Source organism: Rhineura floridana, chromosome 11 (assembly GCF_030035675.1).
Source record: "Rhineura floridana isolate rRhiFlo1 chromosome 11, rRhiFlo1.hap2, whole genome shotgun sequence".
Classification (NCBI taxonomy): Eukaryota; Metazoa; Chordata; class Lepidosauria; order Squamata; family Rhineuridae; genus Rhineura; species Rhineura floridana.
This window is the reverse complement of record NC_084490.1, coordinates 45,152,380-45,224,468: the sequence shown is the minus strand read 5'-3', so window position 1 is coordinate 45,224,468 and position 72,089 is coordinate 45,152,380. Positions and strand designations below refer to the sequence as shown.

Here is a 72,089-nt window from a genome sequence, read left to right as displayed (position 1 = left end):
GGAAAAAAAGCCTACAGTACAAATGTCACTATTAGCAGCACAGTTCTTGCAAGCATATCTTGTGCATCTTAATTGTCAGGAACGTTGTTTAGAAAACCTTAGTGAGAGAATAGATAATTTGTGGCCTATTAGATGAAACCTGTAAAAATAAATGTAAACTACAAAGGAAGTGGTAAATGAATTTCAAAAGCTTCAGGGAGGTACATCATCTCTAATCCACAGTAGTTTACTGCCTACGGGAATGAAAGTTGGTAGGTAATGCAGTGAAGACAAATATCCTTCATAACGCATTAGAAGGAAGAAACGCATGTATATTGCATTACGTCAGCAGCAGGTGGCTAAAAATGTTTTCTGTACATTGCAGAAATACAGTAGAGTAAAATTCAGTAGTTCAAGATAGTTGGTAATTTTCATACTGGCATCACTGGACCCCTAACAGTAGTACATTTGAAAATTCCTGGGGGGAAGAAGGAGAAAGATTTTTTGAGAATGATGGGTGTTCTGCTACATTGGAACAGATATAGTGGGCTGGGAAGCAGGACACCAGGGTTCAATTCCCACTTCTAGGAGATGAGTCTCATGGTACAATCCTATACATGTCTCTTCAGAAGTTAGCTCAATTGAATTCAGTAGGGCTTGATCCCAGGTAAGCATGTATAGGATTCCAACCTAATTGTTACAGCAGAGAAGACAAGGAGTCGGGACTCCAAGGCGGCTTTATTCCTCTGTGGCATTAGGCAACTCACTTATCCCCCTCCCCCATGACTCAGTTTCCTCATCCATAAAGACGTATTGTACTAAATTAAAATAGCTCAACAGTCCTTTGAACTCCTCCCATGCCAGATGGCATTTACACAAAAAGCATTAACACAGAGCACCATCTTTAGTGCTCAGTATAACAGCAGAGTAAGCAGAAGCCCCTTGTCTTTCCTGTTCTGTGTGCATATCCTTTCTTATGTCACATAGCTAGCTCTGGTTGTACAGAATTTTCTGGAAGGCAGAGGAAGGAGTCAACAAGTCAAATGATTAACGTTGCTTGCAACCAACCTAGGACTTGAGATAGCAATCTGTGCAGACTAGTGCCATCACCGGGCAGCAGGGGTAGTGGGGTAGTTAATGTCCCAACTTGCATGATAATGCCTAAAAATCTCTCTAAAATGTTCTGAAAGCCACAAAGCCTCAGTGTGATTTAGCAGCTTGTATTAGGGAAGGGCACTGCAGCCCCAGGGTTGCCTAGCAACCTTTCTCCTCTTGCAGGAGAAAGAGTGCATCAGCGTTTCTGGGTTGCCTAGCAAATATTACTAGAGGGGAAGCAGACAGCCATGGAGAAGAGAGAGTGCACTACCATGCTTTGTCCAGAGGTCAAAATTAAGGGATGACAAGAGTATTTCCGATGCTGCCTAGCCAATACCAATAAAAGGGGGAAGGGTCAGAGCACCACTGTTGCCTGGTTCACACATGCATGATTTCTCTGCACTAGATAACTGGCAGCTGAATGTGTCGACTGACTCCATTGAAAAACACTGTGTGCGTGGTGAAAATATTGTTCTTTCAATGACAGCACATTTGCACATGGAAGTCATCACTGGACGTGGCAGTAATCAAGTGAAGGCAAGTGTGGTGAAGTAGTTAAAGTGTTGGACTATGACCTGGGAAACCAAGTTTCAAATCCCCACTTGGCCATGAAACTCACTTGGTGACTTTGGGCCAGTCACTGCCTCTCAGCCTGATCTACCTCATAGGGTTGTTGTGAGGATAAAATGGAGAAGGGGAGAACTATGTATGACACCTTGAGCTTCTTGGAGGAATGCAAAATATAAATGCAAAATAAATAAAAATAAATAAAGTGATGAACATGCATGCCATCTGTGAATCTGGCCTATGGCTTCTCTATTACGTAATAGTAGAACCAATAAATGAAAGAGAGAGAGAGAACACCAATACTGTGCTGCCTACAACTAAATATGGCACAGTGCACCTCAAACCATCACTGTGGCCTAGCAATCACCATTGAGCCCCAATTACTTGTGGAGACAGAACCAGCACTTCTGTGTCCGCTTCCAGACTGTCACTATTTTGTGGGTATTTCCATGCAAATAAATCAGAATGAATACTCAATAAACAGCGATGCCATATAACCTGTGCACAAGTTTTGTGCAAGCAAATGTGGATGAATGTATGCTCAACAAACAGGTTATCTGGAAGAGCCCCTGTTGCTTGCAAGCATGCACTACTGTGTAATGCACAAAAGACAGAGTGTCACAAAGCCTCATTAAGGCATATCAGCTGTCAGTTGCAGTGCGGAGCACAGGGTAGAAACAGAATACCCAAATCATCTGTGCTTCCCACACAGAAAAAGCTGTGCCACAAAATCTTGATGTGGAATGGCAACCACCACTAGAAAAGTTAATAATATTATAGACCTCATCTGTGCTTATAAACGACACCAGATCTAATATCAGAGACCTTGGAACAAGCAAACAAAATTAAATTTGACAAATCATTAAAATCCCCAGCTATTCTGTGTTCGGTCCCTAGTCTTCTGTTTCCCAAAGAAAGTATTTACTTGGATCCCAGTAATAACTTTGGAGCTGTGGTTTTGGATTTTTTATTCATACTTTTGAAGTCAAACTTAACGCACGGTCCAAGGTTTTTATTGGCATTTCTAGAGCCTGTTTGTGAGTTTTAATAACAGAACTCAGGAGGGCTTTACAATTTCCTCAATGGAAAGATATAATCTTTTAGCCATTGGTCAAATGCTGGGGCAGCTGGAAGGGGGGTGCTGGGCAAAGAATGCAGAAGTGTTTGGGAATCATTCATGGAGCTCAAGACAAATTTGAAGGGCAATGAGAATAATCTGAGCTAGAAAAGAATTAATGGAGTTGGGTATCTCAGGAATCACTACCGGCGGCTGGGAACTCAGTTCAGTCAGTAGAGCAGGTAAACTCCCAATGCATCTCCACTGCCTCAACCACTTTGGACCCTGACAATCCTAGTGGGAATATAACCAAAAGCCTTAGAGCATAAACTCAAAAACAAGGATACTAATAAACAACCTTTAACTACCCTTTTATTTATTTTATTTAACAACAAAACCTCTAAGCGGTTTTGTACACATGCTCTTTTAAAATATGCTTTTATAAAGTGGATATATTTTTTCAGCTCTTTCAGTGCACATATATATTACGACTTATATCTGTGTTAGCAAAGCCACAATACAAAGGAACACATACCCTCCACAAAGCAAAGAAGTAAAACTTGGAAGACAAGAAATCAGCCTCCACAAGGCATTTCTTCTTCTACTTGGTTCCCATTCCTAAATCAGTAACCAAGGGTGATAATAACAGCATTCCTTTGCTCTCTAACCATTGGGATTCTGTCCCAGATTTGTCAAGTCAAACCCAAAGGTGTGGATATTGTGTACATAAGATTGCACCTTTGTATTCAGTGTTACATTTCTCTAAAATATCTCACCCATTCCTGGTTGCATGCATATACACCATCATTAACTCAGAATAGCATCCACATTCTTGCATATGCATGCTCTGAAAAAACACAGATGGTAATAGGATAGGCAAAAACTGTTAAAGATAAGGGGTAACTAATATTATAAAATCTTGAACATATATCCTAGGATTACAAAGGCATCTCCATTCTCTTTGGAGTCTTTAACCGCTAGACATTACCATTTTAACTTGTTCATCAATTATCTGCATTAAGGGGGTGAGGAGTGTGGTAGTGAAGTTTGCAGATGGCATAAATTATTAAAGATGTGAAGAACTTTCCAAGAAGGTGGAATGGGCAACAAAAGAGCAAATGAGATTCAAAATAAGTAAGCGCAAAGTGAGGCACACTGGGGCAAAAAATCATAAATATATATATGTTTATGAGATCTGAATTGGCTGTGATGAATTACCCTAGGAAAGAAATCTTGGAGTGGAAGTAGACAGGTCACAGAGAATCATCAATTCAGTATGCAAGCACTATGAATAAGGCAATTCAATATTGAGAATTATTAGGAAAGAGACTGAAATTTATTTTATTTTATTGTTGTAATTTCTATCCCACCCTTCATAATTTTCTTGATCCTAGGGTGAGTTACAAGCGAGGAAAAACCTCTAATAAGAATAATAAAAACATTAAAAACAATTTTAAAAATAACAGTACATTAAAACAATTTGTAACTTGTGCTGTTATATCAATAGTTCCCCACAAAGGCCTGGGTGAATAGATAAGGTTTCAACTAGTGCTGAAAGGTGAACATTGATGGCACCAGTCACATGGGGGGGGGAGAAGGAGGGAGTTCTGGAGCTGAGCTATCACCACTAAAACAGATCATCCTATCCCACATCTCGTCACAGTAAGCTTGCCTCATCTGTGGGACCACAGTGAGGGCCTCCCCTGCTGATCTTAATGTTCAAGCAAGTTGATATGGGAGGAGATGCTCCTTCGGGTATCTCCCAAATCGTTTAGGGCTTTATATGTTAAAGTCAACAACTTGAATTGGTCCTGGTAATGTATAAGCTTCCAGTGTAGTGCTTTCAACACTGGTGTTATGCGATTCTACCTCACTGACCCAGTCAAGGTTCTGATTAGTGTCATAAACCTATGCAATATTATAATGCCTTTATATAAATATATGATGTGTATGCATATTTATTACTGTCTACAATTCTGGTCACCCCATCTCAAAAAGTATAGGATAGGCAGCAGTAGGAAAAGTACAGAAAAGAGCAACCAAAATAATCAAAGGGTTGGGGCACTTACCCTTTCAGGCTTAAGGAAAAATACAGTAATAAAAGTGTGTAAGAATATAGAAAGAGCAGGTGCTTCATGAGAGATGAGATGCCCTTTCTTGTAATGCTAGAACTTGGACTCACTCAATTAAACTGATCATTCTTTTGCAGGAAGGATTCCAGAGCTTGGAAAAGTTACTTTTTTGAACTACAACTCCCATCAGCCCGAGCCAGCATGCTGGCTGGGGCTGATGGGAGTTGTAGTTCAAAAAAGTAACTTTTCCAAGCTCTGGCCAGAACATTAGGTTTGCACAGTTAAAAGTGGATTGAGGGGCTCTGTTGCCCTAGCACAACAAACCCACTTTAAAAAATAATTGGATTTTTTGAGGTTTGGAAAATGAATTGCAAATGCATTGAAAAGTGTGGGATGAATGAATAACTAACAGGAAGTCATATCAAGAACCCACAAGCAAATCAGAATGGATACAGGACGAATGTTAATTGTTGTATAAATACCCCACAAAACCAATCAGAATGAATGCTCAATAAAGACTATGCAATCTAACTCCTGTGTAAGCTTTGTGTGAGCAAATTGGGATGAATGCTCAATAAACAGGTTGTCTGGAGGCATCCTAGGTCCAGAACAGAAAAAAGTAGTATGTTACAAAAATGCATAGTTAACAGATAGAAATTACTGCCAGAGGATGTGGCATGAGTTTCTATAATGTTTTAAAGGGACAGATGCATGAAGGATAGGCTTATCAACAGCTATTAGCAATAAAAGCAAAACTGAGCCTCCATTTTCAGAGGTAGTATACCTATAAATAAGAAGATATTCAAGACATACAACAGTAATGGCTATTGCCCTGTTTGTAGGATTCCTTGAAGTTGGTCTCTGTTGGTAACAGGAAGCTGGACTGGATGGGCCCTGTTCTAATCCAGTTGTGAAGCCACAACTGAAACCTCCTCTGAGGATATAACTCCAAAGTTCTTGCTTTAACCGCAGTTCACATCATTTCTGTTAAGTGCTTTGATACACAATCCTTGTGGCTATTGTGGGGTGGAGGGAGGGAGGGAGGGTATGCAGTGAATGGAGGAGGGACAGTTGCCAAGGCCCAATTTAAAGGACCAATGTTTTTTGAGAGTCGAGCCTGGCTGCCAGGGAGTGAGTAAGCCAAGGGAGCGGGTGCATGAGCAGGAGGAGAAGGTAATTAAAGAGGGAGGCACTAGCCACAGCAAGTTCCCACAAATGAAGGCCCCGGGGCTGTAGACACCAAACAACAAAAGACCAAGCAATTATTTGGCTCCAGTAGAAGGTGCTGGTCCCAGCGAGGAGCTGGTTTTAGCCGGCCACCCTGGGGCAATGCTGAGGTTTGGCGGGGGTGGGGGGCTTTGCTACACAGCAGGGCCATATACAAATGCCGTGTCTACTGTGGGTCCCTCTGTGGCTGCTGCAACACAATTAGAAGGAGGTGCCTCAAACTCTACACAATAGGAAGAGGGCTCCTGAATAAAGCCTCCAGGATGTTTGTAAATCCATTGCAAACTTCCCGTCAAAAAGATTTGGTGTTTTTAGTTGGAGGTGCTTGTGTGCAGCAGTGGTATCTTATGAGGGGCAGTAATTTAGCACCTGTTTTACAAATGTTCTGTTTCTGCTTTATCTCTCACCCTATACTTTCAATACATCAGGCGTTCCCAAGCTATGGTATGTGGCCCACCAGTGTTCCAGTAACTTCATTCAGGTAGCCTGTAACCTGTCGGCATTAAATATGTTGATTTTTAATTGCATTTTTGTTGCTTCTTTTATATCTTATATGTATTTTATTGTATTACAGTTAGACTTCTATAGAATGTAAACTGTGATACAATATAATAAATTAAAGCAATAAAAATAGAATTAAAATCATACAACATCTAGCACAGTGCATTACAATTGCTACAAGAGGCAGAAAAATCATTAAGCCAAGGCCATCATTAATTTTCAAGCGGTCCATGGGGAAAAAAGTTTGGGAACCACTGCTCTAATCACTTTATGCCAAACACATGTAACATATGCCAAAGAACCTAGTCTCAGGCTGTGGGCACACTAGTTGCCAACAGCAAAGTGTTTCTATCTCCTGCATCTAGAGGGGCAATGGGTTGATCTGCCGATCAGTTGTGAAATCTGTTTGAAGCTGAATTTTAAAAAAACGCACTCAAGCTGATCCAACCAGGTTTTAGAGTAAAAAGGGGCAGGGTTTGACTAGCGTCATGCGCCCCCGTTTTCAGATAAGAGAAGTGGAGACACACTGGAACCAGCAGAATAGTAGAATCATAGAATAGTAGAGTTGGAAGGCCATCAAACAACTCCCTGCTCAATGCAGGAATCCAAATCAAAGCATTCCCGACAGACGGAATGCTGTGTGTGACTCTACCCTCATTCCGAAATGTCTGGAGGGCACTAGGTTGGGGAAGGCTGCTTCTGCATAGAGGGTTTGTTTACGTATTGGATGTAGTTCCTTAGCATAGCCAGGTCATATAATATAGTGTGTAGCCTACTGGACCTTCCCCAAATAGGTCCATGAAATCTCAGGCTCTGGAGAGGTGCCTCCGTGCACAGAGGGTAAATTGTAGTGTTGGCATAGCAAACCTCATGCCACGTTCAGGCTCTCTTTTTGTTGGATCAATTTCCTGCAAACACATTTCCCAAACACATGTTGATTGCATTTGCAGGGCAGCATGTGCATCTGTGAGGAGGTGCTTGAACCTTCTCTCACTTGCCAGTTCTCACGCCAGTTCTCACTTGCCAACCCTCCCTTTCTAGTCTCAGAACCCTCTGTGTGTGTGTGGGACCATCCCCCAAAAAACAGGAGGGGGAAGAATTGTGGAGGATAATTGACAAAAAGGGATCAGATTAAGAATCTCCTCTCTGTCCTGCCAATTCTCGCTTGCAAGGACCCCTACCTCCCTCTTCAGTCCCTGTATTCTCATTGTGAAGCAAAGATGGGGCTGGAAGCTTTGTGCTGGCTTTATATCATGTGGTACTGCCCTGAGATAGCCACCGCAGCAATTCTGTCTAGATTTCCCAATACTCACCATAATAAATTGTTTTTGATTATGAGTTCCAATGCATTCTTCTTAGAACCAAATCCCCTTTTCCTGCAGGTTTTGCAGATTTTACCCCCCCCCCTGCCCACATCTACTTGTGTCTAGAAAAATATAACATGGAAACAGAGATGAGTGAATATTACCAATGGGCAGGGCCATGAAATGAGAAATCTCTGTAACAATTTTAAAGCCTCGTGTCATCCCCCACCCTAAACTGACGGTGTGTGGATAAACAGATATACCTGACACACAAGCTCACAGTGACTTGCTCTAGAGTGTGCATGGTTGGGAGCCATGAAGAGTGGAGCAGGTTGGAAACTGATTTAAATGTATATTGTTCCAGGGGTGGTTGAAGCCATTTTGCTGCCTGAGGCAAGTGTCAAGATGGTGTCCTCTCCCCATTCCATGAACAGAAGCTGACTGGACTGACAACTGGATCTTACTTCAACACTGTACCTGAGAGCAGCAGCCTAGTTTAGGGGATACCAGAGATGCGTGGCAGATACAGCTCTTCTCTTCAAAAGAGATTAATCGCGAGGGAGCTCAAGAGAAAATGTTGGGGAGGTGCTGCCCCCAGCACCTGCTGCCTGAATTCATTGCCTCATTCTGCCTAATGGTAGGCCTGGTCCTGTATTGTAGATATGACCCCAGATACACCCACCACAGCTAAGCGAGCTGGCTGAGGCCAAGCGTATTACAGATAAATGTCACAATCCTTCCAATGTCCATCACCACAAACTGTCTATAGAAATTATTCCTACTGCAGTCTCCCTCGCTGTAAAATTCAACTGCCTTTGAGGCCTCACAACCACCTCAGTATTAATGACCTACTGAAGACAGACCTAGGCCTACTTCTGCTCCCCTAATATGCAATGTGTGACTTTAGGCTCCTTCTCATTGCTTTTCATAACAAGCTACCGTATATTCCGGCGTATAAGACGACTGGGCGTATAAGACGACCCCCAACTTTTCCAGTTAAAATATAGAGTTTGGGATATACTCGCCGTATAAGACTACCCCTGCTTATGACATGCAAGCGATGTACCTTACCGGCGATTGGCTGGTTGTTGTATACAAAGCCTATCGTGCGAAGGCAAGAATGTCTTTGAAGTCAAGACTAGGGGCGTCAGGCCTCTCCCACTCTCCAGTTCATTCTTGCCTTCGTACGAACAAGATTGAGATCCTATAGCGTAGCTTAGCTAAGTTTTCTGTGTTTTTTGTTGCTGTATTTGTTTGACAGAGTGTGGAGGTTTTGTGACTGTGTGTTTACCAAGTGTTCCCTTCCCTCTCTCTTGTATCTAACGTTGTGTTTTCCATTCCTGGGGAGTTCCCTTGGGGGGGTTCCCTGTTGCCCGGGCCGTTGATTTTCCCAGCCTTTCATCCAACGGCCATCAGAGGGGCCGTGGCTGCGGTTCTCTCTATTCCCAGCGGGAGCTTGCGGCTGCAGCTCCCGTCATTATTTCCCTCCCGTTCCTGGCTGCTTGAGTCTCCCCCGTCCCGGGAATATTTCATTGAGAGTCTGCGGCTGCGGCTCTCTCTCTCCCTTTGCGGCTTTTATCTCGGACTGCCTTGAGCCTCGCTGCCTGACAGTTTCGCGCCGCAACGGTCCCTGCATACGGCGGCTGCGGCTGCCTCCGTCAGAGCTTGGAAAAGTTACTTTTTTGAACTACAACTCCCTTCAGCTTCCTTCAGCTTCCCTTCCAAGCTCTGCTCCTGCTTCCTTAGCGGCGGCGGCTTTTTTGCCTTTTTTACCTAGCCGTTCCTTTATTGATTTTCTGCGCCGCGACCTTGCTTATCGGCCCCGCGGCTGCAGCACAAGCGGCTCTACCCCCGCCCGCCATTGCCGCTTCGTTATTGTCCGCCATTTTTTGACTTAATTTTCCCGCTCTTTTTCAGCACCCGGCGTATAAGATGACCCCCGACTTTTGAGAAGATTTTCCTGGGTTAAAAAGTCGTCTTATACGCCGGAATATACGGTATGTGAAATGTTACCACATTCCAGTTCATACTGTCCTCCACCCCCCACCCCCCCAAAAAACCCGCTTGGCTACTCTGCTTTTTTCTCGCACCTTGCCCCCCATTTGGTTTTTTTCCTGAGCCCCACACAAGTCTGCTCAAGCAACTGAAGATATTCCCATTCCTTCCTCCATGCCCCCCCCACTCTGCCAGCTGAACGGAAGCCGAGACACAGACAGATAAACACAGGTGCAGGGCTGAGAGTGAGCACTAGTTTATTTATGGTACGGAATCCACCCATGGCGACGGGATTCCTACACTGCAGTCCCTAATCTGTCCAGTCGGAAGGAAGCCAAGCCTCCCTTCGTCTTAACTTTTGAGCCAAACATGACAAATGGGAGGGACTGCATCCCCCAGAGTCTCCTTATGCCAGTGGAGCCATTGCTTCTCTTCCTCTTTTATTTTCTGCCCAGCAAACTTTTCCCTGTCTGTGCACCATTGATATAAAGACCACTTTGAGGAAAGGTGGCATAGAAAATCATAAATAAATAAATGATGTGTTCAATGTTGATAAGATTATTGGACAACAAGAACATTCACAACAGAGCTTTTGTGTGTGTGTGTGGCTTCAAAGAATGTGAGGAACATACGAAGCTTGCCTGGTCTGTCTTTCTCAATATTCTCTACACGGACTGGCGGTAGTTCTCCAAGATTTCACAAAGGGTTCTCTCTCTCAGTTCTACCTGGCAATGCTGGGGACTGAACCTGAAACTTTCTGCATGCAAAGCAGTTGCTCTACCTCTTCCTCCAATGTTATTCTATGGAGTTGGAGTGGATGGGCTAAAAGGCATCTAAACAAATCCTCTGTCCAAATGACATAATACTCAAAAGGTGCTCATATGATGCAAAAACCATTTGTGGAAATAGTGCACAGAAACTTTCTGTCTCTCACCCAAGGAGGCCAAGGTCAAGGCAAATCCACACATAAATCTCTCTATTTTTTAATGTATTTCTTGATTTTCAAGAATACAATGTATATAAAGAAACAAAAATTAAACTGGTATACCCTTTCATCCCAATCCCTACCTCCCCCCCCCCCGCACAGGGAATGTAGTAAGAGTCCCATCCATTGCTCCATCTCCTTTTGCCTGTGGCCCCGTCCACTAATGATATGTGGACCCTGGAAGGTTGCTCATAAGGAAATGCGGTCCTCAGGCTGAAGAAGGTTCCCCACCTGTGCTTTACACTTTATTTGGCTTCTTGCAGGCAAGTGAACCATGAAGGCAGAGGACGGGCTACACCAGAGGGAGAAGGATGCTCCCTCTTCCACCTCAGCCAACCATCTCAGTGCAGTCTGGACCTTGGCCTCTGGTTATGCACACATCCAGGGATGAGAAGAGTGCACAGCTAAAGACCAAAATATAGCTTGTCACACTGAGGGACATTTTGCTAGGGCATTGTAATGAAGTGTTCCTTTTTGACATCATTAGTGCAGGAATAATTTACCATCACCCTCACCAGCAAGCCTGTGGCAAAAGAAGCTCAGTTAGCCTTCCCATCAACATGAAGGAACAGCATTCTTTCTGCATTGCACACTGAAATACTGTCACCTTTTCAAAAAAAGTGCCTAGAATAATTCATCCTCCTACTAAGTCTGTCTGCCTGGCCTGCCCAGTCCAAGATTCATAACAAGCCAGTGAGCTATTTCCCTCCCATTCTGTCTAACCAAAGAGAAGAAAGTGAGCTGTCCTTGCCTGCAGGAAAGGGGCTACAGCAGAGATGGGGAACATATGGCGTTCTGGATGTTGTTGAACTATAACTCCCATCATCCCTGACCATCAGTTATGTTGTTGGGGCTGATGAGAGTTGGAATCCAGCAGCATCTGGAGGGCTATAGGTTCCCCATCCCTAGGCTACAGGTTTTCACATCTTTGGAAAGACATTAAATAATCCATTTGGCAATTAATTTCCAAAAAGAGAGACATTGGTGTTTAAGTTTGCTGGGAGACCTCATGTTCTTTACCCTGGAAGCCTTACCCTGAATCTAAGATGTCCTAGCCTTACTCTTTGGGTTCTGAGGCTGAGCTCTGGTGGTGACGTTTGGCTCAAATCCATACATAGATGAAGTAAGTCCATTATCTTTTGAGTTTTTTCTCAAACTTGCCTGAAGCTGATTCAGCATCCTGGTGTAGCAAAATGTGTAAGATCCCTGATCAAAGTTCATCCACAAATCTACTAGAGTGTCACTGGGCAAGTGCAGAGTGTCACCACAATTCAGTAGCCACAACCACCTTAGAAGGAAGAGTGCTTGGAATATTTTTAATATGTTTGAAGTCATTTATTTTTAAAATGTTTTAGAGTGGTTTTTAGTGTTCTTGTTTGCTGACTTGGGCTCCTTCTGGGAGGAAGGGTGGGATATAAATTTAATAAATAAATAAATAAAATGTGTGGGTGGGCACTCATATTTTTTTTTGTTGGTATATCTCATCCATTAGTCTATACCCAATATTTTCTGTACTTGCAAGCTAACTGGAGAAGAGAGCTGAGGTGAAAATGTAAAGGTGAAGGTGGATGAGCAAAACGTTTTAGATTTTCCAGGGAAAGTTTCATCCCTATCTCCTTTGCAGTTGCTGCATCCTCCTCCTCTTGTCTTACAAAGCATGGAATTCAGTGCATGCGTTGAGAGGGAAGGTGAACAAATAGCAACTGCAAGGAAGAAGATCAGCAGGGCTTGGAGGCTCTGAGGATCCCCTGTGGGCCTCTGCATGGTTATGGGCCTTGCCAGGTGCCCATTGATGCCAACCTCTAGTAGTGCCAGCCCTGCTTCTGATGTTCCTTTCAGGTTCATCACTGAGACTTCAAGGACATCATTTTTTATTTTGGGGGCAGGAAGAGAACAAGATTTGGTTATTTGCTGTATGAAAGTAATGTCTGGTGTTTGGGCCAGAGTGACAGGCACTCCTGGAGCCTGATAATATGTGGCTCAAAACATAGGGTATACGTGTTCCCCCCTCCCGCCCATACCTTTGTTTAGGTATGAGTTCTTATATAGCATTACAGGAGTTTTGGAGAAACATAAAATTCACTTATATCCCTGGATGAGTTCCTTTGAGCATGTACAGAGTACCTCACTACTTGGTAATCATCATAGCTAGCAGCCACCATGCATCAGGGAGAAAGGAGAAGACTTGGTTAGAAGACTTCCAGGCATGCTTAAGTCTCTGCACTTCTAGTATGAGAAATAAAAGCCTTGCTTGCGTGTTGTGTTGTGTGGCAAAGTAACAAAAACTTAGAACTGCAACATATTTCCCTGCTCGCCCGTGGTGTATTGTCATGGGATGGGACCAACCATTGCCCCCTGCTGGTAATTTGCAATCTTGAGCTAGTTCTTCTAATCAAGGTAAACAGGAGGTACAATTTGTTAATTATAATTTTTCCACTGGCTTTTCATTATGGGGCATTATTGAGCTTTTAGTCCTTTGCAAAACCAAGCCAGACTTGAGGCATGCCTAGAGGAAGACACAGCAACTTCCTTTGAAAGGACTCACAACTAAGCTTGATCTTATGGGTCAACTCCCCAACCTGCAAGGTCAGGGTTAGGGGGAGTTGCCTTTCTTCTGGCAGGGCCTCTGCATCTTTAATAACTGCATGAAAGGCTGGTTCAGAGTGCTGTAACTATACTGAGTGGTGCTGGCTATAGTGAGTATGTAGTCCCAAACAGTGCAATCCAAACCATGTCTACTCAGAAGTAAGTCCTATTGAATCCAGTGGGGTTTACTCTCAGATAAATGGGATTAGGATTGCAGCCAACAGCTTCACTGGCTACCAGTTTATTTCCAAGCACAGTTCAAAGTGTTGGCTATGACCTACAAAACCCCATAGGATCAGGTTATCTGACCGGTTATATTCTCCCAGACTTTAAGATTCCTGGAAGCCTTTTGGTTAGTCCTGTAAACATCTGAAGCATATTTAGCAGTAACTCAAGACAGGGCCTTCTTGGTGGCTGCTCCTAGTCTCTGGAACTCCTTGTTAAGAAAAACCTGGCTAGCCATGTTTCTGACGATCTTCTGCCGGCAGGCAAATATATTTTTATTTATACTGGCCTTTGACCCATAAAACCAATTTGTAAAGGGGTGGAAACGGTTTTTAATTGGTTGCTTTTCTGATTTTTTATTGATTTTTATTTGTATTTTATTGCTGTTTTATAGCATTTTGTTATATTTCATTGTATTATTGTTGTTAGCCACTTCTGAACACCATTTGGTGGAAAGACGGGATACAAATACCACAAATAAATAAACAAACAAATAAACAAATAAATAAATAAAACCACAAGGGGTGCAGGCTTGGCACAAATGCATGCAAGGCGGAGATTGGGAGACAGGAAAACGGTGCCCTACCGAAAATCTCTTGCCTGAAGAAACTGTTTTCACAGGCTCCACTGTAAAGCCAGCCTTAACCCAATGGAACAACACAAGCAAAACGTCATGGACAGAAGTCCCATAAATTTCAAAGGGGCTTTAGAGTGGCCAGCCTTCTGAGGACAGTGTCTGTGATGGATTCATTCGCGGCTGAACCTGGCCTGTATCACTAAATCCCAGCAATACAATCTTCCTTTTATTTTAGCTCAGGAGTGGGGAACCTTTCTTCTGTCAATGGCTCTGTTCCTCCTATTATGGGGTGCATGCTGGTGGTGGATCGCATAAGAGCCAAAAATGGGTGGTGCACCTTTTTTCTCTCTTTCTAACCCCCCATTTCTCTCTCTCTGCTACCCTTTTTCTCTTTCTTTGACACCCCTTTCTCCCCTTCCTTGCCACACATGAAATAAGGCGAAGGGCAACATGTGGCACTGAGGCTGCAGATTGCCGCCTCTGGTTCAGCTCCTAGTGTAATCCAGTTGCTAACAGTGCAATCCTATACATGTATACTCAGGAGTAAGCCCCAATGAGTTAAAAGACTCACTCAAGTGCCATCTTAAGTAAATATCTATTAGGATTTCAACCCAATGAGTTAAATTGGACTCACTCCAAACTTAAGTATGTATTAAGATTTCAGCCTAAGTGTGTAAGTTAGCTAATTTGTAGTTCAGATATTTCCCCATTCATATACTTACTAGGAAGAGGCCTTGGGAAAGCCGCTGTTTGCTCAACCTTACTTCCTGACACCCCTATCTGTGATATGGGTAGAATAACATAGACCTACCTAGCAGGACTGTTGTAAGATTTACTGGGATAATTGGTGTGAAATTTTTTAATTGTTATTCTTATTAATGGGCTCCAAACTTTATTTTGTTTTTTGTTTGTATTTTATTTGTATTTGTATTGTTTTATTTTTGCTGTGACATAAAAGCTTGCTTTTGACATATTCAGTAGTAGCATATCAGAATCTGTTTAGTATAAATATGCCATAGACGGGCACGTGCACTTAGTCTCAAATAGATATGCACCTATTGAAAACTCCCCTGCCAATTTTGCAACCCCCTTGTCTTCTTCCAGTCTCCTCCTTGTCCTCTGGCCTCTCTGCCTGCCTTGTCTTGTGGCAATGACTGATAGGCCCTGGCATCACAGTGTGCCTGTGTAGGAAGAGATGATACAACTCTTTCCCTTACATAGTCTTAGGTGCTCTGATGTCACAGAAGGAAGCCTAGGCAAGACAACTGAGTGCTAAAGGGAACTTGGGATGCCTGAACATTTAGACAAACACCAACAGACAACACTTACTGCATATGCATGCGATGAGCTGCTTTAATAAAAGTATCACCTTACTTACTTTGTAAGATAAACACAGCTGCTAAGAACTAAGGCTCTGATCTACATAGAACCTAGTTAAGAGAAGCCTGAGAATTCCTTCCTGCCTTTCATTCTCTCGTCCTCCCTTTTCCTGAGCAAGTTTCTAGCCCTTAGGGTGGAAGAGGAAACCCCAAAACCATAGGAGCAATTTCAACTGAAAGCTTAGAAACCACAAGCGTCCCCTGTTGGCAGTTGCTTGGTTTGAAATGTTTAATCAGCTGCTAGATCATAATTTATCTGGAATATTAAGTGAATTACTCTGAAATTGCTCCTTACCCTATCCTTGTTTTTAGTGGTTAGTAAGGGAGTTAGCTCTAGGCCTTGGAAGATCCAGGTGAATTTCTACATTCTGCCACTGATTTCCAAATGTGGCTGTGGAGATATTTTTAGTTGTTTTTATGCCTCGGTTTCCAACTCTCATCTCATAGAGTAAAAAATAATAGCTAGGCCCAACAAATGTAATCTTGAATAAGGAAATAGCAATCAGGATCTGCTCTGCTGGGAATGGGGTGGGATCTAACCCACCTTCAAACTTGCAGCATGTAATTTGTGGGGTTTTTTTTTCTAGAACCCTAAGGTCTAAAAGCAGGAGCCAGCTGCAAAGATGGGGTCAAACATAAATTTAGAACTAAGGAACAGGGCATGTCTGAGTGTATATCAGCCCAGAAATTTGTTGTTAGTGCCAGCACTGAGCTCACAGCCTTGTCACACAAAAATCCAGCCCTGGTTTTTCTTCAAGCTTCCTTTCAGCAGCAAGTTTCCTAATTTTAGGGAGGGGAGGTGCTGTTGCTATTGTTAAATAACTGAGTGTCAGAAATGCTTGGTGATCTGCTGCAAATCAGCTAGAGTTCCAGCAGTTGATCTGGATCTGTGCTCTGTCCATCCCTGATCTAATCAACTGGCTACACATCTAGAACACTGTTGATTTCTCCCTAAAACTTACAGTTTATCTGCAAATACAGTTTGGAGGTGAACTTTCTGGTGCTTCTCTAGACTGTGGCAATCATGTTTTATAAGGAATCTTGGAAAATACCTATAAAAGCCCTACATGTACAAGCAGAGCCGCCCCTAGGCACTGGGAAGCGGGGCAGTTGCCCCGGGCCCCACGCTTTGGGGGACCCCCACCTTGGCGATCTGCTCACCAGCCGGCTCCTCCCTCCCTGCCTGCTTGCCTTCGCCATGCCAGGCAGGATGCAGCACTAGCTCGCTCTCTTTCTCTCTGCCTGGGACAGGGGCTTGCTCGCCTGCCCACCCGCCTGCCATGCCGAAGCTGCCACCGCCACTCCTGCTGTGGTCAGCGAGCGGTAGCCGCCCCAGGGACAGTGAGCTGGGCCGGCAGTTCCAGGACTGGTGCCTGCGCACCTATGGCGATTCGGCCAAGACCAAGATGGTGACCTGGAGCAAATGTGGGAGGCCCCCAACTATGCTTTTGCCCCGGGCCCCACACATGCTAAGGGAGGGCCTGTGTACAAGACAATAAAAGATGGCGAAGCTTTTATTATATTCATTACTATATTCACACAACAGCAGGTGTTATTCTGAGCCCTGGGCTTAATTGTAGACTGTTTACTTTCTGGAACATGTTAAATAGCAATATGAATAATAAAACAGGATGCCACAGAACATGTGCAGAGTGCATTCCCATCACCACTGAGTAAGCACAACCAGGTTAATGCACAACCAGATTTAAGGGCATCCAGGTCAGAGGCAGTCCTATATGCAGAGAGCTGCCTCCCAGTATACTTTTGTGATGCCACTTCTCTTTCTTTGGTTGTGTACGCATGGCAATTTAAAGTGGATTTGATGCATCTCATGTGTGCATGTTTTTTGTGTCATCCACACGATGTTGGCGGCTCCCCCATTTCATTAGGATTTTCTGGATCTGTGGATAATGTGGTAAGGAAAAAAGTCACCATAAAAGCTGTGGACATACAGAAGTGCATTATGTGGGTGCTTTTTTTACATTTGTGGTGATAATTTTCTGGGTGCCATGTATCAGTGCACCCATTGCTTCTTTTGGCAAGGCACTCCTTACTGGGCTGCTGGTGGGGCCTGCAAAGACACACTTTTTAAAAAAATTAACCCATTGTTTTGTGCATGTCGGGTATATCTGAAAACTTGTATCTCAAAAATAAAAACTGCCTGCACAGGTAAAAAAACTTGCAATGCATGCCCACAATGGACCTAATGTTTCCAGAACTCATGGGGGGATACTGGTGGAGCTGGGTACAACAAACATGTTTATTTTTTTAAACTGCTGTTTTGTGCCAGTCTAGTATATCAGCAAATGTGCATCTCAAAAATAAATTTAAAAACTGCCCACACAAACAGGTAAACAGATACCTGTGTACATGCCCACAATGGACCTCAAGAAGAGTGGAGAAGTACTCCTTGAGGGGAGGGGCAACAGCACACAGTGCTAATACATCCCGTCAAGCACTGCCCACTGGCATGGATGGGCAAGTGTTGAAAGTGTTCATGTGTGGATTAATGTGTACAAAAGTGCATATGAAACAACTGGATGTGTGCAACCCACATGCGCATTAACACTCTTGTGTGTAGTAGAAATGGAAGGATCTGTCCATTTTGGTTCTCTTGAGTTTCTCAGTTTTCCAATTTTAAATTTGGTTCTGCAGAAATGTGCAGGTTTTTAAAAAAAAATTTCATGAAAATTCTTCAGCATTTCAGTGCATATTTTTCCTAATAAATACATTTTTGTATGAACTTTTGACTAACGTACACATTTTGCAACCAGTTCCTCCTAACTGAATGCACTTTCATTTGTTATTTTCATGAATATATTCATTTTTATGCACATTTCCCCCCAATATATGCATTTTTGTAAATATTGGTTGGAGAACTGCATTGGAAAATTCTGATAAGTGCGAATTTCGAAGGATGCTGTGTTTCGGTTCTCGTGTTGTTTCGGTAAGGGCAAATTTAATAAATTTAGTTTTAAATACAAACTGCATCGAATTTCTCCCCCATCCCTAGTGTTTACAAAGCCTCTCAAATCCCTCCACAAAACCAACCTTTTCTATGAAGCCTGCCTGTGGCACAACTCCCTAATTCCCATGCCCACTACTGCAAGTCTGCAATTAAAGTTAAGAACATGCAAGTAGAATAACCACACATTCTTCCATAGTTTACCTCTGCTTCTACTTCTGTTCTCCTTCTTTTGATGTTTTCCCAGTGTCACATTTTAGACTGCAAGCTTCTTGGGGCAGAGACTGTCCCCTTGTAGTCTATAAAGGGCCATGCACGCTGATGAGGCAGCAGTAATAGCACAGTGGTAGAGCACATGCTTTGCTTGCAAAAAATCCCAGGTTCAATCCCTGGCTTCTCCAGGTAGGGTTTCAAAATACTCCAATCTGCCAAACAATGTCAACAGAAGTGAGCTAGATGGACCTGTGTTCTGACTCCATATAAGGTACTTGCCTATGCTCCTATGATGGTGCTTTATAAATCAATCAATAATGCTTTTTGTAATGTATTGAAAATCAAGGGGTTGAGTAAGATCTAAAGAACCATGAATGGAATGAAAGGAGCTGCCACTGTTATTCTCTTAATACTAGCACAATTGTTCTCACAGCACTATAACAGGTAGGTTATGTAGCAGTGTGCAGACTTCCACCTAAGAGGTTGCACAAGCAGAAGAATGCATTTGAAAGCAAGCTGCTACTTGAAGGGTGTTTACTGTGGGATCAGCAATGCTTATATGTGCAACTTTTTTGCAGTGTCCAAACAATGTAAAGGAAAGGCTATAGCTCAGTGGTAGAGCATCTGCTTGCATGTAGAAGGTCCCAAACTTAAACCACGACACGTCTGTGTAGAACTGGGACAGACTCCTGTTTTAAATCCTGGAGAGCCGCTGTCAATGTAGATGATACTAGGCTAGTTGGACCAATGGTCTGACTCAGTATAAAAAAGCAGCTCCCTATGCTTCTAATGTTGTTGGCATCAAAATGCCAGCCTGTATCCCCCCATAGAAAATCCTGTACGTTTTTTTTAAAAAAACACACACAACACCTGTTGCCAGTGACCTGTTTGTGATATCTGTATGAGCCATTTACAATGTTAAGTGCATATCTGGGAGAATATCTAGTTTAACTTTTCTAATGCAACAAATGAGAATAAAATCATGCTTCTGTGAACTGGAGACATCTTCTCTATGCAGGAGGACATCTTTTGAATGAACTCATTAACATGTTTGCAACAAGCTTGATATGATAACAGCTAGGGGGTTTAGTGGCCTGGAAACAGATCTTCACAATATTCCATCAAAACACAGCTTAATAAATTAAGGAACAGTGCAAAATAGGTTACATGTTTGTCCGTCTCAGGAAAAATCCAATGAGAAAGGATAATAAAAAAAACCAATTATATGGTCCTTTTTACAGAGTTATTCTCACTTTGAATCACATCCCAATATAGGTGGTTTTTGCCTGAATGCTTCGTTTCTCTTTATAGTCTTTTGTCCTTCTTCAAATAGGGTTGTTTTCTCTGCTATATGTATTGGAAGTAAAGGAATCTGGACAATCTGTTTTGAGTGGTGTGCAAGTTTGTAATTGTTTCTAAAACTCTTTATTTATAGTTTATAATTTTGCATTTATAGCAAGGAGGGGCTGCAATCCTATACGCAGTTACCTGGTAGTATGTTCCACTGAACTCAATGAAACTTCTCAGTTGACACATCTGGGACAGCACTGTTAGGTTGTATACACATCATGCATTTAAAGCACATGACCTCCCCCAAAGAATCCTGGAAACTAGCTTCACAAGGGCTACAATTCCCAGCACCCTTCATAAACTACAGTTTTTTTCTTTGTTTTTACTTAAGGGGATAGAAGGAAACCCATGCAGGCTGTATTTTACCTGGTCAGATGCAGGAGAGGGCAGAGTTCCTGCACCTTTAATAGTTGTGAAGAAGGGGAAATTTCAGCTCATGTAGCTTGCATGACAAGCTGCACCTGCTGAAATTTCCATTTTTACACAACTGTTAAAGGTGCAGGAGCTCTGCCCTCTCCTGCATCTGGCCACCCTAATTTCACCCATTTATTCAAATGAACCTGCTCCCACCTCCCTGTGCCTTGACTGATGAGTGCAAGCACTTGGGAAAGCATGACAAGTACATTCAATGTACTAAAATAACTTGGTAAAGTTAACACTCCAATTTTGTGTATGACTATTTGGAAGTAAATTCCAGTGTTTTAGTTGGAGCTTTCTTCCATGTAAGAGTGTATTGGACTGCTGTCTTAGGTTATCCACAATGGTGGGTGGTGCCCACTGGGATTGGTAGGACAGAAAGCAGGGAGCCCAATGATAAGTGGAGCCAAAGTCAATGACAGATGGAACTAACGGGAGAGACACACTTAGGCCGCATACATACCATACATTTCCACTTTTTATTCTTTTTATTTTATGATGTGAGGAGACATCATTTATTCTCACAGAGCTACAGTTCTGAGTGGTTTAACAGTCAGCCCCTCTTCCCAGGAACTCTGGGAATTACAGATCTCTGAGGGGAATAGGAGTCTCCGAGCAACTCTCAGCACCCTTCACAAACTACACTTCCCAGGATTCTTTGGGGGAAGCCAGAAGTGTTTAAAGTGGAATGATTGTGGAATAAATATATGGTGTGAACGTAGACTTACAGTTGTGCTGATTCCAGTGCGTCACCTCTGTTTTTTGAAAATGGGGCACACGACGCTAGTCAAACTCTGCCCCTTTTTACTCTAAAACCTGGTCAGATCAGCTCAAGTGCATTTTAAAAAAATTCAGCTTCAGACAGATTTCACAACTGATTGGTAGATCAACCCTGTTGCCACTTGAGGTGTGGCAATGGAAATGCTTTGCTGTAGACTCAGGCAGAGACAGTGATTGGCCCAATACTTTGCTGTGGGTGGTCCTGAAAGGTCTGAAGTTAGCAGTGAGGAAGGAAGGAGTGTCCAGCTGAGGGCAAAGTCACTCCAAAACCCAACCAGAAAAAACATTCTTGCTGCTTTTGAAGCGACTAGTGTGCAAGCCACAGACCTGAACTTACAAGATCTGAACAGGGTGGTTCATGACAGATGCTCTTGGAGGTCGCTGATTCATAGGGTCGCCATAAGTCGTAATCGACTTGAAGGCACATAACAACAACAAAGTGTGCACACAGTCTATTTCTAGTTTTTGTCCCATCCTCCTTCCTAAGGGACTAAGGAGGAGGAAGCTGACAGCCAGGGCCACCCCCTGAACCAGTTGTAATGAAGAAGGCAGGCAGATGGGGGCTGGCTGAGGGCAGACTGAGGTTGGTGAGGCAGCACCCCATTTGCCCTAACAGACCAGCTTCCACTAGTTACCTGTACTTACATTTTTCATGTCTTGCATTGCTGCTACAGTTTTCTTGCCCCATTGAATATTGGGCCTTTACCTCACAGCTACAGACTGCTGGGGGTACACCTTAGCTAAAGCAAACAATCACCATTCCAGGTGTGTACACAGCCACGCAATAAAACTAGTGTCCCACTCCCTGACAATTATTTCAGAGATGCAGTGACTCTCGTCTGGTCTGAGAGCCAACTGAGTCTCCCATGTAATCTGATAATTTACTGCAGTTAAGACTCTGAAAATATTTATAGCCAGCGCGGGATTTGCAGGGCCAGCCCAGTTCAGCCAAGAACACATCTCACTGTCCAGCAAAGAGAGGGCTTGTTAATAAGAGACGCCATGTACAAAATGCAAATGGGAAGGGCGTGTGATTGCCTGGCTTCTTATGGATGAGTCTATGGGGGGCGGGGGAGATGACAAAGCAGCAACAGTTTGGTTCAAAAGGTAATCAAGTGGTGGTACAGGACTGGGCTTATTATGTGTGGTTTGTAATCCTAGGGCTTGCATTCAGACTCTTTGAGTATACAGTAGAGCCCCGCTTATATGGCGGGTTAGGGACGAGGCCCCCGCCGTAAAGCAGAAATCGCCGTAAAGTGGAACCAATTGACTATAATGGGTCACGTCGCACAAAAATTACGCCAAAATGACGCCAAAATGCCACAAAATGCTGCAAAAGCGCAAAATCGGCTTTAAAACAGGGAATTTCCCCTAATTGAAAGCCGCCACATCAGCAGAACCCTGGAAAACAGAACACCATAAAGCTGGGCCCTACTGTAGTGCATTTGTCAAGTTTCAGTTTCAATAAAGCAAAGTAAAGCTTGACAATTGTTCTCCCTCAGGCTGGAAAACAAATCTCCAAGGAGATATCAGTGCGAAATAAATAAATAAATCCTGTACATATCCCACTCTAGGGATGGGGGAGAAATTCGATTCAGGTCGCAATTAAAGCTGAATTGATCAAATTTGCACTTTCCAAAACACCATGAGAACCGAAACAGCCACCCAACATTTGCACTTACCTGAATTTTGCAGTGCAGTTCTCCAACCAATGTTTACAAAAATGCATAGATTAGGGGAAAGTGTGCATAAAAATAAATATAAAATGCATTATATTAGGCAAAATTGGTTGCAAAAATGTGTACACTTATCAAAACTGCATACAAAAATGTGTTTATTAGGAGAAATTCAGACTAAAATGCTGAAAAATTCATGAGGTTTTTTAAAATTAAAAATTGGAAATTCCTGCAGAAATGTGGAGAACTGAATTGAAGACTGGTCAAATTCAAAACTGAGAGAACCAAAAGTGACAGATCCTTACACCCCTATCCCATTCCCTAAGTTCCCAGGCTGCCCCTGGCTAACTCTTGGCTCTGATTCTCAACGGATTAAATTTTGACTCCCTGTGACAGCCCAGGAGTTAATCTATGTTTAATCACCAGTTGAATGAGCTGGCAAGGGGGTTTGACCATGTCATACTGAAGTTACTTCAAAAAGACAAATCGCCATGGTGACCATACAGGAGACCATCAGTATCCAGAAGGACTAAGAGTGCCCTCTGCTGGCCATTCTGCTTTTCAGGCAATATTAAGAGCACCCAAATGGCTGTGGATATGTTTTCTGCAAGGCTGAACAGTTTGTAACCTTAGTTTGTCTTTAAACTTCCTTATTCTGTTTGTTTGAAAGAATGCTCAGCTTTAACAACAGGCTGGGTATAGTTAACCACATATTTTGTGTGTTGATTTCACTGCTCCACTTTTGAAGAATTCTCTGTACCTGGAAAGAGGGCCATTTCCAGCTATTGGGATTGCTTGGGCAGCTTAGTTGTCTGAGAGGAGGGAGATAGTTTTATTCCTAGATGCATGGAGACTGTTGGCAGTTACTCGATGGTGAGGGAAACACAGTTTGTGCATGCGAATAAGTCCCCTTCCGTTTTTATTACTTCCTGCTTCAGGAGCTGAGCTCCAGCCTTGGAATGTACCATATATAACTCAGTGGTAGACCACATGATTTGCAGAAGGTTTGAGATTAAATCCTTGCCATCTCCACTTAAAAGATCTCAAGTATTGGAGTGAAGCTCTGGTCAGCCTCCTGGCTCAGATGAAGCTGAGTCCATAGGCCTACACAGTCTCTTCGCTGTTCATTGCAGGAAGTATCATACCTACATCACAAGCTTCTTAGGAATTGTATATTCTAAAAGTGTTGAAAATTCTATCAGATATCTGACCCATTTATAGATACAATCCCAGAGTTCCCTAATAAGAGACAGACATTGGTAAACCAGCTTCAGCCTGTAGCTTACGCGCTGCTGGTGCTCTGTTCTGTAACCGCAGTGAACTCCAGCCATGCCTTCCAGAATAGCCTCAGGGCACTGGAGAAGATTTATTGCCAGTGTAACTTCCTCCCCTCCGTAAAGAGAAAGGGAGAGGTTGATGGTTGGCAGCTCTGTGGGTGGGGCCAAATTTATAGCCCCTTGTGCAACAAGCACAAGATGAGGAATGTATTCCTCATGGACTTCTCCACGGTTTGGGCAAAAAGGGTCCTTCAGGTGTGTATCTAGTTAGTCAGATGTAAGTCTTCTCTATCTAAATGTATTTCCTACAATAAACCTAGTTTGTTATTTTTTCCTCTTCCAGAGGCTCAGGTTAATTTCTACCTAGCTAAAGTGTAGCTACTGCTTAGTGTTTACTGCACGTGCTTAATTCTGCAAAACACCATTATAATCCATAGATCCTAACAAGGTGAACTACACTCCTGGCACCTCTCCCTCCCACCCCACCACTAGCCATCAGATGAAGAACTCCCACTGTTTTTCAGGCTCATATAATAGCCCTCCCACATTCTTCTTAAATGCAGAAGAGGAAGGATGTGGGCAGGTGAAGGTAAGAGATGTAACCACTTTAAAGGCCCCTTTTAGTTAACCCTTCTCCAGGTGCTGCGCTCAAGAGCCTTTGAATCCAGGTATTTTCCCCATTGGAGGGCGGGGAGAGAGCTTAATCTGTCTCACTTTAATGCCACCCCCCTCCCACCCACAAGACTATTTCATATTTGAACTTTTTCCTATTCAGTCATTCCTGTGTATGCACAAGTTCACTAGTGTGGCATGTGTGCTAATTTTTCCACAAGCATGCGGGCTTAGAAGGTGGCGCCTACACTTTGTTCATGACCCCTGTACTCTTTGCAAAAGAAACAGTGCACTTTCCAAGTGAGGTTCCTTGAAGATCATCTAGCCGGGAAACCTTCACATCTGAAGCAGCTAATGAGCTCTTGCGCCGCTCCCAGGCATCTCACTGGGACTTTGCACAGGAGAACGCCCTCCAGCAGCAGCTTTTTCAGCCCAAGGGCCACATTCCTTTCTTGGCAACTTTATGGGGGCCGCATGCCAGTGATGGGCGGGGTCCAGTGGTGGAGTAACAAATGTAAATTTTGCATTTATACAGTAGGATAGTTTCTACACATTCTCACACACCCCTCTCTGTCTTCTATCCATCCATCCGAGCAAGCAAGAGTAATTAACATTTGAGGATAGATTCCAGGCAGGCAAAAGCACTAAAGGAGAGTGTGTGAAGCAAGGCTAATAAGGGGTATGGCTTGGGAGTGGGCATAGCCATCCCAAGGGTCAGACAGGCCTGGAGATAGTGAGGAAAGCATTTGGCCCCCGGGCCTGAGGCTCCCCATTCCCGCCCTCAAGTGTGTTGCTTTTAAGATTTTTTTTTTTAATATGTTTTTTAGTGTTTTATTGCTTGTTGTTTGCTGCTCTGGGCTCCTTTTGGGAGGAAGGGCAGGATACACATTTAATAATAGTAAGTCACTTTGGGTTCACTATGGTGAAGTGACTAATACATTTAATAAATGAAATAAAATAATAAATAACTAAAGGCGTCAGACACACTAGGGGCTTCAAAAGCAGCCAGACCATTTTCTCTGGCTTCGGTTTAAAATGCATTTGCCCATGGCTAGACACATCTCCCTTTCCCACTGCAGATCTCAGATCTTTTAGGACTACTCACATCAAAGTGTTGGTCCAATCACTGTCTCTACCCAACTTATAGCAAATTGTTTTCATTGAACAAACCACAGAGTTGCAACAGTTGATCTACCAAACAGTTCTGATTTCAGCATCAAGGTGATTTGACAGAGAAACGTATAGGAGCTGCATTTCCCCAGGTATGGGAGTAAAAAGGGGCAGAATTTGACTAGCGTTGTGTGTCTCCAGCTTCAGAAAATAGAGCAGGAGATGCAATGAAGCCAGCACATCCGCAAGTGTGTCTCTACCCAAAGTGTGGGAAGATGAGATAAATACATCCATCTTTCGCACTCGTAACAGCTGGCATTACCCATTAGAAGGGATGCATCATTGCTGCAGCATACCCGCATAGAAGGGGTGAAGCTCAGTGGCAGAGCACATACTTTGCATACAAAGGGTCTCAGCTTCTGCCTCTGGCATCTCCATGTAGGGCTGGGAAAGACCCCTGTCTGAAACCCTGGAGAGTTACTTCCAGTCAGTGTAGACAATACCAAGCAAGATTGTTACGCTGCAGCCAACTCAGAAGGGACAGGAAGGGGGGAGGCATGAATTTCAGGCGCCTCCGCAGTCAGAAGAAGCAGAGTTGGGGATTGTTGTGTCTGAGCAGGAGCGTGCGGGAGGGGGACAACCTGCTCTTCAGCCATTTCCCACAAGTAACGCCCTTTCCGAGGAGCCGAGCGCACCCCCCCCCCCCCAGTTGAGGCAGAGAACTTGTGGGAGGAAGCTTCAGAAGCAGAGCCAGCTCCTCCTTTCCCAAGCAGTTCCCAGGAGGATTCCAATGAGGCACCGCCTCTTGACCTCGAGCCTGTTGTTCGGGAGCAGGTGTCTTCGGATGAGCAAGTGGAGGCGCGGCCCCTGTCTCCTTGTTCCCACCGCCACGAGAAACGGACAGGGCAAAGACAGGAGTTACGAAGGAGTCAGAGATTATGTTCGAAAACATTTCCTATATAAGCCTGCTGCTCCCAGGGGGGGGGGTCGCTGAGTCAACTTCCTTCGCACGCTGCAGAGCATGTCTAGAGTTTAGTTAGGGACTCTAGTGAGTTAGCATAGGGTTTCCTATGAAGCGCAATGCTTTTGATATATCCATTACTCTAATAAAATGAGATTTACTTGCACACACGCTCCAGCCTCATTCTTTCGGCTCTGGGCAGGACAGTTTGACTCAGCCACCGTCCCTACTCGAACCTGTTCCCATGGCGGATGACATGGACCAGAACGGAGCAAGAGGGGGAGTACCTATCACCATGGAAGCCTCGTATGCCGAGATCCAGAACCTCCGAGTGACTACGCAAGCCCTACCAGCCGAGAACCAAAACCTCCAAGCCACAACACAAGCATTGCAAGTGGATAACCAGAATCTCCATGCCTTGGTTGCTCAAGTCCAGGCTGCGCCTCCAGGGGCGGCAGCCCCAGTGAAGTCTCCAGTGGGGCTCCCCGTACGATACGGGGGCCAGAGCGAACAGTTTGCCACGTTTCTAGCCCAGTGTGAGTTGTACATTCAAGTGTGCAGAGCCGAGTTCCCAACTGACGACGCGAAGGTGGCGTTCATTATCAGTTTATTGGAAGGGGAAGCGGCAAAATGGGCCACCCTGTATTTGATTCGCAACGACCAGATATTGCGCCAGTTTGCCGCTTTCAAGAATGCGATGGGGGACATGTTCCGAGACCCCCAGAGGAAAGAGACGGTTGCCCGCCAGTTAGGGACCTGAGACAGGGAAAGGGGTCTGTAGGGTAATACACAAATGCTTTTCACGTTTTATCTCAGAAGACGGAGTACAATGACCCAGCCTTGATGTACTTCTACAGAAATGGACTGAGTCCAGAAGTGTTGGATGAACTGGCACGCTCCACACACCCCGACTCACTGAGGGGTTTGATTCAACTGAGTTTACAGATAGACAGCCGCTTAGAAGGAAGAAAGTTGGAGCGAAAAATGGAGCCTTCACGGAGTTAGGTGGCTGCTCCGCTGCCCTGGGCGTGCCCCGTGCCCAATCCTGGCATCCCTACTGTCTCGGGAGAGGAGCCCATGCAGATAGGGGGGGCTAGACCGCGGTTGACAGAGGAGGAGAGGGAAAGATGCCGGAGGGAAGGACTGTGTCTTTATTGCGGAAAGTCTGGACACCTAGCCAGAAATTGTGCAGCCAAAACCGGAAGATCCCAGCCGCCGGAAAACTTCACATCCCAGCTCTCGTAGAGGCTACAGAGTTGGGGGGTGCTACAGATACTGAGCCTCCATTACGACCACTTCCCTCACAAGGGGCCCTTCTGTTGCCCATTCGCATCACACTATCCTCAGGCGAGAGTTTCTCGGCCAAGGCCATGATCGACAGCGGAGCATTCTCTTGTTTCATAGATCGAGAGTTGGCGCTACACCACGCTATTCCCACAAGAGAATTGAGCCAGCCGTTGGCAGTGGAAACTATAGATGCCCGGCCTCTGAAGTCTGGGAGGGTGACTAAAGTGACTGAGTCTGTGGAAGTGAAGGTCCCTGGGCATCAGGAAGACCTGTCATTCTATGTGGCTTCTTTACCGCGTTTCCCGGTGGTGTTGGGTATGCCTTGGCTGGTTAAGCACAACCCCACAATCTTTTGGGATGAAGCTGTGGTGGTTTTTACCTCCAAGTACTGCCATCAACATTGCCAGCCTGAAGAGGAGCCACAGGTGTTGGCAGGAACGTCTTCCCCTGGGGAGATAACTTTGCCCGCCAAGTATGGTAGTTTTCGGGATGTCTTCGATAAAAAGGAAGCGGAGCAACTCCTCACCGGCCCTATGATTGTGCCATTGAATTGCTGCCTGGAGCACGCATCCCCGCCGGGCGGATCTAATAATAATAATAATAAATTTAATTTATATGTCGCCTATCTGGCCAATGACCACTCTAGGCGACGTACATGAAGAATTAAAATACAATACAATAAAATACAATAATAAAAATAAAACAATACAGCAGCAATAATAATAATGTAGGGTAGAAGGCATTTGTTCATAACAGTTAACCCTCCCCGGAAGTCCCAAAGGCCTGTTGAAAAGCCAGGTCTTTAAGGCTTTACGAAATGTATTTAGGGAAGAGGCGTGCCGTAGATCTTGTGGGAGGGAGTTCCAAAGAGTGGGGGCCGCCACTGAGAATGCCCTCTCTCTAGTTCCCGCCAATTGAGCTGTTTTTGTTGGTGGGATTGAGAGAAGGCCCTGTGTGGCAGATCGTGTCGGGCGGCATAGTTGGTGGCGTTGCAGGCGCTCCTTTAGATAGACTGGGCCGAAACCGTATAGGGATTTAAAGGTTAATACCAACACCTTGAATTGGGCCCGGAAAACAACAGGAAGCCAGTGTAGATCGAACAACACAGGCGTGATGTGATCCCGGCGGCGACTATTCGTAAGTAAACGAGCCGCCGCGTTTTGTATAAGTTGTAGTTTCCGGACCGTTTTCAAGGGTAACCCCACGTAGAGCCCATTACAGTAATCCAGTCGAGAGGTGACCAGGGCATGCACTACTAGTGGGAGTTGATGATCAGGAAGGTAGGGTTGCAGCCTTCATATGAGGTGTAGTTGATACCAGGCTGCCCAGCTCACTGCCGAAATCTGAGCCTCCATGGACAGCCTGAAATCAAGTACAACTCCAAGGCTACGGACCTGGTCCTTCAGGGTAGACTCACCCCGTTGAACCTCAGGTCAACGTCTCCCAACCTTCTCTTATCCCCCACGAGCAGTACCTCGGTCTTATCGTGGTTCAACTTCAGCCTGTTCCTCCCCATCCATCCACTCATGGATTCCAGGCACTTGGACAAGGTCTCCACAGCCGACTCTGGTGAAGATTTAAATGAGAGATAGAGCTGAGTGTCATCTGCATATTGGTGACACTGCAGCCCAAATCTCCTGATGATTGTCCCCAGCGGCTTTATATAAATGTTAAATAGCATGGGAGAGAGGATAGAGCCCTGTGACACACCACAATTGAGAGGCCAAGCGTCTGAAACCTCCTCCCCCAACGCTACCTGTTGGTACCTATCGGAGAGAAAGGAACGGAACCACTGCAGTACAGTACCTCCAATTCCCAATCCCTCCAGGCGATGTAAAAGGATACTGTGGTCGACAGTATCAAAAGCCACTGAGAGATCGAGGAGGACAAGAATGTCATCTACCAGAGCGACCAAGGCTGTTTCAGTTCCGTGACCAGTCCTGAAACCCGATTGGTATGGATCCAAATAATCCGTTTCATCCAAGTGTGCTGACAACTGGTTGGCCACCACTCGCTCAATGACCTTGCCCAAGAATGGAAGATTCGAAACTGGGCAAAAGTTATTAAAAAATTGGGGATCTAAGGAGGACTTCTTCAAGATGGGCTTTACAATTGCCTCCTTGAAAGCTGATGGCATCACACCCTCTTGCAAGGATGCGTTTAGCACCGTTTTAATCCCTGAGCCCAATTTCTCTTTGCAGCTCATAAGGAGCCACGATGGGCAAGGATCATTCAGGCAAGTGGTAGGCTTCACAGTTGAGAGTACCTTGTCCACATCCTCAGAAGGGAGAAGCTGAAACCGATCCCAATTTACCGGCTTGCAACTGGCCAACTCTGATTCACTTACTGTGTCCACGGCGTACGGGATCGAGCTCCGTAAGTGTTCGATTTTATCCGCGAAGTGCTTTGCCAATATGTCACAGGAGGCCTTTGACTGTTCCAAGGGGTCCTGGGCAACTGGACCGACCAGTCCTCGAACCACCTGGAAGAGCCTCCTGGGACAGCACTCCGCAGACGCAATAGAGGCAGCAAAGAACGCTTTCTTTCCTGCCCTTATTGCCACTTGGTAGGCAGCTACTGCTGCTCTAACCTGTGTCCGGACAGGACGGGATTTCCGCCACCGGCGTTCTAGTCGTCTCACCTCCTGTCTCAGCAAACGCAACCGTGGTGTATACCACGGTGCTAACTGAGTTCTATTCAGGGGGAGAGGACGTTTCGGAGCCACCTGGTCTAATGCCCTGGTGATCCCATCATTCCACTCCCTCACCAGGGTTTCGACCGGGCGGCCTTCAGTAGGTTCCAATTCCCCAAGTGCAGTTAGGAATCCTTTTGGATCCATCAGGCGCCTGGGGCGGACCATTCTAATAGGTCCTTCACCCCTGCAGAGGGGGTGTGGCATTGAGAAGTCTATGTTTACCAGGTAGTGATCTGACCATGACACAGGGGTGGAATAAACCACTCCCAACTTCAGAGCACTTCTCTCCTCTTCCAGGACAAACACAAGGTCGAGAGCATGACCGGCTACATGGGTGGGTCCCCTATTACTAAGGCGCAGCTCCCAGGAAGCCATGGTTTCCAGGAAATCCCGAGGGGCTCCAGTGAGAGTGGACTCGGCATGCACGTTGAAGTCACCCAGTACTAACAATTCTGGGGACAACACCCATACAGCCGAGACCACCTCCAGCACCTCAGCCAGGGAGTCTGCTGTGCAGCGGGGTGGGCGGTACACTAGCAGGATCCCTAAACTGCCCTTCGGGCCCAACCTCCAGTACATGCAATCAACACATTGAGTCCTATGGAGAGGGAGTCTGGCAAAAACCAAAGACTCTCGATAGATGACTGCCACACCCCCTCCCCGCCTGCCCACCCTCGGCTGCTGTGCATAACGGAAACCTGGTGGACACATGGCCTCGAGAATGGGAGCAGAGGCCTCGTCCAGCCAAGTTTCCGTCATACATGCCAGGTCTGCACGCTCATCCAAGATCATATCATGGATGCGCGAAGTTTTTTGTGCCACAGACCTGGCATTACACAACAACAGTCGAAGGTCGGCAGGAACCTTACGTCCCCCAGTTTTTGACTGGTTCTGGACAGACCCGGAACAGGGGATGGGTATAACACATCTATCCCCTGTTCCCCTATTCTGGCGTGGTCTGCCAGCAGCACCCTTCCAGCGCCTGCCGCCCAATGTTCCAATAACTTGGGCCCCTACCTCCCTCCCTGACTTGCACATGCCTCTATCCCTATCTATCAATCAACAGGCCACCCACCCTAAAACAGTATTGGTCCGGAGACCCGCCTCCGTACCCTGTAGCAATTATAGTTAATTAAATTAATTAAATTACATTAAATAAAATTAAATAATCAATATAATAACATACCAATTCCACATTCATATATTCAAACATCCACTCCAGTATCACATTCATATATGCAGACATTTACATATTCATATACACCCCATCCCATCCCAACCAGCACAGCCACCTCCACACTACATAACCAGCAGCAATCCAACCACTTTAGCGATGCAAGGTCCAGGCAGCAAGGGGGCAGCAGTGACGATGAAAAAGAGGCCGCAGAGAAGACCCCCGGAGGTAACACGGCCCGCAGCAGCAACAACTGTAAGGTAGGGCTGTAGCAACGGCACCTCAGCAGTTATCCAGTACCGTAACGGCAGTGTTCTTCCGCGGGGATTGCTCTTGCTACCGCCACCGTTGTCATTCGTCGGCTCCCGCAGCGCTCTCACCGCTGCTCCCCGGCGCGCCGTTGCCGTCCGCCGGCTCCTGCGACGCTCTCACCGCCGCCTCCCCGGTGCTCCGTCGCCGTCCGCCGGCTCCTGCAGCGCTCTCACCGCCGCTCCCCGGCGCATCAAAGCTCTCCCCGGCCTCCTAGGCCCAACGCCGCCACACCTCCGCAGCTCCCACGCTGCTATCAAGCCACTCCTCCTCGGCAGATCTTCAAGCTACCTCGCTGCTTCCTCGTCGCCGCCGGGCCAGTCCTCCCATTGCCGGACAGGGTCGGCTCCTGCGGCGCTCCCATTGCCGCTCACCACCTCCCAGTCCGGCCGCCTCCCGCGACGCTCTCACCGTCGCCGAAGCGGGTTACTCTCCTCCGCCAAGCCGTCGGGCACCCACACAACGCTCTCCGACCGCAGGGAGACCCACCGCCTATCGTCCGCAACTCCCGTGTTGATGCCACCAGGTAAGGAGGCTAGCTTCATCAGTTTAAGATTAAATTAAAACTCCACATGTCACTCACACGTCCACAGAATGCAGAGGTAGCAGAGTAATAATGCAATAAAATGCAATAAAAATAGATGGTAAAATAGTTGTTGTAACAGGTTTAAAAGGTGTTTAAAGGTGTTTAAAGGCTCAGCTTACGGAGCTCCAGCTACAACGTCCTCTTAAGCCGCCATCTTAAGCATGGTTACTACTCTCTATCCGAACCAGAGTTGGCAGCATTAAGAGAATTTCTGGACTCCAATTTGAAGAAAGGCTTCATTCGCCCTTCACAGTCCCCAGCTGGCGCCCCCCTGCTGTTTGTGAAGAAGAAAGGGGGGAGCTCCGTCCCTGTAATGATTATAGGGCTCTAAACCAGATCACTATCCCCAATAGTTATCCGCTGCCGCTCATTAGGGAAATGTTGGAGAGGTTGCGTTCTGCCAAGATTTTCATGAAACTGGACTTGAGAGGGGCTTACAACTTGGTGAGGATTAAGGCAGGCCATGAATAGAAAACGGCTTTTAAGACCCGTTATGGTCAGTTTGAGTATTTGGTAATGCCATATGGGCTGTCGAGAGCAACTGGAGTCTTCCAAAGTTTCATGAATGACATCTTCCGGGACTTTGTGGACCGCTTCATGATAGTTTATCTGGATGATATTTTGATTTACTCAAATACTCCCGAAGAACATGACTTGCATGTGCGTGCAGTGCTGCAGAAGTTACGGGAGCACCATCTTTACGCGAAGCTGGAAAAATGTGGGTTTGACCTAACCACGTTGGAGGAGTAGAAATGGATCCAGAAAAAGTTCGTTGTGTACTCACGTGGCAACCCCCTAAGACCAAGAAGCATTTGCAACGCTTCTTGGGCTTTGCGAATTACTACCGTCGTTTCATAGCCAACTACTCCCATCAGACTGCCCCGCTCACGGATTGCCTGAAGGGCTCAGGACCCTTCCAATGGACAGAAGCTGCACAAGAGGCTTTCGAGAGCCTGAAGCGAAGGTTTGCCACCGAACCCATACTACAGCATGCCGACCCGGCGCTCCCTTTTGTGGTAGAGTCAGATGCGTTGGACATCGCCATCGGATCGGTTCTTTTGCAACCGGCCCAGAAAGGGGGAGAGCTGATGCCTTGTGCCTACTTTTCCAGGAAGCTAACCACCTCTGAACAAAACTACACTGTGTGGGAAAAGGAGCTATTGGCCATTAGAGATGCCTTTGAAGCCTGGAGACACCATCTGGAAGGGGCGCAGCATGAAATCAAGGTGCGCACGGACCATCGTAATCTAGAGAGCCTACATACCGCCCGCAAGCTCAATCAGAGGCAAGTGCACTGGTCTCAGTTCTTCACACGGTTCCACTTCAAAATTCATTACATCTCCCAAGCACAGAATAAACGGGCTGATGCCCTCTCAAGGAAGCCAGAATTCCTGAGGGATCCCACCCCGAGACCATTACAGTACATAATCCCTCCCGAGCGGGGAGTAGTAGGTGCCTGCCAAGATTCTTTGGAAGCTGCAGTGCGCAAGGCGCAACAATGGGACCCTTTCGTGCAGGAGCAGCGGGTTGACGAGGGAGCGTCACCCCAGGCAGAACAGAAGGACCTTATATGGAAGGATGGCATATTGCACCATCAGGAAGCTGTTTATGTGCCCCCTGGGGATCTGCGAGTGAGGGTACTACGTCAGTGCCATGACACCCCCACGGCAGGCCACTTTGGGGTTTTTAAAACCATTCAAGCTGTCACTCGGGAGTTCTGGTGGCCCAAGGTGAAGAAGGACGTAGAGCATTATGTCTGCTCCTGCCCCACTTGCATGAGGGCTAAACATGCCACTGGGAAGCCACCAGGGCTACTGGAACCCCTCCCTACTCCAGGAGGGCCCTGGAGAATGATTACTATGGATTTTATAACAGACCTTCCACCGTCGCAGGGGAAAACCACAGTTTTGGTGGTCGTTGATGTCTTCTCGAAAATGGCTCACTTCATTCCGTGTGCAGGACTCCCAAGCGCTCAAGACACTGCTAAGTTGTACGTGCAAAATGTGTATCGGCTGCATGGTCTGCCAGACAGCCTGGTTTCCGATCGGGGCACTCAATTCACCTCACACTTTTGGCAAGCGTTGTGGAAGTTACTGCAAGGGGAGCTGAGACTGTCGTCTGCCCACCATCCCCAAACGGATGGGCAGTCCGAGAGGGTCAACGCAGTGTTGCAACAATATTTACGCTGTTTTGTGGGGTATCAGCAGGATAACTGGATGTCCTACTTGCATTTAGCAGAATTTGCCTATAATAATGCTGTGCATTCACACACACAACAGACTCCTTTCTTCGCCAATTTTGGATACCACCCCCGAGCCTTCCCTGCCCCAAAAGACAGTCTCTCCGTCCCAGCCACTGAGGATTACTTGCAGGAACTTCACGCTATGCAACAGCTACTCCAAGAGCAACTAGAACAGGCCAAAGCGGATTACAAACACACAGCTGACCAGCACTGGAGAGAGGGGGACCCCATACGAGTGGGGGACAAGGTCTGGATCTCTACACGTTTTCTAGCTATGCCTGGTTGGTGTCGTAAACTGCAGGATCGCCGTGTGGGGCCCTTTGAGGTGGAGGCACAGATTAATCCCGTGGCTTACAGACTAAAATTGCCGCCTGCCTTCAAGATGCACCCAGTTTTCCACAGGGCATTGTTGACCAAGGACGCTGGCCCAGACCCTCACCGGCTGAGAGCAGAGCCCGTGCCGCCGTTGTTGGTAGAGGGGGAGGAGGAATACAAAGTAGAACAGATTTTGGACTCGTGAAAACGCCGAGGGCGTATTCAGTACTCAGTATTCAGCCATTTCCCACAATTAACGCCCTTTCCGAGGAGCCGAGCGCACCCCCCCCCCAGTTGAGGCTGAGAACTTGTGGGAGGAAGCTTCAGAAGCAGTGCCAGCTCCTCCTTTCCCAAGCAGTTCCCAGGAGGATTCCAATGAGGCACCGCCTCTTGACCTCGAGCCTGTTGTTCGGGAGCAGGTGTCTTCGGATGAGCAAGTGGAGGCGCGGCCCCTGTCTCCTTGTTCCCGCCGCCACGAGAAACGGACAGGGCAAAGACAGGAGTTACGAAGGAGTCAGAGATTACGTTCGAAAACATTTCCTATATAAGCCTGCTGCTCCCAGGGGGGGTGTCGCTGAGTCAACTTCCTTCGCACGCTGCAGAGCATGTCTAGAGTTTAGTTAGGGACTTTAGTGAGTTAGCATAGGGTTTCCTATGAAGCGCATGCTTTTGATATATCCATTACTCTAATAAAACAAGATTTACTTGCACACACGCTCCAGCCTCATTCTTTCGGCTCTGGGCGGGACAAAGATGGACCAATGGTCCAACTTGGTAAAAGGCAGCATCTTATATTTCTATCAACCTTTGCACCTGCCTGTTAACATTTGGTAGAAGGAACATGTGACAGGACACCATCATATTCAGCATTTCCCTGCCTCCTGCAAACAACAGCTTATAAGTAGAGCTGAGCCAGTGAAACACAGAGAGCAATGCTACATTGCATCTTTCTTTTATCCAATATTTCCAGGGAAAGAAATGTGGGAGTCAGTGGCAACCCCCACACCACCTAATGAGGTCTGAGGCAGCCACCTGATCTTCCCTTGTCTCTTTGCATTAGTATATTTTTTGAAACTTGCAATTTAAAGTGTGTAGGTGCATGTAGGATATTGTTTGGGAACCACAGTAGCCTTTTGTAGTCATAGTCTTTTGAGAACTATGAGCTTCCCAACTAAGAAGCGGTATCTGTCAGCCCTGCTACAAAATGTCATTCATGCATGCCTTATTTATTAATATTTATTAAATGTATATCCTCCCCTTCCTCTCAAAAGGAGCCCAGTTGTTGGTATGCATGCAAGCAACTTTAAAACTAGGGATGGGAAGAGGTTTCATTCCATTCACATTTGAATACGAACCTACCTAACTGGCACTTCACAAAACAAGGCACAAACTGAAAGACAGCTACCTTCCAAATCTGCACCACTCAGAATTTTGCAATGCAGTTATTTAGTTTAAAAAATGTACAAAAATGCATTACATTAGGGGAAATTGCTGGCAGAAATGTGTATATTAGGCAAAATTCCATACAAAAATTTGCATATTAGGAGAAATGTGCACTGACAAATAATGATGAATTTGAGGGGGGTTTTAAGTCATCACAAACCATGATACGGATACTGATGTTATATAAATGCAACAGATAAATAATAAACAATATATATATATGGGAACTCAACTTAAGACTGGAAAAATGAGAAAATGAATAAAATTCAGATTAATCCATCTTTACTTTAAACCCTTGTACCAGACTGGCCCCCACAACAGGTCTTTGTCATCTCTCCATCACAACCCATTTCTCAACCCTTCAGCTTTAGAGCAAGCCAGAACTTGCCTTGTGTTCTCTAACACAGATTGTGAAGCGGGGGGGGGTGAGGGGAGGGAGGGAGAGCGGTAGGTTTGTCAAAAAGAAAAGGCACCCAACCATGGTGTCTTTTTGTTTTAAGGTAGATCAAAGATTCTTAGTAAACTCTCACCAATGCTCTGTGGTCTACATGAAGATGCAATTGAGGCATCTCAGGGACGATAAAAGGAACAGGATTCTCAGTGAAGCCATGTTTGTCAATGCCCTTTCCTGGTTCATGTCCTGGTTTGATCCCACCCCACCCCTTGAACGCAGAGGTGAAAAATACAAGAAAAAAAAATCTCACCTTTAATTTGCATATAGACTCTCAAATCCAAAGGTTCAAAGCCGATATTTGGTTTTTGATGTTCAAATGAGTTCTCAGCCTAACTCTCTTCAAATGTATAATCTGCCTATATGAGAACATACAATTACTTTTCTTAATCACAACTGGTACCTGAGACAAAATGTTGCAGTGTATCCTCACCTCTTAACAGGAGTGGGTTCTGTTCCAGTCAACCTGCCATATACTTCTCAATTCCACTCCCCCCACCCCACCAATTCCCCCTTGTTGTTTTTTGGTTCTAAGCATCCTCAGTCCATGTTAGGCTGGGTTTTTTTTTAACCCCTTGGTTTTTTAAAAAAAAGATGTTTTGGAGATTCCCCCAAACCTGCTGATATCTCCTTGTTTCTCAGTAGCTCTATATTGGCTCCAGTCTTATTGGCACTCATCACTAGAGTTTGGTATTAGAGGGAGTGATATCAAGGTCCATCTAACCTAGCATTCTGTTTCCAATAGTGGCTGGCCAAGTGGCTTTGGAAGGTCAGAAGCAGGGCATAGAGATGATGATCTGCACTTGCAGTTCATTCCCAGAATCTGGTATTCAGAGGTGTACATATAATTGCTAATAACTTTTTATCATTATTTTAGAAAGCTATTTAAGGATTTTCTACACACACAGCAGAATAAAAACAGGGTGTGGAAGAATGAAATGTACCACTTTAAGTTGTAGGTGATCATACTGTTGAATGCTGCTTGTGCAAAGAACATACCCTGCAAATAGAAACCAAAGCACATGATGTAGATTAAACTGACTAGAACTTTTTCTGTCTCATATGCCCATTTTTAACCTGCAGGGTGTTTTTAAATTAAACAAAAAAACAAAAAACAGGGGAGCATTGAAAAGAGCACCCTCTCACCTACAGCCTGTAGGTACAGTCCGCTTTACTAATTCAGTATTCTGCTACCTAATTCTGCTACATGCACAGACTAATCCTGAGTGGTGGCCATCCCCACATGTTGGGACAATGAATTCCTACAGAACTCACTGCCACAAGATGCTGTTATGGCTTCAGCGGGTTTTCAACAATTATTATTAGAAGAATACATGGGTGATGATTAGTACTGTTATTTATTAAAAGTATTTATAAATCACTTTTCTGCCCACAAGGCAATATACAATATCAAAATGATAACAGGTATCAAAAACACAAATTAAGAGCAAACAGAGCCATTATTAAAACAAAACCAGTGGGTGCTTTAAACCCTATTAAAATACAGGAGCCCACTAGAATTAGGATACAGAAATACAGGAGCCCACTAGGATTATCGCTGCGTACACACCATACACATTTGAAGCAAATCCCCCCCCCAATCCTGGGAACCGTAGTTCACATCTCACAGAGGTACAATTCCCAGCAACCTTAACAAACTACAGTTCCCAGGATTCTTTGAGGATAAATGTGTTTTAAATGTAAGGTGTGTATGCGGATGTGATGTTCCTATATTAATGTATATATGGTAAGTGTTAGTTGTTTAGAAGATACATGGTAAGTGGAGTGAAAGAGGAGGGGGAGTGAATGGGCAGTAGAATGCGAGATGATTGGCTGAGTGTTTAAAATGGCTGAATGTATAAAAGGAAGAGTGAGAGTGGAATCTGGGGGGGAGAAGAGAAAGAGTGGATTGCTTGGTGGGGTTTGAGAGAGTTGGTTACCAGGAGGGAGGTGGAGTTCGGATTAGTATTGAGTAAAACCATATGCTTATGTGCCTTAAGAAGAAATCTTGTTAATCTTGTTAGCTTTGTTATCTGTAATAAATACTTAATTTGGTTTACCAAAGGCCTGATCCTTGGCTGGGGTTTCACAGACCAGAAGGGAGGGTAAGGTAATGACCAAGGCTGAAGGGGAACTGTAACAAATGGTGGCAGCGGTGAAGAGAATAACAATACCAGTATTCAGAGTCTCTGGGAATACTAGTATTGGGACGTTACTGGTGGTTGCCTAGCAGGGGGATCTGTTGAGATCTGTGCTAGAGCGGATAGGTAAACCATAAGAGAGTGCGGTCCGGACTGGTGGAGTCCCTGGTGGTGCCTAGAGACAGGCAGTAACCACGAGCAGGTAGGAACCTGACAGGGAGAGCCAGGGAAGGACGCATCACAGCAGACACCATTAGCCATAGAACAGGGATGGAGAACATGTAGCTCTCCAGATGTTCCTGGACTCTTAACACCCATCAGCCCCAGCCATTATGGCCAATGGCCAGGGATGATGGAAGTTGAAGTCCCCCAACATCTGGAGGGTTATAGATTCCCCACTTCTGCCACAGAATCCAAGAGTTAGAAGGGACCTCATAGATCATATAGTTCAACCTCCTGCTCCAGCATTCCTGATAGATGGCCGTCCAGGCTTTGCTTTAAAACCTCTAACAAAGGAAAGTCTACTACCTTCCAAGGCAGCTTGCCCCCTCAGGAAGTTCTTCCTAATATTAAATATCCTTGTTTGCAATTTGAACCCATTGTTTTGGGTCTTACAATCTGGAACAGCCTTCCTCAACCTTGGGACACCTGATGTTGTTGGACTACAACCCTCAGGCAGCATGGTCAATGACAATGGGGGCTATAGCCCAACATCTGGAGAGCCATGCTTGGGGAAGCAACCTTGGCTCAACACAAGACTTATTTGCCCCATCCTCTCTGTGACAGCTGTTCATATATTTGAAGATGGCTTGGCTATCATATCGCCTCAAGTGTCTCTTTTTGAGATTAGAAACTGAAGAGATATCCCTCATATTCAGAGATAGTAACAGTTGGTATTCCTGGTACATGGAAATATATCCTTCATTTTCAGACCCTGTGTACCTCTGAGAAACAGAGGCTTATGAACACCCAAGAGGCACAAGGCTGACCATTGTCTAAAAATACTGAACCACTTGTGTCATAAGTTCCAGACTGAACTCCCTTTGGTCTTCTCTACAGCTTTTTTTCACTTTCCAGGTTCCGCTTTTTGAGCTCAGTCCAGTGCTGTGTGTGCATACTGGCCATGAAAATTAATATTCCTTCTATTTCTGACGTTCCAGCTATGAGTGTTATTGTTTATATAGCAAAAACAGCACCACACATGTACAAGGTGGAGGTATCAGCAGGCTTAGGGACCCCGCGTTTTTCAGAACTAGGAAAAGTCTTCAGGATGAGAGAAAAAATCCTAAGAGGGAAACTCAACCCATAACAGCCTGACAAAGACTGAGGATGTAAACACCATAGTCGCCAGATTAAAGCATTTCCATTAGCCACATCTGGAGCGGGAACAGGTTGATCTACCAATCAGTTGTGAAATCCCTTTCAAGCCATTTTTTTTTAAAAAGCACTCAAGCTGATCCCACCAAGTTTTACAGTAAAAAGAGGTGGGATTTGACTAGTGTTGTGTGTCCCCATTTTCAGAAGAGAGAGGTGGAGATGCATTGAAACTGGCACAACAGTGAGTGAATGCTCAGTAGCCACAATGCTGAGTGACTACTGAGGAGTGGGCAGAAAACTGGGAGGGTGGATGGACTTGAGTGTCTGGAAGCCTGAACAGCAGCAGTCCATGCTGCAATAGGTTCCTGTAATCAAAGCACAAATGTCTGAGCAGAGGCTGGCTTGCATATTCTCAAAGCATTTGGTGCCCCCTAGAGTTGTAAAGTATATTGTAGCTCAGAGGTCTCTGCATGCCTGGAGCGGCAAGGGAAGCTGGTATGAAATAAATGTGTTTTTGCTGTGTCCAGATTGTGGAGATATTACATAAGACACTCAAAGCATAATAATTCATTCAGATATTCTTGGATGAAATGTTTTTTTGCAGATCTATTTCAATCAGTTCAAGCCTGGCTTTGGTACAAGAACTAGGGCTGTGGACCAGATTCATATTTTTGGCCCTTGGCTGAGTTGGGTTCTGACAACCACAGATCACTGATTTCAAATTTCAAAATTTTCTTAAAACAAAACCATTAGTGAAAAAGAGCCTAGGTCATAGATATTTATTTATAAAAATACTTGTATACCTGTATTTTGTTAAAAACATCAAAGTGGTTAACAACATGTTTAAAACAACAACCATAGAATTAAAAAAAAATTAAAAACAAAAAATAAATAAAAACAAAGGTCAATTGTTGCAAAAAAAAAAGGCATGTTCTTAATTGCCTGCAAAAGCCTGGCGAAACAAAGGTTTTCAGCAGGCACTTAAAAGTTAAAACAGAAGGTGCCTGCTGAATCTCTGTTGGCAGAGCATTCCAGAGAACTGGGCCGATTTTCACTGAAGGCTCGATTTCACGTCAATGTTAAATGAGCCTCGCCAGCTCATCATGAATACTAATTATACAATTTCTAATTATATTCTATGAATATGTTAACAGCAGTTTATGGAGATGGGAGCTAACCTGATCAGTCCTCTTCTGCAGGTGGTGTACATGAAGTACATTAATGCCATGTGTGCATGACTGCCATCACCCAAGATGGTGGCAGGGGCTTCCCTAAGGGGCTGACACCCCCACTGCCATCTTGGGTGATGGCAGGCATGTGTGCTATGTGCACATATCATTCACACAACACAAGAGGTAGGTGGGGGACGTGGGCAGGCTTATTAGCCCTGCACTGTGGACCCAGGGCAGGCTGGTGCCAGCCCTATCTCTCAGTGCCTCCTTCAAGACAGGTTTGAAGGGTGGTGACAAGGGGAGCAGACTTTTCAGTTGTGGCCTCCCGTTTATGGAAAGCTCTCTCCACCTAGGCAATACTACTGCTCTTCAACACCAGGTTAAGATTTTCTTCTACTACCAGGCAGTGCTTGGTGTGACAATACTCACTGTTACAAAGTACTGTTTTTTTTGCTACCCATGGCAACCATTTTGTGCTGGTAGCCATTTTGTGCACTTTTATCATTTTTTTTTACACTATAAACACTGCTTCTAAGCATTCCCTGGTAAATGATGGGCCGATTATTACCCATCAAGTTTTGATCAACATTGTGTTAAACTGGTTCTGTTGCCAGCAATCTATTATTTTTATTGGGTGGGATGGTTTTAGTATTGCACGGGTAGTTTGCAGTTTTTTAATTTCTACATGTTTTAAATGTTTTGTAAGTCACTTTGAATCTTCTTTTTAAAACAGTGTCTAAGAAACATAATAAAATAGTAATATGAAATGAGGGAAGGTGTAAGCAGTGGAGTCAGAGGGAAACAAACTGCAAGAAGTATAGGGTGCTTCCAGATGGGCTTAATATCACAAATGTATGATTCAGATATCACAAAGGAATAATTGACAACAGGTTAAGTTACTGAATTTTCTGCAAAAAGGATACATCTGAATTAAATAGGGAGAAATGCAGCCTGACATTTTGTGTGGATGGTGCAAAAAACGTCCATGCATGAACAGCACCAATCCCACCATGAACACCCATCTGGAAGCAGTACTCACAATGACCCTTGGCAACAGCAGTAGCAGGTGATAAAGCAATTAACCTGACAATACTGACTTAATTAACATCTGCAGTGGGAAAGGAACGCAAATGAATAGAATGGAACTTATTAATTAAAATTCTGAAGTTGGGAAAGAGCCAGGGTTACCTGGTATCTCCAGGTAAGGCTGGGAAAGATCCTTTGTCTGGAACCCTGGAGAGCTGCTTGCCAGTCACTGTAGCCAGTACTGAGCTAGGACAACAGGCAGCTGTAATGTAAGGCAGCTTCCGATATCCCTAACTTCATGCTGGAGCTTCCCTTTGAAATTCTTTTGTTCAAATACAGCCACCTTAAGACACCAAATAGAATACCCTAGTGGACTGAAATCGTGTCCTAGACCTCCAGGGTTTATGAACATTGCCCTTTCTGATGTCAGATTTTGCGCTATTTTTTGGCGCATCTATCTGTCCTATGGAGAAGGGCATTGATAACAGATGAGAACACATATTAATTACATTGGAAGATGAGCCAGTAAACGAACCGCTGATGTTGTGGCTGACATTATGTGGTCCTACACCAGCGTTGCCAAAAGAAGATGTGGAGAGGGGCACAGTTGGCATTCGTCATCGGCGCCTGATTTATCAAGACAGTAGAGTCCATAGACCTCCCCTTTCCATAAAAAAACAAATATAAAAGTCTCTGTCATTTAAAACAAGCTTGGAAACGTTTGGTTTTGCACCTGCTTAATTCTCAGTCTTCAGCGCCTTACAAATTTCCATGCCCGGTTCTATTGCCACAGTTCTATTGCCTCCACAGCAGTATCAGCCTATCCCATTGACTAAAATGTAGCCTTCGCTTAGGTACTCAAACGCGTTCGCTGTGTGTAAGAGATATAGCAGAGCTCACTCCAGTTTTCCTATTGGCTTTCTATTAAGTCATTCTTCCATCTTTTGACCAATCATACTTGCCTTAAAACCCACCCCTTTATTAAGACCTCTCTGTGTGTATTTGTTTCTTCTCTCTTCTTCCTCACAGGTCCTTGTCTGTCAATCAATCAGTGATTGGCGTAACATAATCCTCCAACACCAATTGGTGGTCGTTCACGTCAATCTGTGGTTTTACGTAAGCGATTGGACTTTAAAATTACGTCCGTCATGGTCAAAGCCGCTCTTTCCCATTGGCTAAAGTTGACGCTCCAGAAGGAGAGCAATGATTGGCCAAATGTGATGCCAATCGGGCCGGAGGCGGATTCATGGGTGAACAACCTGAGTTCTGATTGATCAAACTGTGCAGTGACCGAGCAGAGATTGGTCGCTAGAAGGTGGAGTGGGCGGGTCTAATAGGGCGGTGCCCGTGTTGCTGAGGAGGAGGAAGATGGCGCCGTGAGGGGGGTCCGAGCTGCTGCCGCCTCCTCTTTCTATCTGGTGAGTGAGCCCGGCGGGGCGGGCCTGGGGTCATGGAGAAGTGGGAGGAGAAACCAAAAGATGGGAATCGGGGGGGCGTGTGGAGGAAGAGGAGGGTTCTGTGTGGTGGGAGGGGGGCCTTCGAGGGAGGGGGCCGAATGCGCGCGAGCAGGACAGAAGCAACTGGGACCGGAAGGGGGCGGGGCTAAGAAGAGAGCCCGCCTCCTGAGGGACCCATAAGAATAAACAGACATGGGAGAGTGGGGAAGGGGTATATGGTGGTGACTGAATAGTTCCTGGGGTCAGAGGGCATGTTGGAGAAAAAGGGTAGGGAATGGAGGCTGGCAGAGAGGGCGTTTGGGGTTACAATTGGTTTTGTTTTTATTGGCCCTTCCTTTAATAGCAGCCTGGTATCAAGTCGCTGGCGCTTTCTGGAGGACTTCTGTATTCAAACCAGGAAAAAGCGGTGTGTTTCCTGATGAACTTTGGTATATCAGGCTGTTGTTAAAGGTATAGAAGCAGAAATAGGAGGGGAGATTAATAGTCTCCTTAACTGGGCCAAAAGGGGGGGGTCTCAGGTACGGATAGTTAGAAGGCACATAGAAGATGGGTCGTAGCTGTCCAGAGGGTAGCAGAAGAAGGTGGTGGCGGCTGTGGAGGAAGATAGTGGTGGAGAAGAAGACAGATGGTTATTTAATGTAGAAGCGGCTCTTCGAGGACAAAGACAAGGAAAAGAGAGTCAGGGATAGCTAGCCAAGGGGTAGATGTTGAATGGAGACAATCTTGTTTTTATTTATTTATTATTTATTTATTTCATTTTTAAACCACCCATAGCGAATAGCTCTCTGGGCGGTGAACAAAACAAGATTAAAATACAATATTACAATAAAATTACAATAAAATCAGCAACAAGTTAAACGAAAAAAAAAATTAAATGAAACACATTGAACATTAAAATGCCTGGGAGTATTGTTGGGGGCATAGATAAAGGGAGAACAGGGTGCAGAGGGAGGCATGTATTGGGTGTAAGTCATAGGGGCGTCTCATATCAAGGGTAAATAAGTGAATAAATTTATTGAGAGGCTATGGATATTTATGTACTAGGAAACAGAATTGGAATGTGACTAATGAAGAACAGTGACCAGTGAAAAGGGGCAAAAATAATTTGGGGGAAGGATGAGCCCAATATGTTTGTAAGAGTGTAAGTTGTGCAGTCAAAAGTATGTGGCCAATGGTTATTGCGTCAAGTATCAGAAAGAAAAAATAGGTATGGGGATGGTGGGAAGTAAGTGTTTGAGGTGGCTGACTGCTGGGTGCACGTAGGAGCATGTGGGTATGGGTTTAGCATACAAAGGAAGGGGTTGGTGGCATAGAAGAAAGAGATAACAGGTGGTCATGTATCCAGGAAGGTATGGAGAAAGGAATTATATGTACATGGCACCATCACTGGTCATAAGAGGGTGGGGCTATACTTAAGTAATAGTGGGGAAGCAACAGGCATAAACCTTGGGTGGATAAAAAGTAAATTAACTTTTTTTCTGAATAAAAATGTGTATTTTTACTTAGTTGTCAAAATTATGTCTTTTTTATAAAAAACAACACAATTTAAATGAAATGAGTTCTAATGCAAGCAACCATATTAAAATCTACAATAACCTTTAAAGCCTTACATAGCTTAGGACCCAGATATTTGTTGGGCCACCTTCTCCCCCTATCAATTCACCTGTCCATTGAGATTGCTATCAGAGGACTTTATCGTGGAGCCTTCCCCATCTAAATTATGGTGGGTGATGACTGGAGAGAGCCTTTTCTGTGATGACTCTTCATTTTTGCATATTCTCCTTAAGGAGAGCTGCCCTGGAGAGGATGTTACTATCTCTTAGGCACCAGGCAAAAACATTTGTTTTCCCAGGCTTTTAAGAACTGCTGATCTAAAAATTTTAATTTAGAGCAGTTTGATTTTACTGTTTGTTTGAATGGGCTATTTACTGCTTTAGTTTGTTGTTTTAATTGGCTATATTTGTTTGTATGTATTATTATATTGTACTTTTGTTTCTTACTACTGCTAGCCAACATAGAAACATACATTTATGGTTGTGAAGGCAGAAGTTATGTAAATAAAATAAAAAATGAATTATACATTGATCAATATTTATTAATCTTATTGAGCAAACAGCTAAGGCTTCTGTGTTTCATATAGTGGAGAAACTCTGTCCTATGCAGTGGTTACCACTCCTTGTGTCTGAAAAGTCTTGGGTGCTTAGTCCGCAATCCAGCACTCACTCTCTTGTCTTCAGTGCCCTTGACTTCAAATAGTCTTGCTTAGTGTCCTTGCATGTGAACTAAGAGAACCAAACAGATATCCATTAATTTTGTAATTGCTTCCTTGTGTCTAAGCAGCCACAAAAGACATGTAAATACATAAAGTACAAAATGGGAAACTTGGTTTAAATCAGTGATCTAATGTGTGCACTTTGTTCCTTCTTTTTGATGATTCAGATTGCCTTGATTACATTCAGCGTAGCCTGCTGTGAACACTCTGAGAGAAGGTCATAGAGCCCTCTAGGTATACTCAATAGATGGGCACTATATATTGGAGTGAGGGAGTGATGAGGTACTCCTGGTAGTAATGTTACTGGCAGCTAGGGGCAGAATCAGATATAGATAACGGGTGACATAGAGAGGGTATCCTGTAGTAGATGAGGCAGGGGAGATGCTTTCATTTCATATTTATACTCTGTTTTCTCTTCCAAAAGGAAGCCCAAAGCACTAATAACATGCCAAAATACAAAATCAAAAACTAACTCAAGTGTGCTAATAATTATAGCATGTAATTATGTTCATGCTATAATCAATTTCATTTAAGTATCTAGGAAGAGATTACCAATTCAATTAATAAACATAATTTAAAAAATCGTAATAATTACATCAAATTCCTAAAGTACAAACATTTCAATAAATAAGCAGCTAACAAGCAGCCCTGGCTATCTAAATAGGCACACACCAAGTAATACAGTAACAGTGCTAGATAACAAGAGCTACCGTATCTCTCAAACTTCCCTTTTAATCTTGCCTTCTCCTTCCCTACCCCATCTTGTATATAGTACTCTTACTGTTCACTTTTAATTAAGTGAGTTGAAGCCCACAGAAAACTTACACCACAATAAATGGCTTAGTCTCTCTAATGCCATAGGACTCCTTGTTGTTTTTGATGCAGAATACCCATTTGGAATTTGTCCCCTACTGAAATCACTGGGACTTGTTTCTGAGCAACCAGGGCTATGATCCCTCTTCCCTTTAGGCTAAGTGTACCCTGTTCCTTGATCCTTTTCTTGTAGTTTGTATGGTTTTTCCAACCTTGATCTTTAGGCATGTAGGAGCCCCTGCCATGTTAGCTCTGTTTTCCTGCTCTTGTGTATACTTCTGGCACAACATATTCAAAAATAGTGGTGCTTATGATTTAGAGTGGGCTGGTGCATGGAGAATCTTGAGAATCCTGCCAACTGAAATAGGTGATCTTGTGGGTTTTGGAGCTCACATAGCAGGCAACTGTCTTTTTGAGAGACAGTGCAACAGTTACTCCTCCCTTATATGTCATGATATTATTGTGGCCCACTCACATTATCATGCATGGATGGTAACGGTCAAAGTGGTTGATTCCCTCCTGATCCTGTGTTCAAATAACGACGAGAATGTCTTCCCATTTGCTGTAAGTTTAGGTGCATGGTGGGGGCGGAGGAGTGACAAACCATTCAGGAGCCTGTGGACTGTTCCCAGGGTCACTATGTGTAATTGAGTGAGGGTATAGCAGCCAGTGGGCCCTCATTTGAAAATTGGTTGACCTAATTTCTCAGAAAATAAATGCTGCAATTTGTTATTTCAGGTTCCTAACCAAATTTATTTTCCTTGTTTTCCAAAAAAGAATACAATCCAAATTCCAGTTCACTGGCGCATATAGTAACTTCACACTCCTGTCGATTACCCCAGTGGAATGGGAGGGACCAGCAACAAAGAATTGACAGTCTTCCTCAGTATAAGTGTGTTACCCAGGATGCACCAGACTTCCTGGGGAATATATGCCTTTCCCTATGGGGGATCTAAAACTAGCTGTTGAAATTTTTGGGATCAGCTATTGTAAACATGGTTCCAGTTTGCACTTGGGAAGCAGATCTGGTGGTGACTTAGGACCTGCTAGTTCAACTTTTTTTTCTTGCTTTTTTCTGTCTGAAAGTGAGAAGGGGGCTGTCCAATTTTTGTGGTGCTCAAAAGAGAAGCTTTTTGTGTCTGCTGGCCCATGTTATTTCCATAGGTTGGTCAGAACAAAGAATAAAAGAAGACTATTGCCATGGTCTTGCGTGCACATATGCTGGTGGGAAAATGCAGTGTGTTCTATTTCAATCCATCAAATATTTTCTGTGTTTGTTCTCCAATAACTTCAGTGGTTTTTTAAGCTTCCAACCCTTGGTTAGAGCCTTTGCTCAAGGCAAGTAGTAGACTTGTTAATCCTGGTAGTGTATCCTTTAAATCAGGATTCAAATTGCAATCCTAATCCCACTTACCTGGAAGCAAGCCCCATTGAATTCAGTAGGTCTCCTTTCATGTAGACATGGTTAAGACTGTGCTTTCTATTATTGCCGCCATCATGCTTTCGTATCCCAAAATCTGTTCACTTTCACTCAGTGTGATGCAAACCAAATGCCACCTCCCTACTAGCAGGGCCAACACTCCCAAGCAGCTTCCCCAAGCAGCTGCTCTCTTCCCATAGCCCCACAGGGTGCAAAGTAAGCAGTATAAGTTTGAAGCATTGAAAGAGCAATCCTACCTGCAGAAACAGAAGGGGATGTCTTTATGTTAAATATACACTGCTGTTACTGATGTTTTTGAGACTTAAGGCCCCCACCTTCCAATTAGTGTGGATGCTACATTACCCATGGCTACCATGCCGGTTGGAATCCACATCAAGGCTTCCACCATGACTTTGCTGGTTCAGCATACCATGTAAGTGATGTCTCGACCCTTGGGAGTTGATCACTTTTTAGAATGCCAAGGAGAGGACTTTACACCAGGGGTGGGGAATCTGAGGCTGTCTGGATGTTGGTGAACTGCAACTCGCATCATCCCCGACTATTTGCCTTGCTGTCTGAGGCAGACAGGCATTGGAATCCCAACAACATTTGGAGGGCCACATGTCCCTGCCCTGCTTTACATGACTGATGTGGGAGCAACCCTGAAGACAGCTGCAGACATGCTGGTTAGGGTATATGAAAAGGGTAGTGATTACAGCCCTTTGACAACTCTCCACTGAGCTGGTATTGGCCAGGGTGGCTGAACATTATTTGCTGGGACAGACTTGCTTAGGCATGATGCTTACTGGAGGAATTCCTAGTATTGTTCATATGAACATGCTGCTGCTGTCCGAGACATGAATTGCAACCCATTTGTTCTCCCAGCATTCAATTGGTCATGAGAAATCTACTAGCTTTCCTTTTCTCTTGGGCAATTTGGGACAAGATTGTTGTGGATATACATGAGTTAAGAAATGTGAAGCACCATGTCCAGACTGTTTGCTGCTCACCTAGGGTGATTAGTAAGAATCACCAGATGAGCATAAGAGTAGCGAGTTTCACCTGCACTGCCAAGCCTTAGGGGGTCTTCATCTTCCTGATTCCCAGCAGGAGGCAGCGCTGGGATGAATACACCTTAAGAAGAAATGCTGAAGAGAAGGATATAAATATTTTAAATATATAAACTGAGGACATTGTTCTCTAGTTCTACGCTACGGATAATTTTTTTCTTTGATTTGTTTCCCAATACAGCATACATGTGGTTCCGAGGAGCTTTCCCATCCAGCCACTGCCCAGAGCAGATCCTGCTTAGCTTTGCCAAGATGATGGCTTTCCTGTGCCTTCAGGCCGTACCTTTGATTAAATAGCAATCAAAAGATTAAAAGCCAATTTTATCTCCAATTCAGTATAAAAACTCTGATTTTTGTGGACATTGGTAACATTAATGCAAGTATCAATAAACAGCCATCTTTCCTTCTTGCAGATACAGAGGACAGTATGGCTGCCACTGCTGCTGTGAGTCCCAGCGAATACTTACAGCCTGCTGCTTCGACAGCTCAGGTAGGTCTTTAAAATGTCTCCGGCTGGGTGGTGTCATGCCATAAGCCATGAATGTTGGCTCCAGTTACAAGGGAAACATTCTGAAGGTAACGCTTATGGCGTAGAGCCCTGAGCTATAAGTAAAGAAAAGCATTGGCTGACTGGCTTTGGTAGGATTAGACCTCAAGTCCAGAAGGAGAGGACTCAGTCTGCAAAAAAAGGCCAACAGTAGAACCTTCCAAGGTTTCCCTGTTCTTTCTTTTGTAACTAACTTACGTGCGCAAAAAACTATGAGGGATGTACCTCTTCAGAATTCAGGTGACAAGTTACATTTGGATGTTCTCGCATGTAAAAAGTGGTTTCCATGTAGAAAACAACATGTTGGGAGGGAAAGGCTAGGCTGGAATGCTCTTCCCGATATGCTAATTTCTATAGGCAGGGATTTCCCTCCTGTCATTCTGTAGTGGTTACAGCAGTTACAGCATGGCTACGCAGCATGGGTACAGTTACAGCATGGCTACACAGTGCTTTTCTTTCTGAATGTGTAGATTCAAGACACATTTGAAGTACACCCAGCCTTCTGATTTGCTGGGTGCCCTATATAAATCCTTCTTTGGTCAAGTGAGCCCTATTCCTGAACATTTGGTTAACAAACCTACTATTAACTAACTGGGTGTCCTTCCTAAACCCTTTGCTCTTGGCCTCCTTTTCTTTCCCAGATGAGATCCTCCACTTTAGCCCAAGATGAGACAGAAAGGTATTAGCATTCTCTATCTCCCCTGGATCTAATCAAAGAAAGGAGAGGGTGCGTACACCACAGGAATTAGGAGTCCTGTGTGAAATAGAGAACTGTTCCATTGGTTTCCTGAATTCCTAAAGCATTGGGAGTTGAAAGCCACCCACTCAAAACACACAAAGGACCAATTACATAGGAGAAGGACTTATATCTCCTTTTACAACTATTTCAGCTGTGGAAAATGAGCTGAGGGTGTGAAGTTCTATTGAAATGGGGTCTCCAGCCCCCGAGTGGTTATTTTGAAATTCCAGGTGCCATTGCTGAATCCCTAAGATTCATCAAGCATCTGGGTGCTACTGTCAGTTTTGTACACTGCTGGGATTTCCCCCTCCCCAAGACCTGGTTGTTACAGCATCTATTGCAATGCCATTATATATATCTATGATGCATCTATATTTGAAGTATCATGTGGTTGTGGTCACCCAATCTCAAAAAAGGTTTTGTATATGGAAAAAGATTAAATGAAAATGTTTAGGGGGATTGAGCATCTTCATTATTAAAAAAGGGGGGGTTAGGATGCTTGGAAAATACATTTTTCTTAGAAAAATAATGACTGGGTGTTTGTCACAGAGGTTTATTGAGCTATGAACAATGAGTATCATTTGTCCTCAAAGTGGTAGAATTCATCCAATACAAATTATGTGGCAGCAAGTTCAGGACTAGCAAGAAGTATTCCTTTCCACAATTTATAATTAACTTAATGGTATTCATGGCCACAAGAATAGATGGCTTTTAAAATGTTAGGTGGGGGAACTTGTGGCCATCCAGTTGTTGGACTCCAGCTACCATCAGCCCCAGCCAGCATGGCCAGTGGTCAGGGATGTAAATGCTCATAAATCCTGTTAGCCAGCGTGTTTAAAATGGAGCCACCAGAGGCATAACTGCCAAGTGTTGAGGATACACAGCGAGATGTACAATGTCAGTGTAATCATATCTGATTTTAAGACCAATCATTGTTCACCAAGCAGAATGTGGGATTTTGAGTTACATAGAACTCTCCCTGTGCCTAGGTGCTCAAGAAAACAAAATATTGCCATTAAAAAAATTGATGAAAACAACAAAAAAGTTCTATTTCCCCCCTTTCCTAAAAGGAAGAGTTTTGTGTAATTTGAAAGCTTAGTGTGCTGCATTGTCTGTGCTGCATTGTGTGTGCTGCAATCAATAAAAGATTGATAGGGTCTAATAAAAAATATTATTGCATTGATCTTGTGAATTTTGTTGTAATGGACCCACATGGCTATTTGATTTTGATCTATAGCAGGGGGAATGCCCCCCTTGTCACCTGCTAAATTTCCTGGGAGCAATTTGCTGGCCATTGTTGGGATAGGCTGCCAGGCTTATTGGGCAAGGCCTTGCAAAGCAATTCTTAGATTTTTACCTGTGGGCTAGTCCCTGTGCCGAGAATAGTTGGCTGGACCTTTTATAGCTAGGGGGCGAAAAAAGGCATATCAGGTAGGATATAATAAAGCTTTATAAAACTATGAAAATTGTTAAAATTATGAACATGTCTTCACTTCCCTGACTGCTGCCTATTGTTAGGCTCTGAGAAAGGGCATTCTTCTCAGGTATTCTGGGCAAGGTGGCCTGAAAAATGCCTGCACTGCTATGGTTTGCTGTGACAGAAAGGCCTTTTAAACTTAGAATTTTTTAAAAACTTTTTTAAAAAATTCTAGGTTTAAAAGGTCTTTCTCGCTGCTATGTCAGTGGCATAGGCATTCTCCTGGCCACCTTGCCTGGAATATCTGGCTCTGAGAGACTGTGCAAGGCTGGAGACTGTGATGGACTGGATGAGGGTTAATAACTGGTGCTGAATCTTGACAAGATGGAGGCTTTATGAGCAGATGGTTCCCTGATCTGAAAAATAGATAATCCTGGATGGGGCAGCACTTCCCCTAAAATGAACAAGTTGATAGTCTCTAGGGATGCTCTGGCTGCTTTGCCAGCTACAACTGTTCTTGGACTGAGATAATATAGCTACGGTAGTCCATGCTCTGATAACCTCCCAATTAGATTGCTGCCATATACGATTCTTGTGATTACCCTTGAAAATAGTCCAGAAGCTTCAATTGGTGCAGAATGTTACTGGCCATGTGATGTGTGGAGCAGAAAGACAGGATCATTTCCACCGATCCTGAAAGCACTGCACTGGTTGCTGATGTGCTGCTGGATCCAATTCAAGGTGCTGGTATTAGCATACAAAGCCCTAAACGGCTTAGGACCTGAGCACTTGGGGAAGCACCTTTCCCAGTGCCAGCCAGCTTGAGCTTTGGGGTATGCCGGGGGGGGAGGGGCTACTTGTGCTGTCCTTCATGTATATGGTCATGGTGGCTTCCTCAGTGGCAACAACCTAGTTGTGGGACCCTCGCTGTACAGGTCAGATTGTCCCCTCCACTATGTCATTTAGGTAGCAGCTTAAGCCCTATGTATTCCTCCAGGCCTTTGGAGTATAATGGGGCTGACACATTTGTATAATGTAATGTTGATTATTATTGTATGTTGCATTTTTAGTTTTAATGTTACATTTTTATTGTTAGCCATGCTGCGCTAATAATAATTCTTCATACAATTCATAATTGACTTATGGAATATTTCACACTATTGCAAGATCTGGTGATGGCAACTAGCTACATGGCTTTAAAAACAGATACAGCGCATTAATGGATGATAGGTCTATCAATGGTTATGAACCTGCATGTACAGAGACATAGCTGAGTGCCACATACTAGGAACAAGCAACAGGGAATGGTATTGCCTTCAGCTTGCTTGTGAGATCTAAGACATCTGGATGGCCACTGTTGGAAACAAAAACCAAGTGACCCTTAAACACTTTTTTACATTCCTCAGTGGCTGCTCTCTTGAAAGACAGGTTCTATAGGGCACGGGTAGGAAAGCTGTGCACTTCCAGATGTTGGATTACAGCTGCCATCATCCCTGATATTTCGCCATGCTGGTTAGGGCTGATGGAATCTCATCCACATCTGGAGGGCCACAGGTTGCCCATTCCTTCTATAAGAGAACTAATTGGTTTCATTTAAAATACCTCCCTTCTCTACTCCTCTCATTAAGCAGAAACATATGGAGATGCAACTGAATTTTCTCTCCTTAATGGACAACACCCATCATAATTCACAAAGATACGGTTTTTGAAGTGGGTTCAGGTACCTGCTATGTATGGTTTAATTTACCTCTGTAGAGCTATCCATTTATTTAAGCATGAATTGCTCCCTTCATTATGCAAGCCAGCAATATTAAAGTCTGGACTCTCCTTAAGCAGATTTGTTCCAAACCGTTCTTGAGGCAAAGTAAGGGATGTTGGGTGCTATTAAGGAAGGCAGAGTAGGAGACAGCAGAACTGACACAGGCAGGGCACAATCCAGTGGGAAGCGCTCCTGCAAACTGTTTTGAAAGCCCATTAATTTCAGTGATGCTCATGCAGGAGAACACTGTTAGTTAATTAGTGGGCAGGGGATACTCTGGATTTTCTGCTTCAGGCTCCAGAATGCTGTGAGCTGTGCTGCCTAAGGCTTGCATTGTTAAAAGTCTTGGCTATAGTATAAAGATTGCTTCTTGTTTTGGCATAGTAGATATCTCATGCCACCTCACAAACAAAGAGTATGGGCAGGAGGGAGGAGGAATTTGCCTAGTCTGGCACATGGGATAACATAATGCATGTCTCCGGCAGAAGAGGAATGTTCCCTTCAACTAAACTGAAGACTCTTCCACCTTTTATTGCCACCTCCTGGCATTCAGTTTTTTCTTGCCTTTGTACTTTACTGCTTGGGGTAGCATCTTGCCTCATTAAGAGTTTTGGAGAACTTGAAAGCTTGCCACAGTTTTGTGACAGTTTGGTTGGTCCTAATAAAGGACTGAACTGTGGATTTAGTTGAACTTTTTATGGAGCAACACAGCTGCCTTTTACTTTTTATGTTTCTGAGCAAGTAATCTGAAAGGTACCCTTGGCAGAGAATCAGTGAGAAAGAGAGGGTGGCCCCAAGGAGTTAAAAAGTCCAGGACTCCATTAAGAGCTTTGGAATGCTGACTGAAATGAACCTCTGATGAGCCACGTGCAGTTATCAGGTCACCACCTCCTCCCTTCCTGGGTCACAAGATAGGAGTGAGCAAGAAATTTCTCTTAGAGGTATGCTTCCCCCACTTCCTTCTAAAACATGAATACAGTTATAGTAGGGGATTTGTGGGAAGAGTGGCAATCATTTGTGACTTTTTTGAGATGTAGGGGAATATCACAATAACAATTTAGTGAATACTCAGCTGGGAGTAGTGATTAGAAACTGCTGAGGTGGAGCAGGACATGAAATGTTGATGTGACTTTTTCCCATGGCATGAATTTCACTTGTCCTCAGTGTATGTTAGGAATGTATATATTAAGTATTGCAAAGAGAGAGTGTTTTTGAATAGGCCCTCTATATGTGTCTACGATATTCTGTAGACTCAACTCTACTTTTGTGACAGATTTTTCAGTTTATCTCCAAGCATTCTTTAAATCACATGTGCCAAGTCCCAGGAGGCCTAATGGAGGACTCCGAATTTTATATTTTGGGATGCAGCAGCATTGTGTGTTCATGTCATTGTGATATACTGTTTGGTAGCTTTTCCTTCACACTTTTCTTTCATTCATGCATAAATAAATAAATATATAATTTCAGTATTGCCACGATTCTTTGCTCAAACACACATAAAACAATTCATTACATTGTATTTGGATTTTGTTTATCTTGTTTCCTGCCCCATCCTTGGCTTCCCTTTTTCCTCCCTAGGTTTCATCCCTGCTTGCGCTTCCATTAGTATTCTTTGTGTCTGGAATTTCATTTCAAGTGTATCCTATGTATGTCTGTATTGTAGAGCTGGGACACATAGAAAAGGGGAACCCCAGTTTATGCAATTAAGGGGGGATAAGGTGGACATGATTTCTCTTAAGCAACTGCCATCACTACTTAAAAATGTTTTTTTCTAGAAGACATGACTTTCCTCAGAAACCTCAGCAAATCTCATTTTTAAGTAGCTTTCGCTAAATTCATTTCACAGATTGTGGAAATTGCTTTAAAAAGTGTGCAGCTAGGTAGCACAGTTGCTTATTTATGATACTAACAGAAATAATCAATTTGTAAATGAACCTCCATATTTCTCCAAATTCAATCCTGTGTCACTTTTGTATATTAGAAAACTTTCTGCATTTGTTCAGGCTTGGTAGCCATGTAGGTTCATAAACTAGGAAATTCAGAGCAAATGAAACAATGCCTTGTATTTCAACCAAGTTTTAAATTTCAGAAGCAACTTTTCAAGTCACATAGAAAGGGGGAAATGTGGCTATGTCAGGGTGATGTTTAGCTACCCATCTGGAACCAAAAAGCTGGAAGTATGCAGATACTGCTGAGACATTTACACAAATAAGAGTTTAGTACATTTGTTAAAACAAGTAAATCCTCTTTCAGCTTTTGTTGTTAAAGCTAAGGCCTGCTTCATGTTAAACAATATGGAATCTGATTAAAATTATATTCTTATGGCAGCTGCCATGATGAGCTCTTTGTGGATTGCTTCTGATCATGCAGAGCCATCATCTCCATGTGGCTTTTCTCCATGATGTTAGCAGTAGCATGGAGAAGACAGTTCCATGCTGTCATATAAATTCCAGATTACCTCTGCGTTGCTTGATGTGTGTGTGGTTAGCCTCAAAGAAGCATGTTAAGTGGAAAGTGAGTGGGAGTATAGATACCCTCTTTGAAGCTTGATCATTGTCCTAATTTCAGCCCTCTTTGTTTGTGTGGATGTCATAGGAGTCATTTCTGCTCTTCTGTTTCCCTGCCATCACTGAAGAGTATAGCTATTTGCACTATGGAAAACAGGGCAATAATTCCCACCTGACCTGTTTTTTACTTGATCTCTTGGGGATGGAGGGAAATTAGCATTAAATGCTCTTGTTCTTAAAATGTGTGTGGACAGTATAGCATTGAGGCCAACCCTCTTCAGTAACCTGACAGAAGCATCTAGTGATGTTCATGGACTATTAACGAGTTAATAGGCCTTGCCAATGTGACTGAGGTTCCAGAAGATTCCTCTGGAGATACAACAGGAAATGAAAACTTTGTTCTTTTTTTGGAAACACTATAATGAGGAGTAAGGTGTGGTTCTATCTCAGGTTCCTCTTGAGTCTTACAGAGTCCTAATGGAAAACAGAACAGGAAAATTACTCTACCTATTTTGTCAGCAGTCAGAGATGGTGGAAGTATCTGCAATGTGGAGATGACATTGACTTACCTTTATATGGCTGTTGGATTATGAGACAATGTATGTGGTGCACTTTGGACACTGAAAGCACAATATACATATAAAGTATTGTTATTGTTACTAATATTTGAAAGTACACTAGATGAAGAGTTTGTTGAAGTCAAAGTCAATGGTGATAGCTGCTTATTTGAGGATGTGATGCTGTGCCCTTAGAACAAAGCCCAGTCTCTTTAAGACTTGTGGAAATTTAAATATTGTCCACACATTGGCCTTTCTTCCTCTGTAGCTGTGCTGTACTGAATCTGAAACAATTTGTTGCCAGTCTACCTGTAACATAACCCTTCTATTCCTGTAGGATTCTCAGCCATCTCCACTAGCCCTCCTTGCAGCCACATGTAGTAAAATCGGGCCTCCAGCTGTAGAAGCAGCAGTCGCTTCTCCTGCTCCTCCTCAGCCTGCTCCTCGGAAATTGGTACCCATCAAGCCAGCTCCCCTCCCACTGAGTTCCAGCAAGAATAGCATTGGGATCTTGTCATCCAAAGGGAACCTCTTCCAAATTCAGGGGTCTCAGCTCGGGACATCATATCCTGGTGGGCAGTTGGTTTTTACTATCCAGAACCCAGCTGTGATCAACAAAGGAGCCCGCTCGCCTGCCAATATCCAGTACCAGGCAGTTCCACAGATCCAAACAGCATCAGGGCAGACCATTCAAGTACAGCAGAACTTGGGTAACCAAATACAGATAATTCCCAGTACCATCACCCCCTCTTCTTCGTCGTCATCCTCTTCTTCAGCTCATAAGCCGGTGCCAATCAAGCCAGCACCAGCTCATAAGACCCCGCCAACAGCTGTCCATAATACAAGCAATGTTGTCAAGTTAACTGGCGCTAGTGGAAACGTCACCCTTACTCTGCCAGTGAGCAACCTTGTGAGTGCTGGGGACGCCAGTGCTCAAACTCAGATTGTCCCAGATAGCCCCTCAAAACCAAGCAAAAAGGCCAGGAAGAAGGTGTTGTCATCACCCCAGCCAGCTGCAGTGGCTCTGACAGAGCAAGTGGAGACAGTCTTGATAGAAACAACAGCTGACAACATCATCCAGGCAGGGAACAACTTGTTGATTGTGCAGAGTCCTGGATCCGGCCAGCCAGCTGTGGTCCAACAGGTGCAAGTGGTCCAACCCAAACAAGAACAGGTAGTTCAGATCCCACAACAAGCTCTACGAGTGGTCCAAGCAGCCTCAGCCACGCTCCCAACTGTTCCCCAGAAGTCCCCACAGAACTTCCAGATCCAGACATCGGAGCCAATTCCCACTCAGGTATTTGGGGTTTCAGTTGCACATCAAATATGCCTGGAATTCTGAGATGAAAGTGGGGCTGGGGGAAAAATCGACAGTCTTCTTAACACATGCATTATATACATATATAACACACAAAAAGAAAGCAGGGAGAAAAGCTACGCTGGTGTACCAACAACTCAGCACACATTCATCCTGATCTAGTGGTCTGCAGTCAGCGTTGGAAACCAGATTTCTGTAGTGGGAGTCTGCTGTACTTAGAGGCAGATTCCTATATATTCCTCCCCTGCCCCCATCCCCAACATTTCTTATGCCTGAGTACTAAACACTGTCCCTCCTCCTCCTGCATAGCTTTCTTTAGATCTGGGTCCATTTATTATTTTTTCACTACTAACCTGTCCCACCCTTAGAGTTCGTAATAATGTGAAAATAAGTCTTCTAGAACCAAACCTCTTTTCATCTGGATCAGCTCTAATTAGATAGTATGTGCATTTTTAATTTAGATTTTAAAAGTTCAGCAAAAACACTCTTTCCACTTTTTACTACAACCTCGAGGCCAAAAAATAAAAATGGGGATTACGTTTCTGTCATGCCATATAGCTTGCTAAGTCTTTTTAGTAATAATAACAGTAAAAATTGCTGTAGTTGCGGAACCAGACTTGTTTCCATACTGTTGTTTCTTAATTTTGAACACTGAAGTTCTCTGATGATACTAATGTTTATGTTGCAATACAATGAAATAAGTACATTTTTGAAATTACCAAAAGCGGTGACAAGACTTAGGGTTTAAGAAAACATTTGGAATGCTGAATTCTCACAGTGATAGGGATAATGGATAATTTACATTGGTACTTGGTGTTCATTATGACTACCTATTTAGTATCCGTTTAAATGAAGGGAAAGGAAATCTGGTAAAAACCTATGAGAACCAGGTATTCCATAGGTCAGCAGTGTCTGTATTTGAAGAAAGTGCTGTATGATTATTTTTATTTATTTATTACATTTTATATCCCGCCCTTCCTCCTAGAATGAGCCCAGGGTGGCAAGCAAAAAACACTAAAAACACTCTAAAACATTTTAAAAACAAAAGACTTTAAAACATATTAAAACAAAACATCTTTAAAAATATACAATCTATAGGAAAGCTATAAAAGACCAGTCAAATAGAAAGTTGCACACTGCATTGTCTCGTCCTTTTTGTGTCATTTGTTTAGGTCTATTTTAAGACGCCTTCTGGTGAGCTACAGACAGTGCTACTGCAAGAAGCTCCGGGTGTAACTGTGGCGCCTTCACCCACTGCCTCCTCTTCCACCTCCTGCGGCAGTCCTGTATCCCGCAGCTCCCAAACAGGAGGAAGTACCAAAAAGACAGGGGCGCGCAAAGAGCGTGCCCTGCCAAAGATTGCCCCTGCTGGAGGCATCATCAGCCTCAATGCCGCTCAGCTTGCTGCTGCTGCTCAGGCAATGCAGACCATCAGTATCAATGGCGTACAGGTTCAAGGCGTTCCTGTCACCATCACCAACACTGGAGGTGGGATATGTGATGCAGCGATCCTGTGATAAACAGGATGTTGGGATGGATATATGATAAAACTTTCCTGATATATGGTGTGTGTGTTTTTAAGGATTTGGGAAACAGCAGGGAAATATTGGGAGAAAAGGCATCTAGACAAGGGAAGAAACTAGGACAGGCACAGAACATGCAATTCTATTTTGTTCTGTTCCGTGCTGTTGAGAAAATTGGAGAAGATGGCTAGCAAATTAGGGGAAATGTTTACAGGAAGGCTGCAATTGTAAACATACTGGGAAGTATGCCTGTTGAACCAAATGGAATTAATTTCCGAGTAAACTTGCTTAGGACTGGGCTGCATAAAGGATGTCTCTTGTGCCCCATACAACGCCAGCACATAGTTAATATTATGGCAGAATACGGTGGTGAATGAACTCCTTACTGCTTGATATCCCTGCTTCAAGCTGCTTTTAGTTTCTTATTCTTTAGCTTTCCTGGGGAGGAGGTGCAAGCTTGGGAATGTATTAAGCTGCTTGCCCAGAATGAGGGCTAGTTGCCCTGTAGATGCAGGTGAATGGCCACATCTGATGGACAAAGCAGCACCTTTTTTTTCCAGGCCCCAAAAGACTATGACAGTGCTGTTGTAGCAGCTGCTTTTGGCTTTCAACCACTGACCCCTTCTGTGCCACTCTGGGAGAGTGTAAGGCATCTTCATGCTGTCTCAACTGTGTGCATGGTGTGTTCTGGCATTTGCATCTATAATAGTACCCTAGCATTCTTTCTGCTTTGTACTCTTACCAGTTGGGAGGTGAAGGAAGTAAGGAGTCAGGCAGCATTTCATACATCTGCTGCTCTGAGGCTGAAAAGACGATGAGAGACTTGGTTTTTGTAATATAGCAATAAGTCAGAGGTACTGATGGGAGAGCAAGGAGTGCTGTGAAAGAGAACCCCAATGAGGACTAAAACTAGAGGCAAGATAGCTGAAAAAGCTGGGAAAGGCCTTGGTGTCTGGACCAGGAGAGGAATGAAATGCTGTTTTTTAAGGACTCTGGGTGGTTTCAATGAGGGAAATACAAAATGGAAGCTGAGCCCTTTGGTATCCTGGCCTGACTTTAGAGTAACTCTATCCCCTCCATCCCGGATAAATTCAGACATTTCTTAGTGGTGGACAGCCCCAGAGCCACAGCTTCATCCATCCCTTCTTCCTGCAGGCCAACAACAGTTGACAGTGCAGAACGTCTCTGGCAACAACCTGACCATCAGCGGCCTCAGCCCCACCCAGATCCAGCTGCAGATGGAGCAGGCACTCCTGGGGGACCTGCAGCCTGGGGAGAAGAGGCGGCGGATGGCTTGCACTTGCCCCAATTGCAAAGATGGGGAAAAAAGGTACGGGCTGGGGAGCTCCGGGGAAGAATTCCCTAGGGGTCTCTACAAATCATTGCTCTGTTGACAGATGCTTCAGTTCCTGCATTGTTATTTGGGTGGCAGTAACAGGACTGGGATGATTTCCAGAGGGGTAGCTGTGTTGCATCTAATAGCATGAGCAGTGCTTTCAGTCACGCAGGAGCCTGCTTTAAAAAAGTATGAATATTTCTGGGAAAGAATGTCTGCATATAACTTACACTGAGATTAAGATGTGGAATGCTATTCCTAAAAGGCCATCAAGTGGACAATGGACATCCCATAAAGCACGTGAGAGAGCCACTGAGGTGTAGTGGTTAGAGTGCTGGACTAGGACCTGGGAGACTTCAAATCCCCACTCATCCATAAAGCTCACTGGGTGACCTTGGACCAGTCACAGTCTCCCATCCTAACCTACCTCACAGGACTGTTGTGAGGATAACTTGAGCTTCTTGGAGGAAAGCTGGGATATAAATAAATAAAATAGACAGGTCATGATTTTTTAAAAAAGTATTTAGGGCAAGGGTGGGCAACCTTTTTTTCTGTTGAGGGCTGCATCCCCTCCAGGGTAATCTGTTGGGGAGAGCATATTGGTAGTGGGCAGAGCCAGAGCAGACCCAGGGACACAAGTGCTCTATGTTAACCAATCTGGAATAAAGGCCATCCCACTTCAATTTTCACTAGGTCAGATTAGAATTCTTGTGCAGCCCTATTCAGAAGTAAGTCCCACTGGGTTTGATGGGGTTACTCTTAAATATGTAGAGAAAGGATTTTTAGTACAACAGACAAATACAGCTGCTGTCCTGAATTAGCAAGTGAAAATAATTCCTTTCTAACTTTAGTGTGTTCTACACACTCCCCAAACTACCCCAAGAGAATTTTTTTAAAAAAACTACACTTAATTTTTTTCAGGTAAAATATTCCCTCTTCCTGTTCTGAAACTACATAGAATGAGGAGAAAAAAATAAAGGAGAAAATGAGCAGGAAGAAAAGAACAGTGATCAGATGGAAGAATGGGGCAGTGTCGGGAGGTGTTTGGGGCTGCATAAAATGAGGTTACGGTGCATGCAGACCCCAAGGCACAGGTTGCCCAACTGTGATTTAGGGGATACTGTTTTATGAATGGCCTCCCTAGAACAAGCATTTAGATGCCCTTAAAAGAGCATCTAAAACTCCATAGGCCATCTTAAAATTTTGGATGAAGAGAGGGAATTTGGTTTCCCCCATCTATTAAAATATTTGGGAGGGGGTTGACAACACAATTTATTTGTTTATTATTTATTTGAGGGGAAAACAATATTCTAAGTATATCTTTTAGTCAATGGACTCATAGAATTCTGTTTTCTATGTGGTTATAAGCTTATTAAAGATGACAGCCTGTGACATCTGCAGGAGATTGCATGGTGAGCTTATGAAAGCTTTTACAAGAATGTGGTTTCGAGTATTTGTATCTGTGCCAAAAGATGATAGAAGCTCTAGTTCATTATATTTTGTCAAGAGCATGGTCTGAGGGCTGATGATGCAGCCACCTTGCTGAAGCTAAAGTAAGTATTTTGTACTTTACTTAATGTCCCTAGAACTAGATTTTTGAAAGACGATGGCTGGAATAGACATGTTGTCCTGGATTGCACATAACACTAAACCATGGCTTAGCATTTACAAACACAAGTCTCTGTGAGTCCAAGTGAAGCCTCAGGCGAGTGCTTGCTCCTTCCTCCTCCTCCTCCTGCACAGCCAGAATGAGGAATAAATCACTTTCCCCAAAATACAGTCATTACTCCCTATGGCATGTTTACCATGGGATGTCAGCTACGTCCTGCTGGTCTTGATTGTGGAGATAAAGCTGTTAAAGGCACAAGAACCCTGTTTTCACCAATACCAGTCCTATGCTAAATCCTAGGCTGCCATCCTGTACCCCCTTACCATGGAGTAAGCTCCATTAAACACAAAGACTTCTGAAGTAGACATATATACCATTGTACTGTAAGTTAACTATATAGTGAATTCTTAATCAGCTCCTGCACAGCAGAAGACATGCCTAAGCCTCTTTGCAAACTTTTCACATTTTGTATTTGCCTGTTGGGGAGGGGATTCTTTAACAACCACCCATGCTTACCATGTAGTAGTATTTGCAGAAAATAACTTACAGGGAGAACCTAATCTCAGAAAGCCCAACACAGGAAGGATGCATCCTGGTTGCTAGGAAAAAAGAAAGGGCAAAATACGGAGTTCCCAAGGACTCCTAGAAAATAATACAGATGCAGGAAATGTTCACTGAAGGGGAGGGAAAATGGAAGCTCTTTAGAACCCTAGAGATTATTATAGCCTAGTGTCCAGATATCAACCACAGCTCTGACTTAACTCATTGAGTAAGAATGCTAACAGGTGGGAGCAGCCAGACTGGGTCATTTCACAGAAATTGCTTACTAGAGTATCTGTATATTTTGCTTCACTTTCTTTCTAGGAGGGCTAGAGACTTACATATAAATAAAAGCTCAGAGTCTAGGGTACCTGATTGGGGCACCAATGGAGGCCTTTGAAGTGCCATGGCACCTGTGGGCACTGGGTTGGTGATCCCGTTCTAGTCAATTGCAAACCAAGTCAACTTCAAACCATCAGTTATGGTTATTACCAGATGGGACAGTGGTTTTGAAATCATTTTCAAAATATGGAATAAGGCAAGGTGACTGCAGGATTGTCATTCAGTCAGCCTTGGATTATTGCTGGGGACTCTGGGTAATTGCCAGAATAGCTAGGCTTGTCAGGAGAATTAGTAGCTTTCCCTGACTCATCACTGCAGGAAGGAGGCTGCATCTCTTCTGTGTATTGTCATAAAGAGTTGCAGAAATATCCACTATAGATAATGCAAGAGATCATAAGATGGTGCTGGATATGGAGGCAGCACTTGTTGCTTTGAATCAGTTAGTAGTAATGCTACTTCCGTGCAGGTGATAGTAATGAATCTGATCTCTCAGAGGCCACCAGGGCACTCCGGCTTGTTGTCAGGGATTCCCAGGTCTTCACACACTTTGACTGTGAATTTTCCTCACCCCTTTTCTGTCCCTCCAGGTTGGGGGATCAGGGGAAGAAGAGGCACATCTGCCATGTGCCTGAATGTGGGAAGACCTTCCGCAAGACCTCCCTCCTCCGGGCCCATGTGCGCCTGCACACAGGCGAGCGCCCTTTTGTCTGCAACTGGGTCCTTTGTGGGAAGCGATTCACACGCAGTGACGAGCTCCAGCGGCATGCCCGGACGCATACAGGTCTGTCATCTCTGTCTCCCGCTGTTCCTTAGTTTGACCTACTGCCCCACTACCCTTAGTCTGCTATCAGCCAGTCCCCACCTACTTTTCTTCTTTGTTACAACCAGTCCATCTTCCACCTCCTTAGTCTTAGTGTTGCACTTGCCAGAACTCAGTGTGGAGGAGGACAAGGACAAAACTAGAATTATTTGGTCTATCTCCACCTTCTGTTGACCTCTCTGCCTTCAGCCCCAGCAATTTCAATGGTCACCAGCCACCACTGTTGACCTGTACAATAATAATGGGTTGGAAAAAAACTTTATAAATACTATTTACTCCAGCATCTTCTCTGAGTCATCTGTACAATAACCGTGTAAGGCAGGCCTGTGGTGGCGTTTCCTTATTACAGATAGGCTTGAGAGGCAGTGGCCTAGTTCCCACTGAGATGGTGAATCTGTGTTTGGGTTGTACTACTTCAGACTGTAGGTGGGCCTCACATGATTCAGTGCTTCCTCATACAACACTTAATGCCTCCAAATAGAAAATCAGATGTTAGGGAGAAGGGTTCTAGCTTAGCTGACACACTTGTTCCTTTGTATTGGAACTTTATTTTCTTGTATGAGGGAAAATTCAATTAAGTGAGACCCCATCTGCAGGCTGAAGTGGTACAGCTCACACAAGCATACTGCCTTGGAGAGAGTAAGCCATTGTCTTGCTTGAGGGGACACAATGAGTTAAGAGACTGCCAAGCTTACAGCTCAAGCTCATGACAACTACCCTGCACCATCCCTTCTCTGACACAACTGCCCTTTCCGCTCACTTGAGCCTTAACCATGCTAGCATTCCATCTTAACTATTGGCATCTTAACTGTTGCATAGCCCTGGCTGCACACTGGTTGTTATAAGTGGGGTGGAGATTATTTGGAAGCCCCAAATACATTAAGGGTGGGAAACCTGTGGCCCTTCAGATGATGTTGGACTACAGCTCCCATTATCCTTGACCGTTGGCCATGCTGGTTAATGGTTGGGGTTAATGGAAGCTGAAGTGCAGCAGCATCTGGAGGGCCGCATCTTCCTCACCCCCGACATAAATGTCATACGTTTTGCTTTAAAAAGGTAAACAAAACACCTTCAGTAGTCCAGAACTCTTGTATGTTCTGTGCAACATAGGATTTGCCATGCTGGGTCTCATCATGGTCCATCTAGATCAAAACTAAAACAGTTTCCAAAAGTGATTTGCCAGATTACTTAGAAAAGATCATGGGCAGGACATACAGAAGGCCTGTATGAGTTTTTTGTTTAGCTATCCAGACTAATGGCTTCATTCATTTTTAAGGTTTTTTAAAGCAATCCATCTAAACAAGTGGTGCCATGACATATTGTGAGTGAATTCCACAAGTTAATTACATGTTTGTGCTCAGTTTCCTCTTGTTTTCTCCTTCGGGCAGGTGACAAGCGTTTTGAATGTGCCCAGTGCCAAAAGCGCTTCATTAGAAGTGATCATCTGACAAAGCACTATAAAACTCACCTGGTCACCAAGAACTTGTAGGACTGGATGCAGCCGGAAAAAGAAAGGAGCAGTGTGGGTGTTGGTGACCCCCTTTTCATGAAGGAAGGTCTCTGCAAAGGACAGAAATATACCCAAGTAACACTCCTGACTGGGACAACATCTGCACAAAGAAGGGAGTAACAGCCTGTGTTCCTTCCATCAAATGGCCTCTGCCTTGTGGCACACTCCTTTAGAACTCCTCAGAAGGTCATCAGACACTGTGGCTTCAGCCTGGGATGAAGAAGGAGCAACATCACTTCCAAGTGAATTGGTTAAATTGGCACAAAACTCAACAGCGGGCAAGGAAGGGATGAGGAAATAGCAATGCAAAGCCCATCTATCCAGTAGCCTCAGGAGCCTGCAAAACCAGTGCCCTCCTCCGCTGCACCAAAGGGCCTCCTTGTGTGTTTGACAGTAGCACCAGCGAAACTATATTCCACTTGTAATCTTGGTTCCCTCTTCCCGCCCATCCCTTTGTGCTTGTGAAGCTTTTGAATGGTGGACAGGGAAGCCACCCAAAATGGGACTCTCTGCACCCCCAGCACATTCCTACTTTATATTTAAAATTATAAATATCTATAAATATATATATATATATATATATATATAACTCCTTAGGAAGCCCTCTGTTTTTTCTATGGAGAATGTTGCCTTATATTTTCCCCCCAGTCCCAAATTATGTATTGTGAGCAGTTTTTTTAATTTAATGATTCTGTTTTTTAAAAATAAATTAAAATCTTGCCCCACAGAAAGATGTAGGCACAGTCCAAAGCCCCTGTGTTAATGCAAGAGCTCTGCACCCAAACAGTGCCATTTACTGGTCTACAGACTGGGGTGTGCTCTGTATACACACAGGGCTTTCTAGGGTGTGCATGGCAGCAGCACTTTGTTTAGGAGAGTGGAGAAAGTCCCTATGTGAACAGGAACCCTCATGTGCGTGTAGCAGAGCTGCTGGATTATTGCCCTGTGCCCTGATCCAGATAACCACAGCTGTAGTAGAAAGCTTGATGTACGCATATGAAGTACATGGCAAACCCTACAGGGAATAGCATGCAGTTCGGCATGTGGAAACATAGCTTTTAATGTATTGATGGCCTGCAGCCCAGTAGAAGATTGCAGACTCTCAAGCCCTATTGAAGTAAGCTGATTATTTGTGTGCCGAAATGCAAGCATTCTTCATTAAGAACTAGAGCGTTTTCTCTCCCCCTTTTGTTCATTGGATTTCTTTCCAAGCAAACTAGTAATTCCTCTTGCCTCCTTTTTTAAAAACAAAAATTAAAAAATCCCGATACAGCCCCTTCTGTGTATTATAGTGTATATTGTATCATAGACTATATATTGTGTTATGTGTTTCCTACATGTTTCAGAAGCATACAGCTTGTTATTTTTGAGCTTTTAAATTAAAAAAAATCCACTTTATTTTTTAGTTGTAACTGCTTGAAGTATGTTTTTTTTCTTTAAGTGGCAAATTCTTGTTGATTTTAATTAATGCTGTAACTTGGCTGGCCAGTGTGTAGCTAGCCCAGAAGGGGAGGAGTGGGGTGAGAAAAACCCAATTTCTTGATAAATAAATCTAATTGTTGGAAGCCAATCCAACCACAGTTTGAGGACAAAGGATCAGTTTGTTTTGTTGCATTGAGAGAATGAAAGAGCAAACACTTTTGGGTGTCTTGGTAAGGTATAAAGAGGTGCTACAGAGGTGTGTTTGACTCTGTGCAGGTGAACACAAGAGCATCCCCAAAGGCATTTCCAGACATCATGATCAAACTGGTTTGAGATACAAATGTAAAACTTAACTGGCCAGAAAGTGCATTTTGATTTTGTCTTTCTTTCCCATCCCCATTAACAACATTCACAGGGACACTATGGTTTTATAATTATAATTTTTAACACTTTATAATTTTATGTATCAATATGGGCTGTGGCTGGTGTATATATTACATAGGAAGATGCAGAAGCTGATGTATTCAAAATGTTGAGCATGTTGCTGCTGGACTTTGCACACAGTGGCAGGGACAAGTCATCATGGGACGACCATTCTCCCATCTATCAAACTGTAAAACAAGCCTTTGCCTGCCCTGTAGTCTAACTTGCTTAGACTCTCAAGACTCTTTTGGAGGGACTTCCTGTGGGCACAAGCCAGCAGAAAGTTCTCCTGTGTGAGTTTCATTGAAATGAATGGAATCTGTACAATCGTTTGATATCTCAGCAGGGCTTGTACAGGAGAACCCAATGGATTGAGCCCAGTGGATTGTATGCTGACACGAAACCAACTAATCTAGTGTGTGGGTCTCTGAGTATGCCTAACTTACTCACCAACTAGAATCTCTGACCTGTTGCCCTCATGACCCTAATAGCCCTCAAGGTTTTTACATATTCTACCTTTCCACCATCTTTGAAAAAAGACCAATTTGAGAAGCAGGCAGGAAAGCGGAATAGATGAACCCAATATGTTATGCTCCAGTTTGAGATTTGTCTTTTTTACAAGAGATCTAGCATTTGTTAGAAGCTAGTGTCTTCATACGTTCTTGCTTCAGTAACAAGTGGCACCACTGATGCCTTTATACACCAGTTTGCAGGAGAGGAGGGTTGTAGAGCAAATGGGTGGGAGTTCAAATCCCCTAATGGGTGACCTCTTTAATGGATACCTACCTTAGTTTTTCTTCATAAAATAATGGTGATGGAGAGGATCATGGGCAAGTTACAAGGCCAGGAGCATCAAACAGTTTGCAGCTGAAGGTAAAACTTGGTGCAAACAGATAAATTTAAAAAATAGGAGTACCATTTTGGGAGAGTCTTATGGATAAGTTACTGAATTTATGGCTTTCCCTTTAAAAGTACCTCAGGTAATAGTAGGAAAACCTGTTTTCAGACTGAGCCACTGGTCTGGGCAGCTGCTTATCTCAGGAAATCCTTGGCAGTCAAGTAAAATCATCCAGACTGGTCCACCTATTCTAGGTCTCCTAAAATGAAGAGTGCTGGGATCATCCCACTTGCTGAGATTTCTTTTTTTTTTTTTTAATAATTTTTATTCAAATTTTTCCAAAAACAAACAAAACAAAGTCAAAAAGACATAACAATACATCAACAAAAAAATGAAAATAAAATAGTTGACTTCCGATTTGTCGCAGATCAGCTATAAGTATATAATATACATCAAACCTGTCCCTTAATGTATACATACAGAGTCCCTTTTCTCCATAGGCTGTCTTAATTAATCGTCAAATCCCAGTATCATCATTTTATTTTGATCTTTCAACAAAAAGTCTAAGAGAGGTTTCCATTCCTTAAGAAATGTATCTGTCGATTTTTCTCTAAGTAAACATGTCAATTTATCCATTTCTACTAAGTCCATTAATTTCAATAACCATTCTTCCATTGTTGGTGTTGATTCCATTTTCCACTTTTGTGCATATAATAATCTTGCTGCCGTAATCATATATAATATTATTCTTCCATATTTCTTTTCTATTTGTTTATCCATAAAACCCAATAAGAAAAATTCTGGTTTTGACCGAATATTTATCTTTAGAATTTTTTGCATCTTCCTACCTATCTGTGCCCAAAATAATTTCGCCTTTTTACATGACCACCACATATGATAAAAAGATCCTTCTTGTTGTTTACATTTCCAACAAACATTAGAGACATTACTATACATTTTTGACAGCTTTTCTGGAGTCATGTACCAACGGTACATCATTTTATAAAAATTTTCTTTAAGATTATAACATAATGTAAATTTCAAGCCTTTTTTCCACATATTTTCCCATTGATCCATTTGTATGTTATGACCAAAATTTTTTGCCCACTTTACCATGCACTCTTTTACTTGTTCTTCCTCCATATCCATTTTCAATAAAAGTTTATACATTTTTGCAATTATGTTTTCATCATTTGTACACAAACCTATTTCAAAATCAGATTTATTTATTTCAAACCCATACATTTTCTTGTCCATTTTATATCTTTCTAACAATTGTAAATAGGCAAACCAATGAAAACTATATCCTTCCTTTATCAATTGTTCTCTCTCTTTCATTATGTATTCTCCATGTACATTTTCTAATAGTTCTTGATAAGTTAACCATTTCTCTTTTCCAGACATTTCTCTTCTATAAAAAGCTTCTTGACTTGAGACACATAATGGTATTTTCGAATAAAACCTTGGTTTGTATCTATTCCATATTTTCAACAGAGGACGTCTTATAAAATGATTATTAAAGTCTACATTTACTTTTACTTTGTCATACCATAGATATCCATGCCATCCCCACTTCAGATTGTGGCCCTCCAAATCCAATAGTCTTTTATTCCTCAATAAGATCCATTCCTTTATCCAGACTAAACAGCAGGCAGCAAAATAAAGTCTCAAATTTGGTAATCCCAGTCCTCCTCTTTCTTTAGCGTCTTGAAGTAATTTAAATTTAACTCTTGGTTTTTTTCCTTGCCATACAAATTTAGAAATATCTTTTTGCCATTGTTTAAAAGGTAAATCAGAGGATATTACAGGTATTGTTTGAAACAAAAACATCATTCTCGGTAATACATTCATTTTTATCACAGATATTCTACCCATTAATGACAGTTGTAGTTTATCCCATCTTAGCAAGTCTTTCTTAATCTCTGTCCATAATTTTTCGTAATTATTGTGAAACAACTTTGAGTTTTTATTTGTCATGATGATGCCTAGATATTTCAACTTTTTTTCTATTGTAAAATCTGTCTTGTCCATTAACTCTTTCTGTTCCCTTAAAGTTAAATTTTTCACCAACATCTTTGTTTTTTGATTGTTGATCTTAAATCCTGCTAAAGGTCCAAATTCTTTTAATTTGTCCATCAGTATATGAATTCCTTCCAAAGGGTTTTCTAGTACAATTATCAAATCATCAGCAAATGCTCTCAATTTATATTCTTCTTTTTTTATTTTTAATCCCGAAATCCTTTTATCTTGCCTTATATCTCTTTTTTTTTTTTTTTCAATAATTTTTATTCAGATTTTCATAAAACATACAAGACAAAATCATAAAACATTCAAAGACAAAAAACAAAATCAAAAATAGTTAAACAAAAAGAAAAAAAGAAAAAAAAAAAAACAAAAAAAAAAAATAAAAAATAAAGAGTAAAATATTGACTTCCCATTTGTCAAAGATCAAATCAGTCATAAGTCTATAATACATAACAATCCTGTCCCTTAAGTCATATTATAAAATCACTTTCCTCCAGTAGTTATCTTACTTAATCATCAAATCTCATAAACATTACTTTATTCTTTCCACAAAAAGTCAAAGAGAGGTTTCAATTCTTTAAGAAATATATCTATCAATTTTTTTTTCCAGATAAGCATATCGATTAATCCATCTCATTACTAATTATGATAATCTTATTGTCATAACCATAGTCAAAATAAACATTTCAATTAATCCATCACATCAGAATCTGTTAGGTTCAATAATTTCAGTAGCCATTGTTCTATTATCTCTATT

The 72,089-nt window shown here is 43.6% G+C and overlaps 1 protein-coding gene and 1 long non-coding RNA gene across 5 annotated transcripts; one reads left to right on the top strand and one right to left on the bottom strand.

Moving 5' to 3' along the window:
- Nucleotides 1–17,063: 17,063 nt before the first annotated feature.
- Nucleotides 17,064–43,973, bottom strand: LOC133366211 (uncharacterized). 2 transcript variants are annotated; one of them, XR_009758366.1, is made up of 3 exons: nucleotides 43,578–43,973; nucleotides 37,666–37,771; nucleotides 17,064–17,450 (listed from the first exon to the last, which is right to left on the bottom strand). It is a non-coding gene; the product is annotated as an uncharacterized LOC133366211 (long non-coding RNA). The 2 variants fall into 2 exon arrangements; XR_009758365.1 differs by lacking the exon at nucleotides 17,064–17,450 and adding an exon at nucleotides 27,493–28,782.
- A 318-nt stretch (nucleotides 43,974–44,291) lies between these two features.
- On the top strand, nucleotides 44,292–68,022 carry SP2 (Sp2 transcription factor). Of its 3 annotated transcripts, none has more exons than XM_061589068.1 (7): nucleotides 44,292–44,486; nucleotides 50,514–50,590; nucleotides 57,964–58,923; nucleotides 60,117–60,432; nucleotides 61,623–61,797; nucleotides 64,882–65,075; nucleotides 66,503–68,022. In XM_061589068.1, the coding sequence occupies exons 2-7, from the start codon at nucleotides 50,528–50,530 to the stop codon at nucleotides 66,601–66,603; spliced, it is 1,809 nt and encodes a 602-aa protein (XP_061445052.1). In that variant the 5' UTR covers nucleotides 44,292–44,486; nucleotides 50,514–50,527; the 3' UTR covers nucleotides 66,604–68,022. The 3 variants fall into 3 exon arrangements, with proteins under 3 accessions (XP_061445052.1, XP_061445051.1, XP_061445053.1); XM_061589067.1 differs by lacking the exon at nucleotides 44,292–44,486 and adding an exon at nucleotides 44,738–44,792; XM_061589069.1 differs by lacking the exon at nucleotides 44,292–44,486 and adding an exon at nucleotides 44,836–44,931.
- Nucleotides 68,023–72,089: the final 4,067 nt, after the last annotated feature.

Excerpts from the sequence above, each read along its gene's own strand:
- SP2 (XM_061589067.1), top strand. Across the intron at positions 50,591-57,963 it reads CTGCTGCTTCGACAGCTCAG|GATTCTCAGCCATCTCCACT; the intron begins GTAGGTCTTTAA and ends CTATTCCTGTAG. Across the intron at positions 61,798-64,881 it reads TGCAAAGATGGGGAAAAAAG|GTTGGGGGATCAGGGGAAGA; the intron begins GTACGGGCTGGG and ends CTGTCCCTCCAG.